This window comes from Heptranchias perlo, unplaced genomic scaffold (genome assembly GCF_035084215.1).
Source record: "Heptranchias perlo isolate sHepPer1 unplaced genomic scaffold, sHepPer1.hap1 HAP1_SCAFFOLD_52, whole genome shotgun sequence".
NCBI classification, from domain to species: domain Eukaryota; kingdom Metazoa; phylum Chordata; class Chondrichthyes; order Hexanchiformes; family Hexanchidae; genus Heptranchias; species Heptranchias perlo.
Window position 1 is genome coordinate 164,786 of NW_027139537.1, and position 61,228 is coordinate 226,013.

General features: G+C 48.4%; 1 long non-coding RNA gene across 1 annotated transcript; it reads left to right on the top strand.

The window, feature by feature from the left end:
- Window positions 1-18,631: 18,631 nt before the first annotated feature.
- On the top strand, window positions 18,632-43,622 carry LOC137314515 (uncharacterized). The gene is made up of 3 exons (XR_010961210.1): window positions 18,632-18,738; window positions 33,829-33,897; window positions 43,477-43,622. It is a non-coding gene; the product is annotated as an uncharacterized lncRNA (long non-coding RNA).
- Window positions 43,623-61,228: the final 17,606 nt, after the last annotated feature.

The following is a 61,228-nucleotide window of genomic DNA, read 5'->3' on the forward strand; positions in this document are numbered from 1 at the left end:
GATATACAGAGGCATCCTCTCTCTCACACACTCACGGATATACAGAGGCATCCTCTCTCTCACACACACACTCACTGATATACAGAGGCATCCTCTCTCTCTCACACTCACTCACTGATATACAGAGGCATCCTCTCTCTCACACACTCACGGATATACAGAGGCATCCTCTCTCTCTCACACTCACTCACTGATATACAGAGGCATCCTCTCTCTCTCACACTCACTCACTGATATTCAGAGGCATCCTCTCTCACACTCACTCACTAATATACAGAGGCATCCTCTCTCTCACACACACTCACTGATATACAGAGGCATCCTCTCTCTCTCACACTCACTCACTGATATACAGAGGCATCCTCTCTCTCTCACACTCACTCACTGATATACAGAGGCATCCTCTCTCTCACACTCACTCACTAATATACAGAGGCATCCTCTCTCTCACACACACTCACTGATATACAGAGGCATCCTCTCTCTCTCACACTCACTCACTGATATACAGAGGCATCCTCTCTCTCTCACACTCACTCACTGATATACAGAGGCATCACCTCTCTCTCACACTCACTCACTAATATACAGAGGCATCCTCTCTCTGACACACACACACTGATATACAGAGGCATCCTCTCTCTCTCACTCACTGATATACAGGGGCATCCTCTCTCACACACTCACTGATATACAGAGGCATCCTCTCTCTCACACACTCACTGATATACAGAGGCATCCTCTCTCTCACACACTCACTGATATGCAGGGGCATCCCCTCTCTCACACACTCACTCACTGATGTACAGAGGCATCCTCTCTCACACACTCACTCACTCAGAGTCACTCACTGAAATACGGGGGCATCGTCTCTCTCACACACTCACTAATATACAGGGGCATCGTCTCTCTCACACACTCACTGATATACAGGGGCATCCCCACTCTCACACACTCACTCACTGATATACAGGGTCATCCTCTCTCTCACACACAATGATATACAGGGGCATCCTCTCTCTCTCACACACTCACTGATATACAGGGGCATCCTCTCTCTCACACTCACTGATATACAGGGTCATCGTCTCTCACACACTCACTGATATACAGGGGCATACTCTCTCTCTCACACACTCACGGATATACAGGGGCATCCTCTCTCTCTCACACTCTCACTGATATACAGGGGCATCCTCTCTATCACACACTCACGGATATACAGGGGCATCCTCTCTCTCACACACTCACTGATATACAGAGGCACCCTCTCTCTCTCACACTCACTGATATACAGGGGCATCCCCTCTCTCACACACTCACTCACTGATGTACAGAGGCATCCTCTCTCACACACTCAGAGTCACTCACTGAAATACGGGGGCATCGTCTCTCTCACACACTCACTGATATACAGGGGCATCCCCACTCTCTCACACTCACTCACTAATATACAGAGGCATCCTCTCTCTCACACACTCACTCACTGATATACAGAGGCATCCTCTCTCTCTCACACACACTCACTGATATACAGAGGCATCCTCTCTCTCTCACACTCAATCACTGATATACAGAGGCATCCTCTCTCTCTCACACTCAATCACTGATATACAGGGGCATCCTCTCTCTCTCACACTCTCACTGATATACAGGGGCATCCTCTCTCTCACACACACTCACTGATACACAGGGGCATCCTCTCTCTCACACACTCACTGATATACAGAGGCATCCTCTCTCTCACACACACTCACTGATACACAGGGGCATCCTCTCTCTCACACACTCACTGATATACAGAGGCACCCTCTCTCTCTCACACTCACTGATATACAGAGGCATCCTCTCTCTCTTACAAACTCACTGATATACATGGGCATCCTCTCTCTCACATACTCACTCACAGAGTCACTCACTGATACACAGGGGCATCGTCTCTCTCACACACTCACGGATATACAGAGGCATCCTCTCTCTCACACACACACTCACTGATATACAGAGGCATCCTCTCTCTCACACACTCACGGATATACAGAGGCATCCTCTCTCTCACACACACACTCACTGATATACAGAGGCATCCTCTCTCTCTCACACTCACTCACTGATATACAGAGGCATCCTCTCTCTCACACACTCACGGATATACAGAGGCATCCTCTCTCTCTCACACTCACTCACTGATATACAGAGGCATCCTCTCTCTCTCACACTCACTCACTGATATTCAGAGGCATCCTCTCTCACACTCACTCACTAATATACAGAGGCATCCTCTCTCTCACACACACTCACTGATACACAGGGGCATCCTCCCTCTCACACACTCACTGATTTGCAGAGGCACCCTCTCTCTCACACACACTCACTGATACACAGGGGCATCCTCTCTCTCACACACTCACTGATATACAGAGGCACCCTCTCTCTCTCACACTCACTGATATACAGAGGCATCCTCTCTCTCTTACAAACTCACTGATATACAGGGGCATCCTCTCTCTCACATACTCACTCACAGAGTCACTCACTGATATACAGGGGCATCCTCTCTCTCACACACTCACGGATACACAGAGGCATTCTCTCTCTCACACACACACTCACTGATATACAGAGGCATCCTCTCTATCTCACACACACTCACTGATATACAGAGGCATCCTTTCTCTCTCACACTCACTCACTGATATACAGAGGCATCCTCTCTCTCACACACTCGCTCACTGATATTCAGAGGCATCCTCTCTCTCACACTCACTGATATACAGGGGCATCCCCTCTCTCACACACTCACTCACTGATGTACAGAGGCATCCTCTCTCTCTCACAATCACTCACTGATAAACAGAGGCATCCTCTCTCTCTCACACTCACTCACTGATATACAGAGGCATCCTCTCTCTCACACTCACTCACTAATATACAGAGGCATCCTCTCTCTCACACACACTCACTGATATACAGAGGCATCCTCTCTCTCTCACACTCACTCACTGATATACAGAGGCATCCTCTCTCTCACACACTCACTCACTGATATACAGAGGCATCATCTCTCTCTCACACTCACTCACTAATATACAGAGGCATCCTCTCTCTGACACACACACACTGATATACAGAGGCATCCTCTCTCACACACACTCACTGATATGCAGAGGCATCCTCTCTCTCTCACACACACTCACTGATGTACAGAGGCATCCTCTCTCTCTCACACTCACTCACTGATATACAGAGGCATCCTCTCTCTCACACACTCACGGATATACAGAGGCATCCTCTCTCTCTCACACTCACTCACTGATATACAGAGGCATCCTCTCTCTCTCACACTCACTCACTGATATTCAGAGGCATCCTCTCTCACACTCACTCACTAATAGACAGAGGCATCCTCTCTCACACACACTCACTGATATGCAGAGGCATCCTCTCCCTCTCAAACTCACTCACTGATACACAGAGGCATCCTCTCTCTCTCACACTCACTCACTGATATACAGAGGCATCATCTCTCTCTCACACTCACTCACTGATATACAGAGGCATCCTCTCTCTCTCACTCACTGATATACAGAGGCATCCTCGCTCTCACACACTCACTGATATACAGGGGCATCCCCTCTCTCACACACTCACTCACTGATGTACAGAGGCATCCTCTCTCACACACTCAGAGTCACTCACTGAAATACGGGGGCATCGTCTCTCTCACACACTCACTGATATACAGGGGCATCCCCACTCTCTCACACTCACTCACTAATTTCCAGAGACATCCTCTCTCTCACACACTCACTCACTGATATACAGAGGCATCCTCTCTCTCTCACACACACTCACTGATATACAGAGGCATCCTCTCTCTCTCACACTCAATCACTGATATACAGAGGCATCCTCTCTCTCTCACACTCAATCACTGATATGCAGGGGCATCCTCTCTCTCTCACACTCTCACTGATATACAGGGGCATCCTCTCTCTCACACACACTCACTGATACACAGGGGCATCCTCTCTCTCACACACTCACTGATATACAGAGGCATCCTCTCTCTCACACACACTCACTGATACACAGGGGCATCCTCTCTCTCACACACTCACTGATATACAGAGGCACCCTCTCTCTCTCACACTCACTGATATACAGAGGCATCCTCTCTCTCTTACAAACTCACTGATATACAGGGGCATCGTCTCTCTCACACACTCACGGATATACAGAGGCATCCTCTCTCTCACACACACACTCACTGATATACAGAGGCATCCTCTCTCTCACACACTCACGGATATACAGAGGCATCCTCTCTCTCACACACACACTCACTGATATACAGAGGCATCCTCTCTCTCTCACACTCACTCACTGATATACAGAGGCATCCTCTCTCTCACACACTCACGGATATACAGAGGCATCCTCTCTCTCTCACACTCACTCACTGATATTCAGAGGCATCCTCTCTCACACTCACTCACTAATATACAGACGCATCCTCTCTCTCACACACACTCACTGATATCCAGAGGCATCCTCTCTCTCTCACACTCACTCACTGATATACAGAGGCATCCTCTCTCTCTCACACTCACTCACTGATATACAGAGGCATCCTCTCTCTCACACTCACTCACTAATATACAGAGGCATCCTCTCTCTCACACACACTCACTGATATACAGAGGCATCCTCTCTCTCTCACACTCACTCACTGATATACAGAGGCATCCTCTCTCTCTCACACTCACTCACTGATATACAGAGGCATCACCTCTCTCTCACACTCACTCACTAATATACAGAGGCATCCTCTCTCTGACACACACACACTGATATACAGAGGCATCCTCTCTCTCTCACTCACTGATATACAGGGGCATCATCTCTCACACACTCACTGATGTACAGAGGCATCCTCTCTCTCACACACTCACTGATATGCAGGGGCATCCCCTCTCTCACACACTCACTCACTGATGTACAGAGGCATCCTCTCTCACACACTCACTCACTCAGAGTCACTCACTGAAATACGAGGGCATCGTCTCTCTCACACACTCACTGATATACAGGGGCATCCCCACTCTCACACACTCACTCACTGATATACAGAAGCATCCTCTCTCTCTCACACACACTCACTGATATACAGAGGCATCCTCTCTCTCTCACACTCAATCACTGATATACAGGGTCATCCTCTCTCTCACACACAATGATATACAGGGGCATCCTCTCTCTCTCACACACTCACTGATATACAGGGGCATCCTCTCTCTCACACTCACTGATATACAGGGTCATCCTCTCTCACACACTCACTGATATACAGGGGCATACTCTCTCTCTCACACACTCACGGATATACAGGGGCATCCTCTCTCTCTCACACTCTCACTGATATACAGGGGCATCCTCTCTCTCTCACACTCTCACTGATATACAGGGACACCCTCTCTCTCACACACTCACGGATATACAGAGGCATCCTCTCTCTCACACACACACTCACTGATATACAGAGGCATCCTCTCTCTCTCACACACACTCACTGATATACAGAGGCATCCTCTCTCTCTCACACACTCACTCATATACAGAGGCATCCTCTCTCTCACACACTCACTGATATACAGGGTCATCCTCTCTCACACACTCACTGATATACAGGGGCATACTCTCTCTCTCACACACTCACGGATATACAGGGGCATCCTCTCTCTCTCACACTCTCACTGATATACAGGGGCACCCTCTCTCTCACACACTCACGGATATACAGAGGCATCCTCTCTCTCACACACACACTCACTGATATACAGAGGCATCCTCTCTCTCTCACACACACTCACTGATATACAGAGGCATCCTCTCTCTCTCACACTCACTCACTGATATTCAGAGGCATCCTCTCTCACACTCACTCACTAATATACAGAGGCATCCTCTCTCTCACACACACTCACTGATATACAGAGGCATCCTCTCTCTCTCACACACACACTCACTGATATACAGAGGCACCCTCTCTCTCTCACACTCAATCACTGATTTCCAGAGGCATCCTCTCTCACACTCACTCACTAATATACAGAGGCATCCTCTCTCTCACACACACTCACTGATATACAGAGGCATCCTCTCTCTCTCACACTCACTCACTGATATACAGAGTCATCCTCTCTCTCTCACACTCACTCACTGATATACAGAGGCATCATCTCTCTCTCACACTCACTCACTAATATACAGAGGCATCCTCTCTCTGACACACACACACTGATATACAGAGGCATCCTCTCTCACACACACTCACTGATATGCAGAGGCATCCTCTCTCTCTCTCACACACTCACTGATATACAGAGGCATCCTCTCTCTCACACACACTCACTGATGTACAGAGGCATCCTCTCTCACACACTCACTCACTGATATACAGAGGCATCCTCTCTCTCTCACACTCACTCACTGATATGCAGGGGCATCCTCGCTCACACACTCACTGATATACAGAGGCATCCTCTCTCTCACACACTCACTCACTGATATACAGAGGCATCCTCTCTCTCTCACACTCAATCACTGATATGCAGAGGCATCCTCTCTCTCAAACACACTCACTGATGTACAGAGGCACCCTCTCTCACACACACTCACTAATATACAGAGGCATCCTCTCTCACACACACTCACTAATATACAGAGGCATCCTCTCTCTCTCACACTCACTCACTAATATACAGAGGCATCCTCTCTCACACACACTCACTAATATACAGAGGCATCCTCTCTCTGACACACACACACTGATATACAGAGGCATCCTCTCTCTCTCACTCACTGATATACAGAGGCATCCTCGCTCTCACACACTCACTGATATACAGGGGCATCCCCTCTCTCACACACTCACTCACTGATGTACAGAGGCATCCTCTCTCACACACTCAGAGTCACTCACTGAAATACGGGGGCATCGTCTCTCTCACACACTCACTGATATACAGGGGTATCCCCACTCTCTCACACTCACTCACTGATATACAGAGGCATCCTCTCTCTCACACTCACTCACTAATATACAGAGGCATCCTCTCTCTCTCTCACACACACTCACTGATATACAGAGGCATCCTCTCTCTCTCACACTCACTCACTGATATACAGAGGCATCCTCTCTCTCTCACACTCACTCACTGATATACAGAGGCATCATCTCTCTCTCACACTCACTCACTAATATACAGAGGCATCCTCTCTCTGACACACACACACTGATATACAGAGGCATCCTCTCTCACACACACTCACTGATATGCAGAGGCATCCTCTCTCTCTCACACACACTCACTGATATACAGAGGCATCCTCTCTCTCTCACACTCACTCACTGATATGCAGGGGCATCCTCGCTCACACACTCACTGATATACAGAGGCAACCTCTCTCTCTCTCACACACTCACTGATATACAGAGGCATCCTCTCTCTCTCACACTCAATCACTGATATACAGAGGCATCCACTCTCTCAAACACACTCACTGATTTAGAGGCATCCTCTCTCTCTCACACTCAATCACTGATATGGACACGCATCCTCTCTCTCTCACACTCACTCACTGATATACAGAGGCATCCTCTCTCTCTCACACTCACTCACTGATTTCCAGAGGCATCCTCTCTCTCTCACACTCACTCACTGATAGACAGAGGCATCCTCTCTCACACACACTCACTGATATGCAGAGGCATCCTCTCCCTTTCACACTCACTCACTGATACACAGAGGCATCCTCTCTCTCTCACACTCACTCACTGATATACAGAGGCATCATCTCTCTCTCACACTCACTCACTGATATACAGAGGCATCCTCTCTCTCTCACTCACTGATAGACAGAGGCATCCTCGCTCTCACACACTCACTGATATACAGGGGCATCCCCTCTCTCACACACTCACTCACTGATGTACAGAGGCATCCTCTCTCTCTCACACTCACTCACTGATATACAGAGGCATCATCTCTCTCTCACACTCACTCACTGATATACAGAGGCATCCTCTCTCTCTCACTCACTGATAGACAGAGGCATCCTCGCTCTCACACACTCACTGAAATACGGGGGCATCGTCTCTCTCACACACTCACTGATATACAGGGGCATCCCCACTCTCTCACACTCACTCACTAATTTCCAGCGACATCCTCTCTCTCACACACTCACTCACTGATATACAGAGGCATCCTCTCTCTCTCACACACACTCACTGATATACAGAGGCATCCTCTCTCTCTCACACACACTCACTGATACACAGGGGCATCCTCTCTCTCACACACTCACTGATAGACAGAGGCACCCTCTCTCTCTCACACTCACTGATATACAGAGGCATCCTCTCTCTCTTACAAACTCACTGATATACAGGGGCATCCTCTCTCTCACACACACTCACTGATACACAGGGGCATCGTCTCTCTCACACACTCACGGATATACAGAGGCATCCTCTCTCTCACACACACACTCACTGATATACAGAGGCATCCTCTCTCTCACACACTCACGGATATACAGAGGCATCCTCTCTCTCACACACACACTCACTGATATACAGAGGCATCCTCTCTCTCTCACACTCACTCACTGATATACAGAGGCATCCTCTCTCTCACACACTCACGGATATACAGAGGCATCCTCTCTCTCTCACACTCACTCACTGATATACAGAGGCATCCTCTCTCTCTCACACTCACTCACTGATATTCAGAGGCATCCTCTCTCACACTCACTCACTAATATACAGAGGCATCCTCTCTCTCACACACACTCACTGATATACAGAGGCATCCTCTCTCTCTCACACTCACTCACTGATATACAGAGGCATCCTCTCTCTCTCACACTCACTCACTGATATACAGAGGCATCCTCTCTCTCACACTCACTCACTAATATACAGAGGCATCCTCTCTCTCACACACACTCACTGATATACAGAGGCATCCTCTCTCTCTCACACTCACTCACTGATATACAGAGGCATCCGCTCTCTCTCACACTCACTCACTGATATACAGAGGCATCACCTCTCTCTCACACTCACTCACTAATATACAGAGGCATCCTCTCTCTGACACACACACACTGATATACAGAGGCATCCTCTCTCTCTCACTCACTGATATACAGGGGCATCCTCTCTCACACACTCACTGATATACAGAGGCATCCTCTCTCTCACACACTCACTGATATACAGAGGCATCCTCTCTCTCACACACTCACTGATATGCAGGGGCATCCCCTCTCTCACACACTCACTCACTGATGTACAGAGGCATCCTCTCTCACACACTCACTCACTCAGAGTCACTCACTGAAATACGGGGGCATCGTCTCTCTCACACACTCACTAATATACAGGGGCATCGTCTCTCTCACACACTCACTGATATACAGGGGCATCCCCACTCTCACACACTCACTCACTGATATACAGGGTCATCCTCTCTCTCACACACAATGATATACAGGGGCATCCTCTCTCTCTCACACACTCACTGATATACAGGGGCATCCTCTCTCTCACACTCACTGATATACAGGGTCATCGTCTCTCACACACTCACTGATATACAGGGGCATACTCTCTCTCTCACACACTCACGGATATACAGGGGCATCCTCTCTCTCTCACACTCTCACTGATATACAGGGGCATCCTCTCTATCACACACTCACGGATATACAGGGGCATCCTCTCTCTCACACACTCACTGATATACAGAGGCACCCTCTCTCTCTCACACTCACTGATATACAGGGGCATCCCCTCTCTCACACACTCACTCACTGATGTACAGAGGCATCCTCTCTCACACACTCAGAGTCACTCACTGAAATACGGGGGCATCGTCTCTCTCACACACTCACTGATATACAGGGGCATCCCCACTCTCTCACACTCACTCACTAATATACAGAGGCATCCTCTCTCTCACACACTCACTCACTGATATACAGAGGCATCCTCTCTCTCTCACACACACTCACTGATATACAGAGGCATCCTCTCTCTCTCACACTCAATCACTGATATACAGAGGCATCCTCTCTCTCTCACACTCAATCACTGATATACAGGGGCATCCTCTCTCTCTCACACTCTCACTGATATACAGGGGCATCCTCTCTCTCACACACACTCACTGATACACAGGGGCATCCTCTCTCTCACACACTCACTGATATACAGAGGCATCCTCTCTCTCACACACACTCACTGATACACAGGGGCATCCTCTCTCTCACACACTCACTGATATACAGAGGCACCCTCTCTCTCTCACACTCACTGATATACAGAGGCATCCTCTCTCTCTTACAAACTCACTGATATACATGGGCATCCTCTCTCTCACATACTCACTCACAGAGTCACTCACTGATACACAGGGGCATCGTCTCTCTCACACACTCACGGATATACAGAGGCATCCTCTCTCTCACACACACACTCACTGATATACAGAGGCATCCTCTCTCTCACACACTCACGGATATACAGAGGCATCCTCTCTCTCACACACACACTCACTGATATACAGAGGCATCCTCTCTCTCTCACACTCACTCACTGATATACAGAGGCATCCTCTCTCTCACACACTCACGGATATACAGAGGCATCCTCTCTCTCTCACACTCACTCACTGATATACAGAGGCATCCTCTCTCTCTCACACTCACTCACTGATATTCAGAGGCATCCTCTCTCACACTCACTCACTAATATACAGAGGCATCCTCTCTCTCACACACACTCACTGATACACAGGGGCATCCTCCCTCTCACACACTCACTGATTTGCAGAGGCACCCTCTCTCTCACACACACTCACTGATACACAGGGGCATCCTCTCTCTCACACACTCACTGATATACAGAGGCACCCTCTCTCTCTCACACTCACTGATATACAGAGGCATCCTCTCTCTCTTACAAACTCACTGATATACAGGGGCATCCTCTCTCTCACATACTCACTCACAGAGTCACTCACTGATATACAGGGGCATCCTCTCTCTCACACACTCACGGATACACAGAGGCATTCTCTCTCTCACACACACACTCACTGATATACAGAGGCATCCTCTCTATCTCACACACACTCACTGATATACAGAGGCATCCTTTCTCTCTCACACTCACTCACTGATATACAGAGGCATCCTCTCTCTCACACACTCGCTCACTGATATTCAGAGGCATCCTCTCTCTCACACTCACTGATATACAGGGGCATCCCCTCTCTCACACACTCACTCACTGATGTACAGAGGCATCCTCTCTCTCTCACAATCACTCACTGATAAACAGAGGCATCCTCTCTCTCTCACACTCACTCACTGATATACAGAGGCATCCTCTCTCTCACACTCACTCACTAATATACAGAGGCATCCTCTCTCTCACACACACTCACTGATATACAGAGGCATCCTCTCTCTCTCACACTCACTCACTGATATACAGAGGCATCCTCTCTCTCACACACTCACTCACTGATATACAGAGGCATCATCTCTCTCTCACACTCACTCACTAATATACAGAGGCATCCTCTCTCTGACACACACACACTGATATACAGAGGCATCCTCTCTCACACACACTCACTGATATGCAGAGGCATCCTCTCTCTCTCACACACACTCACTGATGTACAGAGGCATCCTCTCTCTCTCACACTCACTCACTGATATACAGAGGCATCCTCTCTCTCACACACTCACGGATATACAGAGGCATCCTCTCTCTCTCACACTCACTCACTGATATACAGAGGCATCCTCTCTCTCTCACACTCACTCACTGATATTCAGAGGCATCCTCTCTCACACTCACTCACTAATAGACAGAGGCATCCTCTCTCACACACACTCACTGATATGCAGAGGCATCCTCTCCCTCTCAAACTCACTCACTGATACACAGAGGCATCCTCTCTCTCTCACACTCACTCACTGATATACAGAGGCATCATCTCTCTCTCACACTCACTCACTGATATACAGAGGCATCCTCTCTCTCTCACTCACTGATATACAGAGGCATCCTCGCTCTCACACACTCACTGATATACAGGGGCATCCCCTCTCTCACACACTCACTCACTGATGTACAGAGGCATCCTCTCTCACACACTCAGAGTCACTCACTGAAATACGGGGGCATCGTCTCTCTCACACACTCACTGATATACAGGGGCATCCCCACTCTCTCACACTCACTCACTAATTTCCAGAGACATCCTCTCTCTCACACACTCACTCACTGATATACAGAGGCATCCTCTCTCTCTCACACACACTCACTGATATACAGAGGCATCCTCTCTCTCTCACACTCAATCACTGATATACAGAGGCATCCTCTCTCTCTCACACTCAATCACTGATATGCAGGGGCATCCTCTCTCTCTCACACTCTCACTGATATACAGGGGCATCCTCTCTCTCACACACACTCACTGATACACAGGGGCATCCTCTCTCTCACACACTCACTGATATACAGAGGCATCCTCTCTCTCACACACACTCACTGATACACAGGGGCATCCTCTCTCTCACACACTCACTGATATACAGAGGCACCCTCTCTCTCTCACACTCACTGATATACAGAGGCATCCTCTCTCTCTTACAAACTCACTGATATACAGGGGCATCGTCTCTCTCACACACTCACGGATATACAGAGGCATCCTCTCTCTCACACACACACTCACTGATATACAGAGGCATCCTCTCTCTCACACACTCACGGATATACAGAGGCATCCTCTCTCTCACACACACACTCACTGATATACAGAGGCATCCTCTCTCTCTCACACTCACTCACTGATATACAGAGGCATCCTCTCTCTCACACACTCACGGATATACAGAGGCATCCTCTCTCTCTCACACTCACTCACTGATATTCAGAGGCATCCTCTCTCACACTCACTCACTAATATACAGACGCATCCTCTCTCTCACACACACTCACTGATATCCAGAGGCATCCTCTCTCTCTCACACTCACTCACTGATATACAGAGGCATCCTCTCTCTCTCACACTCACTCACTGATATACAGAGGCATCCTCTCTCTCACACTCACTCACTAATATACAGAGGCATCCTCTCTCTCACACACACTCACTGATATACAGAGGCATCCTCTCTCTCTCACACTCACTCACTGATATACAGAGGCATCCTCTCTCTCTCACACTCACTCACTGATATACAGAGGCATCACCTCTCTCTCACACTCACTCACTAATATACAGAGGCATCCTCTCTCTGACACACACACACTGATATACAGAGGCATCCTCTCTCTCTCACTCACTGATATACAGGGGCATCATCTCTCACACACTCACTGATGTACAGAGGCATCCTCTCTCTCACACACTCACTGATATGCAGGGGCATCCCCTCTCTCACACACTCACTCACTGATGTACAGAGGCATCCTCTCTCACACACTCACTCACTCAGAGTCACTCACTGAAATACGAGGGCATCGTCTCTCTCACACACTCACTGATATACAGGGGCATCCCCACTCTCACACACTCACTCACTGATATACAGAAGCATCCTCTCTCTCTCACACACACTCACTGATATACAGAGGCATCCTCTCTCTCTCACACTCAATCACTGATATACAGGGTCATCCTCTCTCTCACACACAATGATATACAGGGGCATCCTCTCTCTCTCACACACTCACTGATATACAGGGGCATCCTCTCTCTCACACTCACTGATATACAGGGTCATCCTCTCTCACACACTCACTGATATACAGGGGCATACTCTCTCTCTCACACACTCACGGATATACAGGGGCATCCTCTCTCTCTCACACTCTCACTGATATACAGGGGCATCCTCTCTCTCTCACACTCTCACTGATATACAGGGGCACCCTCTCTCTCACACACTCACGGATATACAGAGGCATCCTCTCTCTCACACACACACTCACTGATATACAGAGGCATCCTCTCTCTCTCACACACACTCACTGATATACAGAGGCATCCTCTCTCTCTCACACACTCACTCATATACAGAGGCATCCTCTCTCTCACACACTCACTGATATACAGGGTCATCCTCTCTCACACACTCACTGATATACAGGGGCATACTCTCTCTCTCACACACTCACGGATATACAGGGGCATCCTCTCTCTCTCACACTCTCACTGATATACAGGGGCACCCTCTCTCTCACACACTCACGGATATACAGAGGCATCCTCTCTCTCACACACACACTCACTGATATACAGAGGCATCCTCTCTCTCTCACACACACTCACTGATATACAGAGGCATCCTCTCTCTCTCACACTCACTCACTGATATTCAGAGGCATCCTCTCTCACACTCACTCACTAATATACAGAGGCATCCTCTCTCTCACACACACTCACTGATATACAGAGGCATCCTCTCTCTCTCACACACACACTCACTGATATACAGAGGCACCCTCTCTCTCTCACACTCAATCACTGATTTCCAGAGGCATCCTCTCTCACACTCACTCACTAATATACAGAGGCATCCTCTCTCTCACACACACTCACTGATATACAGAGGCATCCTCTCTCTCTCACACTCACTCACTGATATACAGAGTCATCCTCTCTCTCTCACACTCACTCACTGATATACAGAGGCATCATCTCTCTCTCACACTCACTCACTAATATACAGAGGCATCCTCTCTCTGACACACACACACTGATATACAGAGGCATCCTCTCTCACACACACTCACTGATATGCAGAGGCATCCTCTCTCTCTCTCACACACTCACTGATATACAGAGGCATCCTCTCTCTCACACACACTCACTGATGTACAGAGGCATCCTCTCTCACACACTCACTCACTGATATACAGAGGCATCCTCTCTCTCTCACACTCACTCACTGATATGCAGGGGCATCCTCGCTCACACACTCACTGATATACAGAGGCATCCTCTCTCTCACACACTCACTCACTGATATACAGAGGCATCCTCTCTCTCTCACACTCAATCACTGATATGCAGAGGCATCCTCTCTCTCAAACACACTCACTGATGTACAGAGGCACCCTCTCTCACACACACTCACTAATATACAGAGGCATCCTCTCTCACACACACTCACTAATATACAGAGGCATCCTCTCTCTCTCACACTCACTCACTAATATACAGAGGCATCCTCTCTCACACACACTCACTAATATACAGAGGCATCCTCTCTCTGACACACACACACTGATATACAGAGGCATCCTCTCTCTCTCACTCACTGATATACAGAGGCATCCTCGCTCTCACACACTCACTGATATACAGGGGCATCCCCTCTCTCACACACTCACTCACTGATGTACAGAGGCATCCTCTCTCACACACTCAGAGTCACTCACTGAAATACGGGGGCATCGTCTCTCTCACACACTCACTGATATACAGGGGTATCCCCACTCTCTCACACTCACTCACTAATATACAGAGGCATCCTCTCTCTCACACACTCACTCACTGATATACAGAGGCATCCTCTCTCTCTCACACACACTCACTGATATACAGAGGCATCCTCTCTCTCTCACACTCAATCACTGATATACAGAGGCATCCTCTCTCTCTCACACTCAATCACTGATATGCAGGGGCATCCTCGCTCACACACTCACTGATATGCAGAGGCATCCTCTCTCTCTCTCACACACTCACTGATATACAGAGGCATCCTCCCTCTCTCACACTCACTCACTGATCTACAGAGGCATCCTCTCTCTCTCACTCACTGATATACAGAGGCATCCTCGCTCTCACACACTCACTGATATACAGGGGCATCCCCTCTCTCTCACACTCACTCACTGATGTACAGAGGCATCCTCTCTCACACACTCAGAGTCACTCACTGAAATACGGGGGCATCGTCTCTCTCACACACTCACTGATATACAGGGGTATCCCCACTCTCTCACACTCACTCACTAATATACAGAGGCATCCTCTCTCTCACACTCACTCACTGATATACAGAGGCATCCTCTCTCTCTCACACACACTCACTGATATACAGAGGCATCCTCTCTCTCTCACACACACTCACTAATATACAGAGGCATCCTCTCTCTCACACACTCACTCACTGATATACAGAGGCATCCTCTCTCTCTCACACACACTCACTGATATACAGAGGCATCCTCTCTCTCTCACACTCAATCACTGATATACAGAGGCATCCTCTCTCTCTCACACACTCAATCACTGATATACAGAGGCATCCTCTCTCTCTCACACTCAATCACTGATATACAGAGGCATCCTCTCTCTCTCTCACACATTCACTGATGTACAGAGGCATCCTCTCTCTCTCACACTCAATCACTGATATGGACACGCATCCTCTCTCACTGTCTCTCTCACACGGTTCACTGCCGTCCCCCGAGTGTGTGACACTGTGTCATTACCCGTTTGTTTCACACCCCACCCAATAAACAGTGCACAGGAACAGGAGGAGGCCGTCCAGCCCCTCGAGACTGTTATACAGGAACAGGAGGAGGCCATTCAGCCCCTCGAGCCTGTCCCGCCATTCTATTAAATCATAGCCGATCTGTACCTCAACTCCATATCACTTCGATATATCTAATAAAAGGGTAGATTTGATTACCTGTTACTTTGTACTGAAAACAGAATCGGACCCTGTTGGGGAAACTGAAAACCAGGGACACAGACAGACTCAGTGAGTGAGGAAAACTGTGGGAGATGGTGTTTAATGTGGGCAAGTGTGAGGTCATCCACTTTGGATCAGAAAAAGACAAATCAGAATATTTTCTGAATGGGAAGAGTGTGGGAACTGTGGATGAGCAGAGAAATTTAGGGGTCCAAGTCGACAAATCTCTAAAACCCAGTGGGCAGGTACAAGAAGTGATCAAAAAGGCGAATGGAGTGTTGGCCTTTATCTCAAGAGGGCTGGAATATACTGGGGAGGAAGTTATGTTACAGCTGTACAGAGCTCTGGTTAGAGCTCATCCAGATCTCAATGAGGTAGGTTTTAAGGAGCGTCTTAAAGGAGGTGGAGAGGTTTCGGGAGGGAATTCCAGAGCTTGGGGATGGGCAAGAGGCCAGAATTGGAGGAGTGCAGAGATCTCGGAGGGTTGTCGGGCTGGAGGAGGTTATAGAGATGGGGAGAGGGCCGAGGGTCATGGAGTGAATTGAAAACCAGGATGAGAATTTTAAAATGGAGGCATTCCCGGACCGGGAGCAAATGTCCGTCAGTGAGCACAGGGGGTGATGGGTGAACGGGACTTGGTGCGAGTTCAGATACGGGCAGCAGAGTTTCGGATGAGCTGATGTTTATGGAGGGTGGAAGATGGGAGGCCGGGCAGGAGGGTATTGGAATAGTGGAGTCTGGAGGTGAGAAAGGAATGGATGAGTCTGATTAACCGTCTGATTCACACCCCCGCCCGGGGGAGGATGGCGGTGGATTGAGATGATGGCGGTGGATGGGGACCGGTTGATCCTCTCCAGGGGGAGGATGGCGGTGGATTGAGATGATGGCGGTGGATGGGGACCGGTTGATCCTCTCCAGGGGGAGGATGGCGGTGGATTGAGATGATGGCGGTGGATGGGGACCGGTTGATCTTCTCCAGGGGGAGGATGGCGGTGGATTGAGATGATGGCGGTGGATGAGGACCGGTTGATCCTCTCCAGGGGGAGGATGGCGGTGGATTGAGATGATGGCGGTGGATGAGGACCGGTTGATCCTCTCCAGGGGGAGGATGGCGGTGGATTGAGATGATGGCGGTGGATGGGGACCGGTTGATCCTCTCCAGGGGGAGGATGGCGGTGGATTGAGAGGATGGCGGTGGATTGAGATGATGGCGGTGGATGGGGACCGGTTGATCCTCTCCAGGGGGAGGATGGCGGTGGATTGAGATGATGGCGGTGGATGGGGACCGGTTGATCCTCTCCAGGGGGAGGATGGCGGTGGATTGAGATGATGGCGGTGGATGGGGACCGGTTGATCCTCTCCAGGGGGAGGATGGCGGTGGATTGAGATGATGGCGGTGGATGGGGACCGGTTGATCCTCTCCAGGGGGAGGATGGCGGTGGATTGAGATGATGGCGGTGGATGGGAACGGTTGATCTTCTCCAGTCCCCTGAACTCTCCCATCAGTCGGCTGACGGCACCGCCTCTCGACACACGTCTCACGCGCGCCGTTGCCAGGTTATGAACGTCACACGCGCGCCGTTGCCAGGTTACGAACGTCACCGCGCCTTTGCCAGTTTTCCAACATCGCCCGCGCTGTTTCTGTTCAACGGCCGCGCAGTTTTAAAGTCAGCTGCCGCGTGACCCCGAGCCGCACCTCGATTGGTGGACCTCGCGTGGACGTCAATCACCAGGTTCCGAACCGGTCCCCATCCACCGCCATCCTCCCACTGGAGAGGATCAACCTGTGACGGTGAATGTCCGCAGTGCGCATGCCTCGGCCATCCAATCCCCGGATGGAGCAGGGTCGGCGGAGAAGAAGACGGTTTGGAGGAAAAATGGCGGTGGAGGCGCAGGGGGTGAAATGGAGAGAGAGAGAGAGAGAGTGTGAGTGAGTGTGTGGGATTGGGGGCCGCTCCGATGGAGGGAGGCTGTACTCCCCGCCCCCGCCAACGTACCGGCATGTGGGGGAATTGAAACTCAGAGACAGGAGCAAACGGTTCACCCGTTTGTGGGAATTCTCTCTCAATCTTTGGGTCGATCTGAGGAGGTGTTTTCTGATCCTTTCCCCCGAGACACCACTGACTGTGTCTGATCCAACCTGTGATGGGGACACGTGTCTTCTGGCAATTTAACTTGTTCAGTCCCAGTCTGTGTTGGATTTTACATGTTTTTAATGGTTAAAGGTTGGGTTTCATCATCCTGCTGCTTGTCCCCAACACAAAATACACGCGGATACTCAGTCACTCACTGATATACAGAGGCATCCTCTCTCTCCCACACTCACTGATATACAGAGGCATCCTCTCTCTCCCACACTCACTCACTGATATACAGAGGCATCCTCTCTCTCTCACACACTCACTGATATACAGAGGCATCCTCTCTCTCCCACACTCACTCACTGATATACAGAGGCATCCTCTCTCTCCCACACTCACTCACTGATATACAGAGGCATCCTCTCTCTCCCACACTCACTCACTGATATACAGAGGCGTCCTCTCTCTCCCACACTCACTCACTGATATACAGAGGCGTCCTCTCTCTCCCACACTCACTCACTGATATACAGAGGCATCCTCTCTCTCACACATTAACTCAGGGTCACTCACTGATATACAGGGGCATCCTCTCTCACACTCACTCTGAGAGACAGAGGCATCCTCTCTCTCTCACTCATTGATATACAGAGGCATCCTCTCTCACTCACACACTCACTCACTGATATACAGGGGCATCCTCTCTCTCACACTCACTGAAACACAGAGGCATCCTCTCTCACACTCACAGATATACAGAGGCATCCTCTCTCACACACACTCACTGATATACAGGGGCATCCTCTCTCTCACACTCACTGAAACACAGAGGCATCCTCTCTCACACTCACTGATATACAGAGGCATCCTCTCTCACTCACACTCACTGATACACAGGGGCATCCTCTCTCTCTCACTCATTGATATACAGAGGCATCCTCTCTCACTCACACTCACTGATACACAGGGGCATCCTCTCTCTCACACTCGCTGATATACAGAGGCATCCTCTCTCACACACTCACTGATATACAGAGGCATCCTCTCTCTCACACACTCACTGATATACAGAGGCATCCTCTCTCTCACACACTCACTGATATACAGAGGCATCCTCTCTCTCTCACACTCACTGATATACAGGGGCATCCTATCTCTCACACACACTCACTGATATACAGAGGCATCCTCTCTCTCTCACACACTCACTGATATACAGGGGCATCCTCTCTCTCTCACACACTCACTGATATGCAGAGGCATCCTCTCTCTCACACACTCACTGATATACAGAGGCATCCTCTCTCTCACACACTCACTGATATACAGAGGCATCCTCTCTCTCACACTCACTCATATACAGGGGCATCCTCTCTCTCACACACACTCACTGATATACAGAGGCATCCTCTCTCTCCCACACACTCACTGATATACAGAGGCATCCTCTCTCTCTCACACTCACTGATATACAGGGGCATCCTCTCTCTCTCACACTCACTGATATACAGAGGCATCCTCTCTCTCACACACTCACTGATATACAGAGGCATCCTCTCTCTCTCACACTCACTGATATACAGGGGCATCCTCTCTCTCTCACACACTGATATGCAGAGGCATGCTCTCTCTCACACACTCACTGATATACAGGGGCATCCTCTCTCTCTCACTCACTGATATACAGAGGCATCCTCTCTCACACACTCACTGATATACAGAGGCATCCTCTCTCTCACACTCACTGCTACAAAGAGGCATCCTCTCTCTCACACACTCACTGATATACAGAGGCATCCTCTCTCTCACACACTCACTGATACACAGAGGCATCCTCTCTCTCACACACTCACTGAAATACAGAGGCATCCTCTCTCTCTCACACACTCACTGATATACAGAGGCATCCTCTCTCACACACTCACTGATATACAGAGGCATCCTCTCTCTCACACACTCACTGAAATAAAGGGGCATCCTCTCTCACACTCACTGATATACAGAGGCATCCTCTCTCTCACACACTCACTGATATACAGAGGCATCCTCTCTCTTTCACACACTCACTGATATGCAGAGGCATCCTCTCTCACACACACACTGATATACAGAGGCACTCTCTCTCTCTCACACACTCACTGATATGCAGGGGCATCCTCTCTCTCACACACACTCACTGATGCACAGGGGCATCCTCTCTCTCACACTCACTCACTGATATGCAGGGGCATCTTCTCTCTCACACACACTCACTGATATACAGAGGCATCCTCTCTCTCACACATTAACTCAGGGTCACTCACTGATATACAGGGGCATCCTCTCTCACACTCACTCTGAGAGACAGAGGCATCCTCTCTCTCTCACTCATTGATATACAGAGGCATCCTCTCTCACTCACACACTCACTCACTGATATACAGGGGCATCCTCTCTCTCACACTCACTGAAACACAGAGGCATCCTCTCTCACACTCACTGATATACAGAGGCATCCTCTCTCACACACACTCACTGATATACAGGGGCATCCTCTCTCACTCACACTCACTGATACACAGGGGCATCCTCTCTCTCTCACTCATTGATATACAGAGGCATCCTCTCTCACTCACACTCACTGATACACAGGGGCATCCTCTCTCTCACACTCACTGATATACAGAGGCATCCTCTCTCTCACACACTCACTGATATACAGAGGCATCCTCTCTCTCACACACTCACTGATATACAGAGGCATCCTCTCTCTCTCACACTCACTGATATACAGGGGCATCCTCTCTCTCACACACACTCACTGATATACAGAGGCATCCTCTCTCTCCCACACACTCACTGATATACAGAGGCATCCTCTCTCTCTCACACTCACTGATATACAGGGGCATCCTCTCTCTCTCACACTCACTGATATACAGAGGCATCCTCTCTCTCACACACTCACTGATATACAGAGGCATCCTCTCTCTCTCACACTCACTGATATACAGGGGCATCCTCTCTCTCACACACACACTCACTGATATACAGAGGCATCCTCTCTCTCTCACACACTCACTGATATACAGGGGCATCCTCTCTCTCTCACACACTGATATGCAGAGGCATCCTCTCTCTCACACACTCACTGATATACAGGGGCATCCTCTCTCTCTCACTCACTGATATACAGAGGCATCCTCTCTCACACACTCACTGATATACAGAGGCATCCTCTCTCTCACACTCACTGCTACAAAGAGGCATCCTCTCTCTCACACACTCACTGATATACAGAGGCATCCTCTCTCTCACACACTCACTGATACACAGAGGCATCCTCTCTCTCACACACTCACTGAAATACAGAGGCATCCTCTCTCTCTCACACACTCACTGAAATACAGGGGCATCCTCTCTCTCACACACTCACTGATATACAAAGGCATCCTCTCTCTCACACACTCACTGAAATACAGAGGCATCCTCTCTCTCACACACTCACTGAAATGCAGGGGCATCCTCTCTCTCTCACTCCCTGATATACAGAGGCATCCTCTCTCACACACTCACTGATATACAGAGGCATCCTCTCTCACACACTCACTGATATACAGAGGCATCCTCTCTCTCACACACTCACTGAAATAAAGGGGCATCCTCTCTCACACTCACTGATATACAGAGGCATCCTCTCTCTCACACACTCACTGATATACAGAGGCATCCTCTCTCTCTCACACACTCACTGATATGCAGAGGCATCCTCTCTCACACACACACTGATATACAGAGGCACTCTCTCTCTCTCACACACTCACTGATATGCAGGGGCATCCTCTCTCTCACACACACTCACTGATGCACAGGGGCATCCTCTCTCTCACACTCACTCACTGATATGCAGGGGCATCTTCTCTCTCACACACACTCACTGATATACAGAGGCATCCTCTCTCTCACACACTCACTCACTGATATACCGGGACATCCTCTCTCTCTCTCTCACACACTCACTGAAATACAGAGGCATCCTCTCTCACACACACACACGCACACACTCACTGATATACAGAGGCATCCTCTCTCTCTTTCTCACTCACTGATATACAGAGGCATCCTCTCTCTCTCTCTCGCTCACTGATGTACAGAGGCATCCTCTCTCTCACTCACTCACTGATACATACAGGGGCATCCTCTCTCACACACTCACTCACTGATATACAGGGACATCCTCTCTCACACACTCACTGATATACAGGAGCATCCTCTCTCTCACACACACTCACTGATATACAGAGGAATCCTCTCTCTCTCACACACTCACTGATATACAGAGGCATCCTCCCTCTCTCACACTCACTGATATACAGAGGCATCCTCTCTCTCACACTGATATGGAGGCATCCTCTCTCACACACTCACTGATACACAGAGGCATCCTCTCTCTCACACACTCACTGATGTACAGGGGCATCCTCTCTCTCACACACACTCACTGATCTTCAGAGCCATCCTCTCTCTCACACACTCACTCACTGATCTTCAGAGGCATCCGCTCTCTCACACACACTCACTGATATTCAGAGGCATCCTCTCTCTCTCACACTCACTGATATACAGGGGCATCCTCTCTCTCTCACGCACTCATGGATATACGGCGGCATCATCTCTCTCTCACACTCACTGATATACAGAGGCATCCTCTCTCTCTCACACACTCACTGATATACAGAGGCATCCTCTCGCTCACACACACTGATGTACAGAGGCATCCTCTCTCTCACACACTCACTGATATTCAGAGGCATCCTCTCTCACACACACACTCACTGATATTCAGAGGCATCCTCTCTCTCTCAAACTCACTGATATTCAGAGGCATCCTCTCTCACACACAGACTCACTGATATACAGGGGCATCCTCTCTCTCTCACACTCACTGATATACAGGGGCATCCTCTCTCTCTCACACTCACTGATATACAGGGGCATCCTCTCGCTCACACACACTCACTGATACACAGGGGCATCCTCTCTTTCACACACTCACTGATATACAGAGGCATCCTCTCTCTCTCACACACTCACTGATATACAGGGGCATCCACTCTCTCACACTCACTCACTGATATGCAGGGGCATCCTCTCTCTCTCACACTCACTGATATACAGGGGCATCCTCTCTCTCACACTCACTCACTGATATACAGGGGCATCCTCTCTCTCACACTCACTCACTGATATACAGGGGCATCCTCTCTCTCACACACACTCACTGATATACAGGGGCATCCTCTCGCTCACACACACTCACTGATACACAGGGGCATCCTCTCTTTCACACACTCACTGATATGCAGAGGCTTCCTCTCTCTCACACTCACTCACTGATATACAGGGGCATCCTCTCTCTCACACACACTCACTGATATACAGGGGCATCCTCTCGCTCACACTCACTCACTGATGTGCAGGGGCATCCTCTCTCTGACACACACACACTCACTGATATCCAGGGGCATCCTCTCTCACACACTCACTGAAATACAGAGGCATTCTCTCTCTCACACACACACACACACACACTCACTGATACACAGGGGCATCCTCTCGCTCACACACACTCACTGATACACAGGGGCATCCTCTCTTTCACACACTCACTGATATGCAGAGGCTTCCTCTCTCTCAAACACACACTGATATACAGGGGCATCCTCTCTTTCACACACTCACTGATATACAGAGGCATCCTCTCTCTCACACTCACTCACTGATATACAGGGGCATCCTCTCTCTCACACTCACTCACTGATATACAGGGGCATCCTCTCTCTCACACACACTCACTGATATACAGGGGCATCCTCTCGCTCACACTCACTCACTGATGTGCAGGGGCATCCTCTCTCTGACACACACACACTCACTGATATCCAGGGGCATCCTCTCTCACACACTCACTGAAATACAGAGGCATTCTCTCTCTCACACACACACACACACACACTCACTGATACACAGGGGCATCCTCTCTCTCACACGTTCACTGATACATAGAGGCATCCACTCTCTCACACACTCACTGATACACAGGGGCATCCACTCTCTCACACACTCACTGATACACAGGGGCATCCTCTCTCTCACACGTTCACTGATACACAGAGGCATCCTCTCACACACACTCACTGATATACAGGGGCATCATCTCTATCACACGTTCACTGATACACAGAGGCATCCTCTCTCTCACACACTCACTGATAGACAGAGGCATCCTCTCTCTCTCACACACACTCACTGATATACAAAGGCATCCTCTCTCACACACACACTGATATACAGAGGCACTCTCTCTCACACACTCACTGATGCACAGGGGCATCCTCTCTCTCACACTCACTCACTGATATGCAGGGGCATCCTCTCCCTCACACACACTCACTGATATACAGAGGCATCCTCTCTCTCACACACTCACTCACTGATATACCGGGATATCCTCTCTCTCTCTCACACACTCACTGATGTCCAGAGGCGTACTCTCTCTCTCTCACACACTCACTGACATACAGAGGCATCCTCTCTCTCTCTCTCACACACACACACACACACACACACACACACACTGATATGCAGAGGCATCCTCTCTCACACACACACTCACTGAAATACAGAGGCATCCTCTCTCACACACACACACACACACACACACACTCACTGATATACAGAGGCATCCTCTCTCTCTCTCTCTCACACACACACACACACTGATATACAGAGGTATCCTCTCTCTCTCACACACTCACTGAAATACAGAGGCATCCTCTCTCACACACACACACACACACTCACTGATATACAGAGGCATCCTCTCTCTCTCACACACACACACACTGATATACAGAGGCATCCTCTCTCTCTCTCACACACTCACTGACATACAGAGGCATCCTCTCTCTCACTCACTGATATACAGGGGCATCCTCTCTCTCACACTCACTCACTGATATACAGAGGCGTCCTCTCACACACACACTCACTGATGTACAGGGACATCCTCTCTTTCTCTCACACACTCACTGATATACAGAGGCATCCTCTCTCACACATTCACTGATGTACAGAGGCATCCTCTCTCTCACACACACACACTCACTGATATACAAAGGCATCCTCTCTCTCACACACTCACTCACTGATATACAGGGGCATCCTCTCTCTCTCTCACACACTCACTGATGTACAGAGGCGACCTCTCTCTCTCTCACACACTCACTGAAATACAGAGGCATCCTCTCTCACACACACACACACTCACTGATATACAGAGGCATTCTCTCTCTCTCACACACACACACACACACACACACACACACACTGATATACAGAGGCATCCTCTCTCACACACACACTCACTGATATACAGGGGCATCCTCTCTCTCTCACGCACACACACACACACACACACACTCAGTGATATACAGGGGCATCCTCTCTCTCTCGCACACACTGAAATACAGAGGCATCCTCTCTCACACACACACACACACTCACTGATATACAGAGGCATCCTCTGTCTCTCACACACACACACACACTGATATGCAGAGGCATCCTCTCTCTCTCTCACACACACACACACACACACACACACACACACTGATATACAGAGGCATCCTCTCTCTCTCTCACACACTCACTGATATACAGAGGCATCCTCTCTCACACACACACACACTCACTGATATACAGGGGCATCATCTCTCTCTTACACGCACTCACTGATATTCAGGGGCATCCTCTCTCTCTCACACACACTGATATATAGAAGCATCCTCTCTCTCACTCACTCACTGATCTTTTCAGGGGCATCCTCTCATATACACACTCACTGATCTGCAGGGGCATCCTCTCTCTCACACACACTCACTGATATACAGGGGCATCCTCTCTCTCACACACACTCACTGATATACAGGGGCATCCTCTCTCTCACTCACTCACTTATCTTTTCAGGGGCATCCTCTCTCACACACACTCACTGATATACAGGGGCATCATCTCTCTCACACGTTCACTGATACACAGAGGCATCCTCTCTCTCACACACTCACTGATAGACAGAGGCATCCTCTCTCTCTCACACACACTCACTGATATACAAAGGCATCCTCTCTCACACACACACTGATATACAGAGGCACTCTCTCTCACACACTCACTGATGCACAGGGGCATCCTCTCTCTCACACTCACTCACTGATATGCAGGGGCATCCTCTCCCTCACACACACTCACTGATATACAGAGGCATCCTCTCTCTCACACACTCACTCACTGATATACCGGGATATCCTCTCTCTCTCTCACACACTCACTGATGTCCAGAGGCGTACTCTCTCTCTCTCACACACTCACTGACATACAGAGGCATCCTCTCTCTCTCTCTCACACACACACACACACACACACTGATATGCAGAGGCATCCTCTCTCACACACACACTCACTGAAATACAGAGGCATCCTCTCTCACACACACACACACACACACACACACTCACTGATATACAGAGGCATCCTCTCTCTCTCTCTCTCACACACACACACACACTGATATACAGAGGTATCCTCTCTCTCTCACACACTCACTGAAATACAGAGGCATCCTCTCTCACACACACACACACACACTCACTGATATACAGAGGCATCCTCTCTCTCTCACACACACACACTGATATACAGAGGCATCCTCTCTCTCTCTCACACACTCACTGACATACAGAGGCATCCTCTCTCTCACTCACTGATATACAGGGGCATCCTCTCTCTCACACTCACTCACTGATATACAGAGGCATCCTCTCTCTCACACACTCACTGATATACAGAGGCGTCCTCTCACACACACACTCACTGATGTACAGGGACATCCTCTCTTTCTCTCACACACTCACTGATATACAGAGGCATCCTCTCTCACACATTCACTGATGTACAGAGGCATCCTCTCTCTCACACACACACACTCACTGATATACAAAGGCATCCTCTCTCTCACACACTCACTCACTGATATACAGGGGCATCCTCTCTCTCTCTCACACACTCACTGATGTACAGAGGCGACCTCTCTCTCTCTCACACACTCACTGAAATACAGAGGCATCCTCTCTCACACACACACACACTCACTGATATACAGAGGCATTCTCTCTCTCTCACACACACACACACACACACACACACTGATATACAGAGGCATCCTCTCTCACACACACACTCACTGATATACAGGGGCATCCTCTCTCTCTCACGCACACACACACACACACACACACTCAGTGATATACAGGGGCATCCTCTCTCTCTCGCACACACTGAAATACAGAGGCATCCTCTCTCACACACACACACACACTCACTGATATACAGAGGCATCCTCTGTCTCTCACACACACACACACTGATATGCAGAGGCATCCTCTCTCTCTCACACACACACACACACACACACACTGATATACAGAGGCATCCTCTCTCTCTCTCACACACTCACTGATATACAGAGGCATCCTCTCTCACACACACACACACTCACTGATATACAGGGGCATCATCTCTCTCTTACACGCACTCACTGATATTCAGGGGCATCCTCTCTCTCTCACACACACTGATATATAGAAGCATCCTCTCTCTCACTCACTCACTGATCTTTTCAGGGGCATCCTCTCATATACACACTCACTGATCTGCAGGGGCATCCTCTCTCTCACACACACTCACTGATATACAGGGGCATCCTCTCTCTCACACACACTCACTGATATACAGGGGCATCCTCTCTCTCACTCACTCACTTATCTTTTCAGGGGCATCCTCTCACACACACACTCACTGATATGCAGAGGCTTCCTCTCTCTCACACACTCACTCACTGATATGCAGAGGCTTCCTCTCTCTCTCACACTCACTCACTGATATGGAGGGGCATCCTCTCTCTCACACACACTCACTGATATACAGAGGCATCCTCTCTCTCACACACACTCACTGATATACAGAGGCATCCTCTCTCTCACACTCACTGATATACAGAGGCATCCTCTCTCTCACACACTCTCTCACTGATATACCGGGGCATCCTCTCTCTCTCTCACACACTCACTGATGTACAGAGGTGTACTCTCTCTCTCTCACACACTCACTGAAATGCAGAGGCATCCTCTCACACAGACACACACACACACTGATATACAGAGGCATCCTCTCTCACACACACACTCACTGAAATACAGAGGCATCCTCTCTCACACACACACACACTCACTGATATACAGAGGCATCCTCTCTCTCTCTCTCTCACACACACACACACACACACACACACACATTGATATACAGAGGCATCCTCTCTCACACACACACACACTCACTGATATACAGAGGCATCCTCTGTCTCTCTCTCACACACACACACACACACACACACACACTGATATACAGAGGCATCCTCTCTCTCTCACACACACACACACTGATATACAGAGGCATCCTCTCTCTCTCTCACACACTCACTGATATACAGAGGCATCATCTCTCTCACTCACTGATATACAGGGGCATCCTCTCTCTCACTCACTGATATACAGAGGCATACTCTCTCTCTCTCTCACTCACTGACATACAGGGGCATCCTCTCTCACACACTCACTGATATACAGAGGCATCCTCTCTCTCACACACTCACTCACTGATATACAGGGGCATCCTCTCTCTCTCACGCACTCACTGATATACAGAGGCATCCTCTCTCTCTCACACACTCACTGATATACAGAGGCATTCTCTCTCTCACACACTCACAGATAGACAGAGGCATCCTCGCTCACACACACTGATATATAGGGGCATCCTCTCTCTCTCACACTCACTGATATTCAGAGGCATCCTCTCTCTCTCACACACTCACTGATATTCAGAGGCATCCTCTCTCTCTCACACTCACTGACATTCAGAGGCATCCTCTCTCACACACACACTCACTGATATACAGGGGCATCCTCTCTCTCTCACACTCACTGATATACAGGGGCATCCTCTCTCTCACACTCACTCACTGATATACAGAGGCATCCTCTCTCTCACACACTCACTGATATACAGAGGCGTCCTCTCACACACACACTCACTGATGTACAGGGACATCCTCTCTTTCTCTCACACACTCACTGATATACAGAGGCATCCTCTCTCACACATTCACTGATGTACAGAGGCATCCTCTCTCTCACATACACACACTCACTGATATACAGAGGCATCCTCTCTCTCACACACTCACTGATATACAGGGGCATCCTCTCTCTCACACACTCACTGATCTTCAGAGGTATCCTCTCTCACACACACTCACTGATATGCAGAGGCGTCCTCTCACACACACACACTCACTGAAATCCAGGGGCATCCTGTCTCTCTCACACTCACTGATATACAGGGGCATCCTCTCTCTCACACACACTCACTGATATACAGGGGCATCCTCTCTCACACACACACTCACTGATATACAGAGGCATCCTCTCTCTCACACACTCACTGATATACAGAGGCATCCTCTCTCTCACACACTCAGTGATATACAGAGGCATCCTCTCTCTCACACACTCACTGATATACGGAGGCATCCTCTCTCTCTCACACTCACTGATCTGCAGAGGCATCCTCTCTCTCACACACACACACACTCACTGATATATAGAGGCATCCTCTCTCTCTCACACACACACACACACTCACTGATATACAGCGGCATCCTCTCTCTCACACACTCGCTGATATACGGGGTCATCGTCTCTCTCACACATTCACTGATGGACAGAGACATCCTCGCTCACACATTCACTGATGGACAGAGACATCCTCTCTCACACATTCACTGATGGACAGAGACATCCTCGCTCACACATTCACTGATGGACAGAGACATCCTCGCTCACACATTCACTGATGGACAGAGGCATCCTCGCTCACACATTCACTGATGGACAGATACATCCTCGCTCACACATTCACTGATGGACAGAGACATCCTCGCTCACACATTCACTGATGGACAGAGACATCCTCTCTCTCTCTCACACATTCACTGATGGACAGAGACATCCTCTCTCACACATTCACTGATGGACAGAGACATCCTCGCTCACACATTCACTGATGGACAGAGACATCCTCGCTCACACATTCACTGATGGACAGAGACATCCTCGCTCACACATTCACTGATGGACAGAGACATCCTCGCTCACACATTCACTGATGGACAGAGACATCCTCGCTCACACATTCACTGATGGACAGAGACATCCTCGCTCACACATTCACTGATGGACAGAGACATCCTCGCTCACACATTCACTGATGGACAGAGACATCCTCGCTCACACATTCACTGATGGACAGAGACATCCTCGCTCACACATTCACTGATGGACAGAGATATCCTCGCTCACACATTCACTGATGGACAGAGACATCCTCGCTCACACATTCACTGATGGACAGAGACATCCTCACTCACACATTCACTGATGGACAGAGACATCCTCTCTCTCACTCACACATTCACTGATGGACAGAGACATCCTCTCTCTCACTCACACATTCACTGATGGACAGAGACATCCTCGCTCACACATTCACTGATGGACAGAGACATCCTCGCTCACACATTCACTGATGGACAGAGACATCCTCGCTCACACATTCACTGATGGACAGAGACATCCTCGCTCACACATTCACTGATGGACAGAGACATCCTCGCTCACACATTCACTGATGGACAGAGACATCCTCTCTCTCACTCACACATTCACTGATGGACAGAGACATCCTCGCTCACACATTCACTGATGGACAGAGACATCCTCTCTCTCACTCACACATTCACTGATGGACAGAGACATCCTCGCTCACACATTCACTGATGGACAGAGACATCCTCGCTCACACATTCACTGATGGACAGATACATCCTCTCTCTCGCTCACACATTCACTGATGGACAGAGACATCCTCGCTCACACATTCACTGATGGACAGAGATATCCTCGCTCACACATTCACTGATGGACAGAGACATCCTCGCTCACACATTCACTGATGGACAGAGACATCCTCGCTCACACATTCACTGATGGACAGAGACATCCTCGCTCACACATTCACTGATGGACAGAGACATCCTCGCTCACACATTCACTGATGGACAGAGACATCCTCTCTCACACATTCACTGATGGACAGAGACATCCTCGCTCACACATTCACTGATGGACAGAGACATCCTCTCTCTCACTCACACATTCACTGATGGACAGAGACATCCTCGCTCACACATTCACTGATGGACAGAGACATCCTCTCTCTCACTCACACATTCACTGACAGACCGAAGCACGCACAATCGGTAAGAGGACCTGTACCCTACCCCGTTGGATAGAATCTGCTGAAAAGGGAAACCTCCCCCTCCCGGCCCCCCTATTTGCAGTGCGTGGTTACTGAGATGTCGGTTCGCCTCTAACTGGAGTAAGATGTCCATTCCCAGAATCCGCTCCTCGTTCTTGGGACCTACCCAGAGCGTGTCCCACCAGGTTCGTCCTCCAGGAGATAGCTGTAGGGGGATTGGGATGCTCCGGCGAAGGACGACGTTCTCCCCACTTACCCCGCTGATATGTATTTTTTTGATTCCGGTCGGAAAATCTGAGTCGGTTATTGACACCGAGGCTCTCGTGTCTAAAAGAGCAAAATACTGCCGGCCTCCTAACAGTCCGTTTATACATGGGTGGGTGGCCCCCGGTCCTCCAACGGAGGAGACCGGGGTGTCCTATCCGTGATGAGGGGAATATGGGAGGAGGAGAGTCCGCAGTCCCTTCAATTCCCTGTCGGATAAGCCCCCTTTTGGTGGTCTCTGCGACCCCTGAGTGGTCCCCCGGGGCCCCTGTCCTTCCCTTCCCCATTTGCTGCCCCTCCAGCTGGCTTTCCTCGGACAGGGGCCATGGCTTTCACCTCCCCATTTCCAGGTTGTACCGGTGCCGAAGGGCAGATACGGTTGTATTCGGCGGGGGGGCACTCGGGCTGCGGTGTTTTGTGCTGCTGCTGAACCTCCATTGTCTTTACAATCCTCACCCCCCCCCCCCAATCCTTTAAATCCTCTAACTCCTCCATTGCTGGCACTTCCAGATCCAAAAGAGTGCTGACTCGAGCTTTCGCCTCCTGTACAGGTCTCAAAAGGTCCTGTAGAGGAGACGGCCTCCCCCATTTGTCCACGATTAAAGGTCCTGTCTGATCTGCCCAACTAGCGAGCAGAACAGTACCATAATGAGCTTGTTTAGAAGCCTTCTGCCCTGCCCACCACTTTATTTGATCATCCACTGGACTCGTCTCCTTCCATCCGTTCCTGATCATTTCACTTTGATATTTTAAAGTAGCCTCTTCGACTCGTTTTACAACAGCAACACTGGTGGGCATAGGCGGGACATCCGGAGGAAGGGGTTTCCCCTCGTTACTCATGTCAATCATTATGTATATCCTTATGCTCTATCTTATACTTTAATTTATTTGACTCTAATCTTATACTTTAATCGGCACAAACGGATCACCTTATACTCTAATTTATACACACTCACTGGTCATGGGATCACAATCCTGTGATGGTTGTAGTTCCCGACGCCGACTTAATCCTGGCCGTCACGTGGGACTACGTCCTCTTAATTCAGGCTCAGGCTCGGTGTTTGAGATAAACCACCACCCTTGTCCATGGTGATCACCATGTGACTCTCAAAATCCAATCTTATACTGTATCGGAATAACAGCATAAACTTGTACTATAAGTAAACAAACACTTATATTCTACCTTCTGTACCTGCAGGTCTCGTCAATTCCATCAATCCGTCGTCTCCGTGAGGAATTTTACTGCATGGATAATTTTAATACTGCGGTAAGTGCCATTGCCAATCCTGTCTCCAATGATGAGCCGAGCCCCTACCATAGGTACCGGCCTTACCCTCGAGGGCTTTATGCAGGGCCACCCCCTGTCTCGAGCAAAGGGCTAACCTGTCTCACGATACTACCACGTCCCCTCCAATACAGGCTCCGTTAGCCTACCTGCAGCGCAGTATGCCACTTCTGACACCAACTGTTAGACTCGAATTTTTGGAGCAAAACCAGATGGAGACGGAACTGCTGACCAAGTTAAAGTTTATTCGAAAGCTTTGCACACAAAGGGAGAGTGGTAAGCTTCCTGAAGCTCGCATCAAACTCTCAAAGGAACATCAGCACTACAAGCATCTTTATACCTTTCAATAAGCAACATCCTCCTGCTGTGAAAGGTGAGGGTACATGTTTACGTAACTACAGTGGGTTTCAAAGGGTGGTATCGTCTGCCACTCACTTGTCAGGGGCTGCCTTGTGTCGTCCCATAACATTAAACATCTCACATTCCTGAGAAGGACCCTTATCAATAAACACAAAAGTCCCAGACATTGAAACTACACGAGGGTCTTCCCAAACCCTTGATCCGCTCATCCCTCTCTCCCTTTTGTGCTGGGGTGACCTTGGAGATCTCCACCGCTCCTCCCTTAATCATCCGAAGTAAGCTGGTTAGGATAAACAATGTCAGCCTCGGCCTTGGGTAAACATTCCTTAATGTGTTCTGGAGATAAGCGAGGTGGTGGCCATAAGTCCAACAAACCTGCCTTTGTCAGCTTTTACAGTGTGAGTTACGAACTGCTATCATAATGGTCAAGTATCCCATCATGCTTTGCTGCTACCGAAATGCTGCGTGTGCGATTTAACTACTTATGTATTTGGGGATAGGAGTGGCTAATCATTCTTTAATATATATATATATATATATATGGTTAGGTGAGGGGAGGCTGGAGGTTTTGGATTTCTGTTCACAAGCCTACTTTTACAGTGGGTAGAGTCCATGATAGGTGAGACTGCACATGGGATGTGGGAGGAGGTTAATCGGTGGGTAGAGTCCATGATAGGGGAGAGTGTACATGGATGGTGGGAGGAATTTAAAGGGATGAGTAGAGTCCCTGATAGAGTATTGCATAGAATGTACAGCACAGAAACAGGCCATTCAGCCCAACAGGTCAATGCCGGTGTTTAAGCTCCTCACAAGCCTCCTCCTGCCCTATTTCATCTAACCTTATCAGCATATCCTTCTATTTCTTTCTCCCTCATGTGTTTATCTAAATTCCCATTAAATCCATCTACGCTATTCACCTCAAAAACTCCTCATGATAGCGAGTTGCATATTCTAACCACTCTCTGAGTAAAGAAGTTTCTCCTGAATTTCCTTTTGGATTTATTAGTGATTATATTTTATTTGTGGCCCCTAGCTCTTGTCTCCCTGCAAGTGGGAACATCTTTTCTAATTCTACCCTAATAAACGCTTTCCTAATCTTAAAAACCTATATCAAGTCTCCCCTCAGTCTTCTCTTTTCTGGAAAAAAATGCTCTAGCTTGCTCAAACTTTCCTGATAACTGTCAGCTCTCAGTTGTGGTATCATCCTCGTCAATCTTTTTTGCAAATTGTCCAGTGCCTCTCTTTATTTTTTATAATATGAAGACCGGAACTGTAGAGTGTACATGGGTTGTGGGAGGAGATTAAATGGGTGGGGAGAGTACATGATAGGGGAGAGTGTACATGGGCTCTGGGAGGAGATTAAATGGGTGGGGAGAGTACATGATAGGGGAGAGTGTACATGGGCTCTGGGAGGAGATTAAATGGGTGGGGAGAGTCCATGATAGGGGAGAGTGTACATGGGCTGTGGGAGGAGATTAAATGGGTGGGTAGAATTCATGATGGGGGAGAGTGTACATGGGCTGTGGGAGGAGATTAAATGGGTGGGGAGAGTCCATGATAGGGGAGAGTGTACATGGGGTGTGGGAGGAGATGAAATGGATGGGTAGAGTCTATGATAGTGGAGAGTGTACATGGGCTGTGGAAGGAGATGAAATGGGTGGGTAGAATTCATGATGGGGGAGAGTGTACATGGGCTGCGTGGGTAGAATTCATGATAGGAGAGAGTGTTCATAGCCTTCCAGAACCCATTTGGCCGCAGAGAATTCCCCTGAGCTTCGTCCAATTCGATTTCATCCTGCAACCCACTCCCAGGTATCCGTTATGCTATTTATAACCACCCTCCCCTCCCCCCCCCGCCCCCCCCCCCACCAAACAGCTCGATTAGATTCCAGCCTCTCACTCACTCCCGGGTATCCATTCTACATATAACCCCGCCCCCCGAGACCCTCGATAAGATTCCAGCCTGTCACTCCCGCCCGAGTATCCGTTATTCTATATATAAACCATCTGAACCCTTCGATTAGATTCCAGCCTGTAATTCACTCCTGGATACCTGCTCTTCTATATATAAACGGCCGAGGCCCTCGATTAGATTCCAGTCTGTAACTCACTCCCTGTTTTCAGTTATTCTATATTTAAACTTTCTGGGGCGCAGTTCCACACCGGGTGAGATCAGTTAACTGAGCGAAGAGGTCTGTTGTCAGGAGCATCTTAATGGAGGAAAGGGAGAGGTTGTATAGATTTAGGGATGGAATTCCAGAGCTTAGGGCCAAGACAACTGAAGGCACCGTCGCCAAAGGTGCAGCAATCAAAACTAGGGATTTGCAAGAGACCAGAATTGGAAGAGCGCAGGGATCTCGGAGGGTCGTTGGGCGAGAGGAGGTTTCAGAATGAGGGAGGGGGCGAGACCAGGAAGGGATTTGAACACGATGTGAGGTTTTGAAAATCGAGGCATTGTCGGACCGGGAGCCAATGTAGTAACACACGAACAGAAACATACGGTTCACTGCCCGGCAGAGAGGTGGTGAAGACATTGATGTCCGCGGAGGAACAGTCAGGGTCACAGTGACAGGCGAGTTCACAGACTCCCCCAGTCAGGTCACAGGTACAAATGGGAACTGCTGGAACAAGACACACACAGAGAGATCTTACAACAGAGCACGGACGGTCTCAAAGACCACCTCCCTCCCTTGTCTGAATCGACGATCACCGTCTTCTCCATCTCCCAAAATCAATCTGCAGACTTATCCTCTCACTGCTTTCTACTCACCGAATTACAGCCTCCAGATACCCAGCACAACCCACTTAATAAAAAGTAACAATTACGGTTTTTTTTGTTGTACAATTTTCAATGAGGTGCAGGAATAGAGAGACTTTATGATGGCCGGGCGATGCTAAGGCTGTTAAATAAGCACACGGGATCCTTGGCTTCATAAATAGAGGCACAGAGTACAAAAGCATGGAAGTTATGCTAAATCTTTATAAATCACTGGTTAAGCCCCAGCTGGAGTAATTCTGTCCAATTCTGGGTATTGTACTTTGTTACGGATGTCAAGGCCTTGGAGAGGGTGCAGAGCAGATTTACCAGAATGGTACCAGGGATGAGGGACGTCGGTTAGCGGAGAGACTGGAGAAGCTGGGGTTGCTCCCAATGGCAGAAGGGTCTGTGATCAGAGGAAACAGATTTAAAATAATCGGCAAAAGAGCCAGGTGGGGAGGTGAGGAGACGAGGGTGGTGGAAGCAGATTCAATAATAAGTTTCAAAAGGGAATTGGATCAATCCTTGCAGGGGGAAATTTGCGAGACTGTGGGGAAAGAGCAGTGGAGTTGGACTCATGTGCTCGCCCTTTCACAGACCCGGCAGAGGCGCGATGGGCTGAGTGGCCTCTTCCTGTGCTGTTTGATTCTCGGTCACTTTTGGGCTCCGACTCACTGCCCATTTGACTGGGAGACGGCAGAGTGACCGCTCCATCCTCCCCTTCCCCCGAGCCCAGCTGTTAATTGTATCCATGTGATTTATATCAATTAGTGTTAATTGTATTCAGCTGGTGCGTATCAATTGGGGACTCTCTTGTATCATTTATACAAGAGATTATCCAGGGGATGGGTTGTGAATAAAGGTTTGGAAGCAACTGAAGACCAGGCTTTAGTATACTATCCTTCAGCACATGGATTTCCAGTTATAACACCAGCTGGACACCGGGCGCTGTGAAAGTCGATATTCACAGACTACGCAGGAGGCCCCAAGTAACTCCATCCATCTCCCCACTTCAACCCCCTTCAGACCGTCCCCCTCCCCATCAGTCCCTCCCCCAGTTACCCTCCTCAGTCTCTCCCATTCACATCTCCCTACCTCTCCCCCTCTGATCTTCACCATCACATCCTTCCCAGTCTCACCCAGAGGTCCTCCCCTCCCCTCAGCCCCTCCCCTCCCCTTTTCTCCACCTCTTCCCACTCAGTCGCTCTCCATCAACCATCATTCCCTCCCCCCATCAGTCCTTCCACCCGTCTCTGCAATCAGTCACTCTCCTTCCTGTCTCCCCACCTCTCCCCGTCAGGCCCTCCTATCCCCATTCAGTCCCATCTCCCATCTCCCCCTTTAGACCATCCCCTCTCCGTCTCCCCACCTCTCCACCCTCAGACTCTGCCCCTGCCCCATCAGTCCCTGCTCCAGTCTCCCACTTCAGTCCATCCGCTCCCTGGCACCCCACCTCTCTGTCCACAGACCCTCCCCTTCCCCCAGCAGGCCGTTCTCCAGTCTCCCTTCTCTCCACTCAGTCCCTCCCCTCCCCGTCTCCCCACTTCGCCGCCCATAGACCCTCCCCCCGTCAGTCCCTTACCCAGTCTCCCCCTTCAGTCCCTCCCCTCCCCGTCTCTCCGCCCTCAGTCCATCTCACTCCCCCATCAGTCCCGTCTCCCATGTCCACCATCAGTCCCTTCTCCAGTCTCCTCCCTCAGTCCCTAACTCCACATCTCCGCCTCTCTCCGCACTCAGTCCCTCCCCCTCCTCATCAGTCCCTTCTCCAGTCTCCCCCCTCAGTCCCTTCCTCCACATCTCCCCATCTCTCCGCACTCAGTCCCTCCCCCTCCCCATCAGTCCTTTCTCCCGTCACCCCCTCGGTCCCTCCTTCCGCATCTCCCCATCTCTCCGCATTCAGTCCCTTCTCCATTCTCCCCCTTCAGTCCCTCCCCTCCACGTCTCTCCATCTCTCTGCCCTCAGACCATCTCACTCCGCCATCAGTCCCTTCTCTCGTGTCGACCATCAGTCCCTTCTCCTATCTCTTCCCTTAGTCCCTCCCTCCACATCTTCGCCTCTCTCCACACTCAGTCCCTTCCCCTCCCCATCAGTTCTTTCTCCGGTCTCCCCCTCAGTCCCTCCCTCCGCATCTCCCCATCTCTCCGCATTCAGTCCCTCCCCTTCCCCATCAGTCCCTTCTCCAGTCTCCCCCTTCAGTCCCCTCCACCTCTACGTCCTCAGGCCTTCTCACTCCCCCATCACTCCCTTCTGCCGTGCCCGCCATCAGTCCGTTCTCCTGTCTTCCCCCTCAGTCCCTACTTCTGCATCTCCCCATCTTTCTGCACTCTGTCCCTCCCCCTCCCCATCAGTCCCTTCTCCCGCCCCCCACCTCAGCCCCTCCCTCCGCATCTCCCCATCTCTCCGCATTCAAACTCTCCTCCTCCCCATCAATCCCTTCTCACGTCTCCCCCCTCAGTCCCTCCCTCCACATCTCCCCATCTCTCCGCATTCAGTCCCCCATTCCCCATCAGTCCCTTCTCCAGTCTCCCCCTTCAGTCTCCTCCACCTCTCCACCCTCAGACCATCTCACTCCCCCATCAATCCCTTCTCCCGTGTCCGCCATCAGTCCCTTCTCCTGTCTCCCCCCTCAGTCCCTCCCTCCGCATCTCCCCGTCTCTCCGCATTCAGTCCCTCCCCCTCCCAATCAGCCCCTTCTCCCGTCTCCCGCCATCAGACCCTCCCCCTCTCATTCCCTCCCGCGGTTACCCCACTCAGTCCCTCCCATTCCCGTCTCACCATCACCCCCTCAGAACTTCACCCTCCCGTCTCCCACTTCAGTCACTCCCCTCCCCGCCTCCCCACCTCCCCTCCCTCAGACCCTCCCCAGCCCCCATCATTTCCTTCTCCCGTCTCCCCAACTCTCCGCCATCAGACCCTCACCCTCCCGTTTCCTGTCTTGATGTTGCAAGTCGCACTTTTTGCTGTTACATCGGCTGGAGATTGGGTCCCTCCGTTCCGGGGGTCTCGGTCCCTCCGTCCCGGGGTCGCGGCCCCATTAACGCCGCTCGGGCCTGGAATCGGATGAGCTTCAGCTCGGACCGCTCTCACTGCACCATTCCCGGGTGCGGGCCCTCCCTCTGTCCGTCTCGTCCCCGCCCGCCAAGCCCGGCCAGAGGCCGCCATCATCATCCTCCCGGCGCCGGCCTGTTGCTGTGGGATTGCAGCACAGGGACCGCGCGGAGCATGCGCGGCCTCCCTCGGGTGGGGGCGCTCCATCCGCTTCATGTCGCTTTCGCATCACGTGATGGGAGGATTCAGCCCAGGAGGAGGCGGGGGTCTGGGTTGGAGGTGAGAGCTGTCAATCAAAGGGCCTGGAGTCAGCATTCAGAGCGCACAGGGTTTGGAGATTTTGTTTAAAATGCAAAATCTGCAAGAATGAAATAAAGACAGAAATGTACAAAAAAGGGGAAAAACCGCAAATGCAATAATCTGCATTTAAAACAGAAATGTCCAATCTCACATCAGGCTGTGACAGTCTTGAAATTGGGATCATTATTTTTTATACATGTGCACAAAAATTTATTATAGAAACATAGAAACATAGAAAAAAGGAGCAGGAGTAGGCCATTCAGCCCTTTGAGCCTGCTCCACCATTCAATATGATCATGGCTGATCCTTTATCTCAATATCATATTCCCGCTCTCTCCCCATACCCCTTGATATTGATTGGTGTACCTGGACATCCAAACCCCTACAGTCCCTAGTTTCTCACCATTAAGAAATTACTCCTATTTCTCACCTGATGCCTGCAATAAATGCTCTTTGCATAACTCCCCACATCTTTACTGTCCAGCTCTGTTTCCACTGTTTACTGTTCAATAATAGCAGACACGGTGAGACTTTAACATTTTTTAGATTTCTAAATATACTTTATTTCATTAAATTTATGGACACACACAGTTCAATGTAAATATCACAGTACCAATTCAAAACAGTACAATACAGATCGTACACACAACGATTCCATTATTACAATTCAAAACTGGGTACATATCTACTAATACATGCTGTACAATGCAAAGTGAAATGGCCTTTCACAGTGGCCATTCCCCATAGAGCCTTTGCATAGGTCGCACTTTGCTTCAGTGCGTCCCACAGCACGTACTCCTGGACCTTGGCGTGTGCCAGTCCGCAACACTCAGTCATGGACAGATCCTTCAGATGGAAGACCAGCTGGTTTCGGGCGGACCAAAAGGCGCCCTTCACCGAGTTGATGGTCTTCCATCAGCAGTTGATATCTGTCTCAGTGTGTGTCCCGGGGAACAGTCCGTAGAGCACAGCGTAATGTGTTATTGAACTGTTGGGGGTGAAACCCTCTTCGACTCCATTGTATAGGGGTCCTGTCTCTGTGGAGGGAGGTTATCACCTTTTACATGAATACACCGATCCAATCGCCCATATCCATGTCAGTGTTTGGCAAACACTGTCTGATGTGTTTCTCACACCTGGCGAACCTTGGGGTCAGAGACGTGGGGGTAATTTCACTTTCAGTGCTTGGACAGAGCAGAAATTAAAATCGGGCCGGTTCTATGAGGGGCGGGTGATCCGCTCTACCAGATCAGCCCCCAGCGATGGTGAAAATGTCCCTCCACGTGTTGTGAACCGGTGGCGTTTGAGACAATGGACCAGTTTGTGGGCTTCGAAGATTGATACTAGGGCGTAGGTCAGGAAAGGTGTGGCCGATTTTAAGTATCCCCGCCTGGCGGAAATGGGGTGGCAGAGGCTAGTAAATGGTATCAGTTCACTTACAGTCCATTTATCGGTGGCTTTCCTGCCTCCACCATCGTGGGTAGGGTCCTGAGAGGAGCGGCCGGACCTCCGCCCTAGTATCAATCTTCGAAGCCCACAAGATGGTCCATTGATTCAAACTGCATCGGTTCAAAACATGTGGAGGGAAATTTTCTGATCAGGCCACGTGTAAAATGTAAATCAGAGTATTATGACGTACGTGGGACACCATTTAATGTTGGGCACAAATGGGTGGAGGAGCCGCCCTTTCGATGGGCATTGAGTGGTCCAGAACATTGAGAAGTTTCTTTTTAACTTATAATTTGTTGAGCCAGGAGAAGCAGGAGAGCTTTCCCTTGGCCTGCTGCGGCCGTGCGAAATCTCCCGGCTCCTGCTCGTATCAGAAATGGAACAGGAGGTTTCCTTATAGACCTGTGTAACCAGGTCCAGACTCATGTCCCATTAATCTCCCTGCAGTGAGTAAACATTGCTGTACAGCAGCTCAGAGAGGAAACAATCTCCAGAACTCCCCACTGGAGTTTGAAATTACATTAATATTTTACCAGTTAGTAACGGTCCGGGTGTTGGTCCATTATTATTCTGTTCTGGTCAAAACAAATGTCCCAATGAACAGGACTCTGTCTGACCCTGACAGCTCACCCTCAGTCCATCCCACCGGGCAGTGTGTGTGATGGGAAATAATCATCAACCGAAAAGGAGGATTTGATTTGTTTTCATTTCAGGATTAAACATTTAATATCGAAATCATATTATTTCCAGACGAATAACAGCAAACAATTTCATGTTAGAATCACATATTGTATCATTTCACACCACCGCATTTGTCGGGTAAAATATAGTTGCTGTCTGGTATTTCCAAATTTATTTAAAGTATTGGATTGATATCAGTTACTTGAGTGAACTCATTGATGTCAATGGATGGTAAAATCAGGCGCGGTGAATAACGGGCGGCCAATCCGCTACCGCCCGCCTTACGCCACCGCCAAACGTGAAAATCTACTCTCATTGACTTTAATTTTGAATGAAAGGTCTTCAGATGTTTCTATGATTTAACTAATGTAACAATTAGATTCAGTGGGTATTTCACCCCGTTCTTCAGCTCCTCTCTGAATTTAGTCTGAGTAACAGCATAAATACACGTGTTGGTGCAGGAACTGAGAAGTTGAAGCAAGTGTCCGGCTGACCCAATGTCACCAACCATATCGTACTGGGCGTTTGGTATACGCGCAGAGATAATATAAAAAGCGAGTGCGCTCCATAACAATATAAAACTGCCTGATATACTGAAGAGTAAAATGATGGATTTCCTTCGGTTCTCTATCTCTGGATCCTTGTGATTCTCTCCATTGCTGCGGCCCTGGAGTCCCCTGCGGACTCTACTGGCCGCTAAAATGTGCCTGGCGGTGAGAACATTGAACAGTAAAATCAGAATGAATGGGAGACAAGACATTAACACAAGATAAAACAAATCAAACGCTGCCCATGCGGGTGAAGTGAAAAAGGTCAGTTTCAAGACACAACCCCGGGGTACACTGTTCTTTATATATTCCGGGTCATATCCAAAGTACCAGGGAATGTTTAGTAAACAGCTCAGAGCACTCACCACCCCGATAACAGCAGCCGCCGTTTTCTCGGTGCAATATTTTGTTTTCAGCTTCAGGCAACAAATGGCCACAAATCGATCAAAGGTGAAAACCACTGTGAACCAGACAGAGGTCGCTGTGGCTGCTAAACTCAGGATGACAATGAGACGGCACACGGGGGTAACGGTCAAGAATGAAACTGGGAAATAAATCTCACCAATCCCCCTCAATATAACATCGGTGATAACTACCAGGAAATCGGCCGCCGCCATTCCCACCAGGTAGCGAGTGATACATTTGGAGAGACCGCACTTTCCTCGGGACAGGATCACAATCGCCACCAAGTTAACTGTAAGAGAGAGAAAAGGAAGCAGAGAAATTACTGATCAGACCTGGAGCCAAGGCAGCAGTTTGAAAGGATCTGGGGTGAAATTTCCAACTTTATTGCTGCATCAAACGTTGTAAAATGATTAACTGGCCTTCGCAGCGCTTCCGGGCAGAGAAATATTTTTGAACATAATGATCAATAATGAATTGGGAAATTGATACAGAAAGTGAATAAAGTGAGCACCGGATCCACTGGAAGGGCCGAGTGAGGGCGCCGTGCCGGTGAGGAATGGAGAAGGGATTTTGCTGAGCGGGAATCCAGCTGATTAAATCCGGATTTGGGTTCCTGGTTGTCGGGGCAGTGAGCGAGGGTCGGGAAGGTGAGGGGACAGGGGCATGTGCTACTGGTTTGTTGCTGTAGGATAAGAGAGCCGACAGGGGCTGGCACAAAACGGGAAAGGACCAGAGATCCGCGGCGGTGAGTTTAAGAATTCGGATCGGATTGGAAAATGCAGTTGAAGGCCAAGCTAGTGATTGAGATTGGGAGGGAGACAAGAAAAGGGACATGTAGGAGCTGGAGGGGAGTCTGGAGCAGATGATTTCGGAAAGTGGATAAACTGAGGCAACGGATGAGGAGACAGAGGATTCAATGCAGTGGGAGGAGAGGCTGGGATTCACAGGGAGAGACTGCAGCAGAGTGTTGGAGGAAATCTAATCTATCGGTCCCAGTAACACAATCCAACTAATACATTCAACCTTTAATATCTGTGGTGATTGGAGTGAGGGAACGTCTCGTTTTTTACATAACGTGGTCAATAAATTTACTTTGCACATTGAATTAAAATTAAATTAAAATACACGAATTAAATTGGCCACGTTCTTTATTGAATGAAGCCGTCACATAGCTTTTAGAATACAATATCCTAATAATTCAATGCGGTCAAGAATCACTGAACTTAATCTTTAATTACATTTCAGTTATGTTAATTTATTCAGTCAGTAAACCAGTAATAGGAATATTCACATAAACAGACTTGGGACCCGATAGCAATAAACACACCCGGCGAGAGTACAATAAAACTCTCAAAATCTGACAACATCATAATAACATCTTCAAGTCTCATTTCCTCTTCATAATTGAATTGGAAGTTTCAGCAATTCAATCCGAAAAATTGTTCACATTGCTGCCGCTCTCTCTCTCTGTCTGTCTCTCTCTGTCTCTCTGTCTCTCTCTTTCGTTCCTACTCCCCCTCCATCTCGTTTTCATTCTCTATCTCTCCTCTCTATCTCCCCGCACTCTCTCTACTCTCTTTCTCAAAGCGCCTTTTCACATCCGAGTAAATGCTAACATTCTGCGCCTGCTTTCTCTTCACCAGCCCCGTGTTCCAACGATCCTATTCTTAATGTCAGTTTGTTAAATGGTGAAGCCACTGTGAATCGCTTAACGTTTCCACAGAATCGAATGCCTCTTCCAGACACACCTCACAATAATTGAAATTCCTTCTCCTGTAATTATAAAGTACAGCCTTAGATGGCGGCATTGTTCAATTAACAAAACACCAACATCACCGCTGCCACTTATAATCTACAGATAAATAGAAGGGCTCATGATTCCAACAGATAAAGTACAAACTGATACAACACAACCTCAAAACATTGCATTTTACAGTGAATTCATTCACAGTGAAGCAGAGAAGGAGATGTGAAAGAATCAGCATCAAACTCAGTTCAGTAACCAGACATCTGAAGCGGCCTCAGATACACACATAATGAAATAATCTTGCGTAACATTGATAACCAATAAATACATTGAAATCCCTGTTAAACTCAAGGATGGAGGACATTGCGCTGACTCCTTGTAACACTGAGACCGTGAGCTGTCTCATTATCAATCACCGAAAACACATTGATGAAAAAATATTCCAGGACAGGTTCGTTCCACAGCATGAAACTGTTAACAGCTCCTGATGATCCGATACCAGCTCTTAACCCAGACACCTGATTCCAATACATTCAGTACAGAGAATAATCCAGTAACAATGACAAGGTTAGATATACAAGATCGTAGCGCATGTAATGCAGCTGCTACAACACCTAAAGAGCAGAGACTTAGAACAGAACAGTCCATTGCGTAATACACGATGGGAGAAAAATAGTGTCAAGCACAGCAGCAGAGTTAATATGGATTTACACCATGAACAGCTGAGATAATGGCTTACCTGGAACCCCAATGGCTGCAAGAACAGGATAATAAATACATTCTATCTGATACATTACTGAATATCCCATTTCTGTGAGAAGCAATGACTTCTGTTGGCCTGGAAAGCGCAGCTCCGGCAGGCAGTCTGTGTGGATTCATTACAGCGATCCCTAATTTATACAGGGGGTAAATCTCCACTGACACGGTTATACCCCTGATCATTGCTATTAGTTACAGTCATCTGAACAAACACATTTCTTCAGCAGCTTTGCCTCCGATGTTAATGATGACGTGGATATATCACAAACATCTCAAAGTTCAGAACCTCGTCTTAATGAGACCTCTCTCAGGAATAAAGTTCAAAGCTGTGCTCAGAAAGGACTGGTCCAACAATGAGCGGCTTCATTTACAGTTTTCATATAATTGTATTGACCATGTTCACTCCTGGTGATTCATTTATACATTTTACAGATTTCTCCATATTATACATTGAATCCAGGGACACAAGCAGACCCGTTTCACGTTATTCCTGCAGTTTCCCAGTTAAGATATGAATTTGGAGTCTCTGACACGAAGGCAGCCTCTAAAAGGGATCCCATCCTTTCAGGCAATGCTTAACAACCCTGTGTGTGTAAACTATTCTCCTCACATCCCCACTAGTTGCTTTGCAAATTATTTTAAACCTATGACTTCTGGTTATCAATCCAGTTGCCAGAGTAAACAATTTCCCCTATTTGCTCTATAAAAACACGTCATTATTGTGAACACCTCTCCTTAACCTTCTCTGATCTACGGCGAACAATCCCAGCTTCTCCAATCCTTCCACATAACTGAAGTCCCTCATCCCTGGTATCACTCTGGTAAATCTCCACTGAACCCTCTCCAAGGCCTTGACATCCTTCTTAAAGTGTGGTGCCCAGTGTTGTACACAATACTCCAGCTGGGGCCTAACCAGTCTTTTGTAAAGGTTTAACATGACTTCCCGATTTGTGCATTCAATGTCCCTATTTACAAACCCATGTATCCCTTAAACTTGCTTAACCGCCTTTTCAACTTTCCCTGCTACCTTCAAAGATTTATGACCATGCGCCCCCAGGTCCCTCTGTTCTTCCACTACCCTCAAAATAGAAAATTGACTGACATCGAAACTCCAGCACGGAAACAAGCCATTCGGCCCAACTGGTTTATGCCAGCTTTTTTGCTGCACATGAGCCCCCTCCCTCCCACTTCATCTAACCCTATCAGGATACCCTATTCCTTTCTCCCTTTTGTGCTTATCGAGCTTCCCCTTAAATGCCTCTGTGTTATTTGCCGCAACTACTCCTTATGGCAGCGCATTCCACATTCTTACCACACTTTGGTAAAGAAGTTTCTCCAGAATTCCCCATTGGATTTATTAGTTACTATCTTATATGTATGATCTCTAATCTTCGACTCGCTCACAAGTGGAAACATTTTCCCTACGTCTACCCTACCAAATCCTATCATTGTCTTAAAGGCCCTATCAGGTCACCCCTCACCTTTCCCATTTCTACAGAAAAGAGATCCAGCCTGTTCAGCCTTTCCTGATAAGGATATCCTCTCAGTTCTGGAATCAACATTGCGAATCTTTTTTGCACTCTCTCCAATGCCTTTATATATGTCTTTAATATGGAGACCTGAACTGTGCGCAATACTACAAGTGTGGCCTAACCTCGGCTCCCCACAAGTTTTACATAACTTCTTTAGTTGTAAATTCTATCCCTCTAGATTTGAACCCCAGTGCGTGATTTGCCTTTTTTAACCAGTGTCGCTACTTTTAGTGATTTGTGTATTTGTGCCCCAAGATTTTATTCTTCTAGTACATTCTGTTCAATACAATGTGAAATGGCCTTACACGGTGGTCTTTCCTCATAGACCCTTTGCATAGGCCGCACCTCGCTTCATTATATCCCTCAGCACGTACTCCTGGACCTTGGAATATGTCAGTTGGCAACACTCGATCATGGACAGCTCCATCAGATGGAAGACCATCAGGTTTCGGGCAGACCAAAGGGCCTCCTTCACCGAGTTGATGGTCTTCCAGCAGCAGTTGATATCTGTCTTGGTGTGGGTCCTGGGGAACTGCCGGTAGAGCACAGCATCCTGTGTTACTGAGGCGTTGGGGATGAACCGGGACAGATACAAATGCATCTGTCTCCACACCTTTTGCACCAAAGAGCAGCCCACCAGCAGTTGGACGACGATCACCTCCCCGCCGCAGCCTCGAGAGAAGCTCACGGTGGTGCTGAGGACAGTGAACCTACTGCTGATCGGAGCAAACGTCGGTGACGTCGTCCATTTGTTGGGAGGCCATAACCTGAGACCATCCGCTGCCTAGGGTAGTCGCCCCCTGATATCTGCATCCTACCTGATCAACGCAGCAAACTGCTCGATGCAACATACGATCAAGGCCGCGGAGAGAGGACAGACCTGACTGACTCCAGATCTGATTGGAGGGCTCTCCGACACTTACGCGTTGGTTAGGACTGTGCTACGGATGTCTGTGTAGTGCAGCCAGATCCAATCGCGGATTCCATCCCCAAAACACATTTTGGAGAGCACGCCAATCATGTACGTGTGGGATATTCTGTCAAAGGCCTTCTCCTGGTCCAGGGTGATCCGTGAGCAGCACAAGGCTATCAGAGATCTTCCTGTCGGGTACGGTACAGGTCTGATCCGGGTGGATCACCAGCTCCAGAGCAGAATTGAGCCTATGGGCGATGGCCTTAGACAGAACCTTGTAGTCGACATTTCGCAAGGAAATAGGTGGCCAATTTCTGATTTCTTCCCTCTCCCGCTTTCCCTTTTAGATAAGCGTTTTGATGCCTTTCCTCATGGACTCTGACATGCTGCCTGGCAGAAGCAAACCCCCGAACACTTCCAGCAGGTCTGGGCCTATCCAGTCCTTCAGAGCCGAGTGCAACTCAACCAGTAAGCCATCGCTCCCGGGACTTCTACTCCTCTCGAAGGACCAGACGGCCTTTGTCAGCTCGTCCAATGTCAGTGGCCGATCCATGCCCTGCTGCTTGCTGTCCTCTAAGACCTCCGTGATAGAGGACAGGAAGGACTGGGAGGCCGTGCTGTCTGTGGGCCTTGAGTTGTACAGCCCGGCATAAAAGGATTTGCTGATCTCAGTATGTCCGCCTGTGAAGACGTCACTGAGCCGTCTTCCTCCTTCAGGCTGCTGATCACGGAGGTCTCTCTGTGCAGCTTCTGGAAGTAGAAGCATGAGCTCTTCTCGCCCTGCTCCACGGAGCGGACTCTGGGCCAGAAGATGATCTTTGAGGCCTCGGAGATGAAGAGCGAGGCTTGCTGGCCCTTCACCTCTCTGAGATCCCTCCGACATCAACTACTATTTACTGCAGCTGGAGCAGATTCTGCATACTTTTCTGGAATTGTGCCACTTCCCTCTGTCTCTCTCTCGCCTTCTGATCACCTTTCTGGATGAAGAACCTCTTGATATTGGCCTCATTCGCTTCCCACCGGTGCACCGTGGAGTCGAAGAGGGGTTTCACGGTCCTCCAACTTGTGTAATCCCCCTTTAGATCCTCGATTTTCTCCGGGGTCAACAGTTTCCATCTACCCCTGCCCGCCCTCTGGTCCTCCTGCGATTAGCAGTCAGTCAGTGGAGGCAGTGGTCAGAGAGGAATACCGGTTGGACGTCGGTGGATATGACCTTGAGCGATGGGGACACAAACAGGAAGTCCCGCTGGATCGTCCAGCGTCATCGATGATGCAGTTGAAGTCTCCGGCGAGAACGACCGACCAGGAGGTCGCCAGCGGCATCGGGAGATGCTGGAAGACCTCCAGCCGTTCGCTTCTGAGCTTCCGGTCGTACACATTACAATTACAGAAAGGTTACAGCATGGAAGGAGGCTATTCGGCCCATCGAGTCCACGCGCACTCTATGCAAGAGCAATCCAGGTAGTCCCATCCCCGCCCTATCCCCGTAGCCCTGAACATTCTTTCCTTTCAAGCACTTATCCAGTTCCCTTTTCAAGGCCATGATTGAATCTGCCTCCACACCACCTCGGGCAGAGCATTTCAGATCCTAACCACTGGCTGTGTAGAAAAGGTTTTCCTCATGTCACCTTTGGTTCTTTTGACAGTCACCTTAAATCTATGCCTTCTGGTTCTTGACTCTTCCGCCAATGGGAACAGTTTCTCTCTATCTACTCTGTCTTGAACCTTCATGATTTTGAATACCTCTATCAAATCTCCTCTCAACCTTCCCTGTTCCAAGGAGAACAACCCCAGCTTCTCCAGTCTATCCATGTAATTAAAGTCCCTCATCCCTGGAATCATTCCAATAAATCTCTTCTGCACCCTCTCTAAGGCCTTCACATCTTTCCTAAAGTGCGGTGCACAGAACTGGACACAATACTCCAATTGTGCCCGAACTAGTGTTTTATAAAGTTTCAGCATGACTTCCTTGCTTTTGTACTCTATGCCTCTATTTATAAAGCACAGGATCTCGTATGATTTGTTAACCACTTTCACAACTTGCCCTGTCACCTTCAATGATTTGCACACACATACCCTCAGATCTTTTTACCCTTTTAGAATCGTGCCCTCTAATTTAAATTACCTCTCCTCGTTCTTCCTACCGAAATGTATCACTTCGCATTTTACGGCGTTCACTTTCATCTCCCACGTGTCCGCCCATGCCACCAGCTTGTCTATGTCCTATTGAAGTCGATCATTATCCACCTCACTGTTCATTACACTTCTAAATTTCGTGGCATCTGTAAATTTTGAAATTATGCCCTCTGCACCCAAGTCCAAGTAATTATTATGTATCAAGAAAGGCAGTGGTCCCAGCACCGACCCCTGGGGAACACCACTGTACACCTCCCTCCAGTCCGAAAAACAACCGTTCACCACTACGCTCCGTTTTCTGTCACTTAGCCAATTTTCTATCCATTTTGCTACTGCCCCCTTTATGCCATGGGCCGCAATCTTGATGACAAGCCTACCATGCGCTACTTTATCAAACGCCTTTTGAAAGTCCATACACACCACACTGTTGGCCAGAGGCTGCAGAAACCTATTGAGGTTAATTCGAATTGCTAACAAAGACACTGACCTTTTGAACTGGGGTGACCTGGAGTTCAGTCACTGGTCTGAACTGGCCAGAACCGGTTTGAATTCGTTCCGCTTCTTACAGGGACAAAGGAAATGTGATGTGACACCAGTCCTTATTTAGAAAAGGAGTATGAGGTGATGCTCCCTCGGGCCTTGGAGCAGAACCAATCAGGGGATGACATCGATCACTCCAGCAACTTTGAGCCAACCAGAGAAGACAGCATCATTCGAAAAGACAGACTTGGGAATAAAACTGAAGAATTGCTGGCTTGGTGCCGGTGTGTTTTTGAGGGAGACTCCGGAGACTAACCCTCGTGGAAGTGGGAACCCTACGTCAGGGACGTAGAGACTACGTCAGGGACGTAGAGACGACGTCGGGTGTGAGAAAGAGAATTGCCTGGCCAGCAGTATCTCTCTTTTCCGGGTAATATAATATCCTTTCTATTCTGTGACCACTCGGGGAGTGTTCGTCAGAGAAACCTAGTGGGTGTACGTTTAAATCCTAATACTCAGGGGGTGTTAGTCAGCTGGTGGGTGTGCATTTAAATCCTAGTTTGAGTATAAAACTGTATAACCTGCTGTAAACTGCATGCCTATATCTAACTAGATGTATAAGCGGTATGTACATGATCTAATAACGTTAAGCCAAAACCGTTAACCGGTGACTTCCGGTCAACATCTTTGGCGTCCCTGGGTGGGCTCGAGGATAAATCTCTCCGTTGCGTCAGTGGGAGCCTCGAGGCGAACCGAATTTGGCAAAGTATACAGAGAACAGGAGTTTAGGTTAATTCATAGTTAATAACACAAGATGATGAATAAAGTGAAATCACCAAGCCCTGGGGACTTGGACTGTTTTGATTGGAAGGGACTCCTTCAAAAATACGTAATAGGGAAATGGCCGCAATACGGGGAGTATGCGGGTCACATTGGAGACAAGGGAACGCCTGTTGGGGAGGTCCTTTGGAAAATTGCGCAAACAAAGATGTCAGATAGGAAATTTTAAAAGATACAAAAGTCTGTAGCGATCGGATGTTTACTTGAGGAATGGATAGAATGCCGACAGCAGGCTAGGAGAGAGAAAGAAGAGACTCAGAAAATCCAAGACGAATTAGGGGAAGATAATAAAAAATTCCATGAGGAGATAGCTCGCCTTCGTGAGAAGGTAACTGATCTACAGGGACAGAGAAGTGCAGATTTGATGCACATGAACCAATATCAGTTACAGTGCGAAAAATTGACGAATGAAAAGAATAAGAGAGACGGAGAAGCCCAAGCAGTTAAAGCTGAGGTGGAGAGATGGAAACAACAATGTAGTGATTTAAAAACTGCTATGAATGTGATTCACAGAGCAGCTCAGGAAAAGAGGAGTATTACTGGTGATCACACAACGTGTCAGAAAGTGATAGGGTGTGCGTTTAAATCCTAGTTTGAGAATAAAACTGGATAACCTGCTGTGAACTACATGCCAATATCTAACTAGACGTATAAGCGGTATGTACATGATCTAATAACGTTAATAAAGCGAATTGAGAATTAAGAGAGAATTGAATCTTCCTCTGTGTACGAAGCTGCAAGATCAGCTAGCCGCACAGAGGGGCATATTGTGTGCTTTTGCACCCGGGAGAGGTGAAGAAAGTGGTTTCGGGGATGTAGATTGGGATGATTTAGCAGACAAGGCGGATAGATACAGCAGCGGTGATAGGGAACCTCCACGAGGGGACCCACCGCCAGCATATGCTCCAGAGCAGAAAAAACCGTCTGCCCCAATGGCCCCCCTGGAAACGACTAGAGCACAGATGGGGGAAGATGGTCAGGATATGACATATTCCACCCCACTTGGGGTACAGGAACTGAGGGTTATTGCGAAAGATATTGGAACGTGTGCACCTGGGGATGATCCGAGGGAGTTGTTCCTAGCGGTCAGGCAACAGAGAGCGATACACGGCTTAGACGATGCGGAGGAAAGGAAATTAATCCTAATGTGCCTACACCCACATATACACTCCGCCCTACCGGAGGAACAAAAACTTGGTAGAGGCACGAATGAGGCCTTAAAGGACCAGGTATTATCTGTCATGGGCGATAACAGAGGGGATCCAGTGGAGGCGCTAATGAAATGCTATCAAAGGAAAGGTGAACACCCCACTGCATTTTCGGCCCGCATTTGGCCGGTGTTTCCAAGGGGTCTATGGTACAGACTTAGACAGGGATAATTTACAGCGGGAGGTGAGGAACCGATGTCTGAGAACACTAGTGTCACATGGCACTGAGAAGTCAAGGAAGGCACTAGATCAGTTTGACCCCGCTGATGACACACATACGGTACCCTGGATAATTAGGAAGATGGTTAGAGTATGGGAAAGGGAAATACCAAAACGATCCAAGGCATCCGGGGACAGAGCAATGCCTGTTAAAGATCAGATGATAATATGGAGAAATAAAGGGAGGGGACCTACTCAGGGGGAACCTCCTCCAGCTTATCAGACAGTGGGAAGAGGTAGAGGCAAAGGAAACTTCTCAGGAACGGGGAGAACTCAAGGCGAGGTGTCCAAATGCTATAACTGTGGCCAAGAGGGACACTTCGCAAGGGACTGCCCGAACCCAAGACGAGAGAATGCAGGTAGGGGAAGGAATCAGAGCCTACCCGTGGAAGGGCCGAATAGACCAAGTCCTCAGTGTGATACGATAGAAATATCACCGAGTTCCGGGTTGTACCCCGAACTGCAATGACGGTCTCAGGCCTCTCCGTTATGGGTGTGTGACGCGCGGTTGGATGACACGGGGAGACCCCTAGTGAATGGTAGGGTCGGAGGCCGCCCTCTGACATTTCTTTGGGACACAGGGGGATCTCGAACCACCGTTAACACCACTCAGATCAATGACACAGATTGGAAAATTCAAAACAAAATTATTCTAAGTGGATTCACAGGGCATTCACAAGTGGGATATGTGAGTGTACCGTTGGAAGTCGGTGTGGGAGACATAGTGATAGAGCATTCAGTGGTCCTTATTAAATTACCTAGAGAACAAGAACATATATTAGGGAGTGACTTTATGGCCAAAGCGGGATTCTTCTTCGACCCTGTTAATTGTATGATTTGGCAAATGCCTTTGGGCATGGGCAGTATAAATCACACACTCGTCCCGGTGGGGGAATATCGGGATAGGGTATGCACGATCGGGGAAATGTGGATAGAACCAGGAGAAATGAGTGACGATCGTGAAGTACAACAGATTATTGTACAAAACTCAATAGTATTTGCCCGACATAAACATGATTGTGGGAAAATGACCGGGAGTGTGTGTATACAAGGTCCAGACCCCAAACCACAGAAGCAGTATGGTTTCCCAAAGCAAGCAGAAGAAGAGATAGAGAAGGTGATACAGAGTCTGCTGCATCAAGGGATATTAAGACCAATAGCTTCTACTAATAACGCACCGATTTGGCCAGTGAGGAAACTCGACGGTAGCTGGCGACTAACGATAGACTACAGAGAATTAAATAAAGTCACACCGTTAACAGCCCCTACAGTAGCAACTAGCCCAGAGACAGTAGTTCGACAAAATGAGGATGCGCGGTGGTTTACGGTTTTGGACATAAGTAACGGTTTTTGGTGTATTCCACTGGAGAAAGAATGTCAATATAAATTTCCATTTACTTTCCAAGGACAGCAATATACATGGACCGCCCTGCCGCAGGGGTTTCACAATTCCCCGTCCACATTTCACCAACGACTGAGGGAAGGGTTAAAAGGATTCTCAAGGCCTGAATGTCCAGTGCAGTATGTAGACGACTTACTCCTACAAACTGAAACCAAGAAGGAACATTATCAACTGCTAAGTGAATTACTGCAGTTGTTACATGACTTGGGATTAAAGATTAACCCTAAAAAAAGCGCAGATCATGAAACAAAAAGTTACTTTCTTGGGAATGATTCTGACGCCGGGACTAAGGGATATTGACAAGCGAAGGGCAGAGACAGTTGGCAGACTCCCTGTTCCGCGGGATGTAAAAGGGTTAAGGTCCTTCTTAGGGTTGGTGGGATATTGCAGGGACCATATTGATGGGTTCGCCACAAAGGCGGCCCCGCTGATGGAATTATGAAAAAAGAATGTGGCCTGGGAGTGGAAAACAGAACACAGCCAGGCCATGACTGATTTAAAGCAAGCACTAGCTGCCGCGCCTGCTTTAAAAACCCCAAATCCAACTGAGCCGTTTGCATTGGAGGTGGCTACCACAGACACCACCCTCTCGGCAGTTCTATTACAGGAGACACACGGGAAATTACGACCAGTTGCGTACGCCTCACGTATGCTCTCATCAGTAGAGCAGGGGTATACGGTATGTGAAAGACACTTGCTAACTGTCTTTTGGGCAGTGCAGCATTTTACTTATATAGTGGGACTAAATCCACTTACAATATTAACAGAACACACCCCAGTACAGTTACTGTTAGATGGAAGGATTAAGGATGGTTCAGTTAGCCAAAATAGAATCGCTAGATGGACATTGTTGCTGCAAGGGAGAAATATAACCGTAAAGGGGGTAAAAACCATCACTATGTTAGCAGACAACTTAGTTTATCAGGGAGAAAAACATGAGTGTCAATTGATGATAGCAAATGACCCCAAGGGCCCATTTGTATCAAAACAAAAAGGAAGGGGTAAGACGGGGCCTGAAAGTAGAAAGACAAAGGAAACAGGAAAGGCAGAACCCTCTTTTAAAATTTTTGTGGATGGCTCTTCATCAGTACAGGATGGGGAAAGGAGAATTGGATGTGGAATATACATGGAGGATGACCACGGACAGGAAAGATTTAGTGTGGCTCTGAAATTACCTAACACTATGAGTGCGCAGGCAGCAGAACTAGCAGCCGTCGCATATGTGGTTGGTCACCCGGAATATGTTCCGCCCAGATCAGTCATATATTCTGATAGCATGTATGTTTGTAATAGCCTCACAGAACATTTGTCCCTATGGGAAGCGAGAGGTTTTGTCTCAGCGAATGGAAGACCCCTACGTCAGCCCCTCTATTACGGTACATCTTTGAAGAAGCACAGAGGACAGGATATGGGGTCCCAAAAGTGAAAGCTCATTCAAAACTATCTCCCGAAGGGAACAGGAAAGCTGATGAGCTAGCTAAATGAGGTGCTGTAAGTGGACAGGAATGGCAGCCACCGATTGGGGAAATCGGCGGCCAGAGAGAGAAGCAGGTCAAAGTGATGGATTTAACGGAGGAGCAAAAGAAAGGCGGAGAATTAAAAAAACTAATAGAAGGCGCAGAGTCAGACACATACAAAAGGCACAAGGGGGTCTATATACAAGACGGAGTGGTTTTGTGTGAAGGAAAATTTGTGGTGCCAGAGGGGGGACGAAACCAAATAATCCACTGGTGCCATGACTTATGGGGACATAAAGGGACGGAGAGCACCCGAGATAGGATAAAGGAGGTGTGTTGGTGGCCTGGAATGACAGGTGATGTGGAACACTATGTCAAGAATTGTTTGATCTGTGCACAACACAAACCCGATAGAAATGTTAAGAAAGGGGCCATCCGACATACTAGACCAGTAGAAGGGCCTTGGACTAATTTACAGATAGACTATATAGGACCGCTTCCTCCCACTCCAGGAGGATACAAGTACATTCTAGTAATAGTGGATACCTTCACTAAATGGGTGGAAGCTTTTCCGACCAGAACAGACACAGCCAAAGTTACTGCGAAAATTCTATTGGAAAAGGTGTTTACCCGCTGGGGTTTACCCCGAAGCATAGAATCGGATCAGGGAACACATTTTACAGCCCAAGTAATGCAAGATGTTATGACCCTTTTTGGGGTTAGACAGAGATTTCACATACCCTATAGACCACAGTCTAGTGGAATTGTGGAAAGAATGAATCGGACATTAAAAAACATGATAGCTAAAATGGTGCAGCAGCGCAAGACAACCTGGCAGGTCGTTCTGCCCTTTGTGCTGATGATAGTCAGGAATACCGTGGCTTCATGAGCAGGCTGCACTCCTTATAGACTCATGACGGGAAGGGACATGAGGGGAATGGAGTGGTTGGTAGGTTTGGATTTGTCTGAACCCGAGGTAGACCACATTATACCAGAAAAATGGGTACAACAGCTAGTAGAAACAGTAAAAGAAGCAAATTATGTAGCCGCTCACCGACAGGGAAAGAAGAAACAGCATAGCAAGGCTTATTTCGATGCAAAAGCCAACCCGATAGAGTTGAGCACCGGACAGAGAGTAATGATTAGAATATACCAGCCCACCTCATTCTTGAGTCCAAAGTTTGCCGGTCCCTATGAGATAGTAGACAAAGCTAGCCCATCTGTATACAGGGTATTAATGGCACCAGATAAGAGTGGCTGGTACCACATTAATCAGCTAAAGTTGGTAGGAGAAAAACAAGATAATCATCATTGGCATGTGCTGCTCGATGCTAACGATGTTCTGAATTTTGAAGGTCAGGGAGATCAAGAACATGACCAGCTACAGGTCCAAGAGGAGGTGATTGAAAACAAATTTGATACTGTCCGTTCACATGCAGAGGCGAATCCAGGAACAAAACAAAAGGAACATTAAACAGAAAGGGGGAATAAGTGGGTTCGAAGAAACGGACGGTTAGAATCTGAAACAAATTGGGAACAGGATTTGGACGGTCTGGCTCAGTATATGGAGAGACTGGACTTATGATAGTACCTAAAAGAAACTGTACATAAGAGCAGAAATTACACTTGTTTATTCCAGGTCCAGCCTAGAATGAAGGGGATGATGCATGTTGTTGCTATCGGATTGATCATCATCAGAACTGCGGTTGAACCTGTCTCGGAGTCGTCACGACGAATGATCGTGCCTGAAGCAGTGTCGGCGATAGAAGGATATCCCGAGACCAGGGACAACTTTGCTCCGCAGAATAAGACAGTCCGAACCAACAAAGGGGAAAGAGATGATTTAAATTTGTATTATACGGGAGTGAATGGGTTAGCGTGTGTAGGAAAGACTTTGGGTATTCCGGAGGGAGTGGGAGTACGGTTTTCATGTAACACAGTTCGAGAGGTAACATTGTCGGTAATCCCAGAGGGAAAAATTATTAATCAATTTGTGGGTCCATTTATGGAGCGACCATCGGGGAGCGACGGTCGAGGTACAATTATGGTCCACTGGGACCACACCTATGTAAATATTGATTGGGGTAGTGACTCGTACCAGAGATATATTGATTGGGGTGGATATAGTCGGCGTTTTAGAAAGATCGGCTGGATCATCATCAATTGTATAAAGGAAGACACAACACAGAAAGGGGATAGAGCAAAAAAGGCGGTCAGGGTTGCAGACAGGAGTTTCTGTCGGGGGCCAGGACCCTTCATAATTTTCAGGACCCCGAGGAGGCTTATCACACCACCCCCTCCAGTGATTGAAACCACACCGGAACCTAGATGTAGCGAAGATCAGTACAAAACGGACGGTGTAGGTCTGGTGCTGGAGGAAACGGGAGAATCTGTCACTTTGGTACCGGGATATCAACATGTGCAGGTGGTCGTCAATTTGACTGAAATAACTGCTCCAGAATGGTGTTCATATGCCACAAAACACTTACTTATCCACATCCTTAGGAGACAGTTAAGCAGGAATTAGTTCCGGTCAGTAAGAAACAGGAAAAAGAGAGGGCTATTAGAACTGGCGGGGGCAGGTTATGCATCGGGCGTGGCAACAGTTAACACGTTGGACATAGCTGAGTTGGAAAACCAGATACAATCCCTCCAGCAGAAAATGCAGGTTATTACTGGAGAGGGTTATCGGGGTCAAATACGAGACAGCCAAATAGGACAGGATGCATCACAAGTGACCCTAGACACAGTAAAATTGTTGAAACCTTTACAGGATAAAATAAATTTGATCATTGACCGTCCGGCTAATACTTCAGAGGAGGCCCATAAGGCCGAGACGTGTGCCATATATACTAGCTGGGTGTTGACTATGATTGGTACTAATTTGTTACAGCTCAATACACACCAAGTTCCAGACTGGGTATCGGATGAACAGTTAGAGAAATGGGTCGGAGAAGAAACACCTCTATGCCACCTCAGAAGTTTAACCTTATCTAACAGGGTGTTAAGTACCTGTCCTGAGGATAAAGGGAAATATTACGTTGGGGCGGTGTTTCATATTCCCCGGCACGGAGGCAATTTGACCTACCCTTTAAAAAGAGTTCATAACGTGGGCAAGTATCATGAGGGTCCTTGGATATCTATGAGCAATCCACCATCTCATGCTATTGTAATGGACGGTGCTGAGAAAGGGGTAGATTTGTCAAAGTGTCACCAAGGAGGGAATCACTGGGCCTGTCCAGAAGAGATAACAAGACAGAAACTTACGAATTGTGGGTTCAGTACTTATGAAAATTGTTCATTGTCCATTTTGCAGGTTAACAACCAGTCCTTTTTACAATACGCCCTTGTGGGACAAACGTATTACATAGCCACAGCGGCTATGAACTATATCAAAGGATGGAAACAGTGCCCTCTGGAAGGACACAATGTGGCCATTAACAACGTGACCTCAGACCTGATTGTTGGTGGACAAGTTCTGCCTAAGCCAATAATGAGGATGGTGATAAACGAAAACCTCACAGTCCAACGTACCGATATAGACCAAGATCTGTGGAAATATGTTCCGACCGAACTGCCAAGCATTCCGCACCTGACTACAGATTGGACGCAAATGGCGGAGGAAGCCAATGAGATAATTCATCAATGGACTAAACACACTAAAATAATTAAAACTCATGCTGATAAAGCAGATGAACCGCTACGGGACCCCGGGTTCTGGGATAAGTTTTGGAATTGGGGATCTAATGTTCAAATACATCCAAGGGTCAGGATTTTATCACATGCCGCAGTAATTAGTGATTTTATGTGCATTAATACTTGTCATATTCAATGTATATCAGCTTAGAAGGTGGAAAAATGAAATTTTGCAACAATTGAGTGTTAGTGCTATAATAAAAGAGAAGAAGCGATTATCAACATAAGGACAGTGTGTGAAGTATATTTTATACGCTTCCTTTTTGTATTCTTTCTATAACCATATGATATCGCGGATGTAACATGCCCATTGGGGGACAATGACGGCCTCAGAAGTGGTACACAGAAAGGGAGAATAATGATCCTAAGATAAGTATCTTTGGATCAAAAGGGGGGAGATGTTGGCCAGAGGCTGCAGAAATCTATTGAGCTTAATTTGAAGTGCTAACAAAGACACTGACCTTTTGAACTGAGGTGACCTGGAGTTCAGTCACTGGTCTGAACTGGCCAGAACCGGTTTGAATTCGTTCCGCTTCTTACAGGAACAAAGGAAATGTGATGAGACACCAGTCCTTACTTAGAAAAGGAGTATGAGGTGATGCGACCTAGGCCCTTGGAACAGAGCCAATCAGGGGATGACATCGATCACTCCAGCAACTTTGAGCCAACCGGAGAAGACAGCATCATTCGAAAAGGCAGGCTTGGAGTTAAAACTGAAGAATTGCTGGCTTGGTCCCAGTTTGTTTGTGAGGGAGACTCCGGAGACTCACCATCGTGGAAGTGGGGACCCTACGTCAGGGACGCAGAGACTACGTCAGAGACGTAGATACGACGTCGGGAGTGAGAAAGAGAATTGCCTGGCCAGAAGTATCTCTCCTTTCCGGGTAATATAATATCCTTTCTATTCTGCGACCACTCGGGGAGTGTTCGTCAGAAAAACCGAGTGGGTGTGCGTTTAAATCCTAATACTCAGGGAGTGTTCGTCAGCTAGTGGGTGTGCGTTTAAATCCTAGTTTGAGTATAAAACTGTATAACCTGCTGTAAACTGCATGCCTATATCTAACTAGACGTATAAGCGGTATGTACATGATCTAATAACGTTAATAAAGCGAATTGAGAATTAAGAGAGAATTGACTCTTCCTCTGTGTACTAAGCCAAAACCGTTAACCGGTGACTTCCGGTCAACACCTTGCCCCTTAGTAAGATGGCCGCCTTGCCCCTCAGTAAGATGTCCAGCTTGTGCCTCAGTAAGATTGCTGCCTTATTGGCTACCATTTAGTTTCAGGCTTATGGCGTTGACGTTGTTTTGTTCATAGTCTCATATTTTCATAGTAGGTACGGCACAAGAGAAGGCCATTCAGCCCACTGTGCCT